General features: G+C 46.4%; 1 protein-coding gene across 1 annotated transcript; it reads left to right on the forward strand.

Moving 5' to 3' along the window:
* The first annotated feature begins 6307 nt into the window (after positions 1–6307).
* Positions 6308–24717, forward strand: LOC125948059 (zwei Ig domain protein zig-8-like). Its single transcript, XM_049673698.1, has 8 exons — positions 6308–6955; positions 16398–16472; positions 18081–18322; positions 18447–18563; positions 19943–20036; positions 21349–21476; positions 24019–24187; positions 24306–24717. Exons 2-8 carry the CDS (start codon positions 16427–16429, stop codon positions 24422–24424), a joined length of 915 nt encoding a protein of 304 aa, XP_049529655.1. The 5' UTR covers positions 6308–6955; positions 16398–16426; the 3' UTR covers positions 24425–24717.
* Positions 24718–72089: the final 47372 nt, after the last annotated feature.

A 72089-nucleotide genomic window follows, 5' to 3' on the forward strand; every position in this document is an offset into this window, starting at 1 on the left:
TTCTTTGTATGAGTTGGGCTGAGATATCAGCTGCAGCAAAATATGTTTTTAAAGATTTAACTTTTGTGAAATAAAGGTTGAAAAATGCTTTGATAATGTAAATGAAAATTAAAATAAAAAGAAACTCACATTTAAATTTTCTCTTCTATCTTTTTTAATTGAATACACCACTTGTTTTATTGTTCTATATTTGTAATGTTTACCTATGTATTTATAAACTTTAAAAATAAAGAAATTGAAAAAAAAGCTTAACATGCTACCACACTTTAATTCCAATGAAAGCTTCTTCTATCGGATTTTCACCGGCCCAATAAAGCGAAAAGTCCAAAAATATGTTCCCGAGAGCCAATGTTTGGAGGAATGTTTACACCACCACATATCGACACAACACACAAAACATCTCAATTAGTCCCGTAGGGATAAGGCCGCCACTGCTTTACGTAACCCGGCCCAATGTGAACCGATCCCGGCAATCTGAAAGCAAAAGCAAAAAAAAATAAAAGGAAATGTTCTACATTATGGCGGTTGCCTTCGCTGCCTTGTGTGTGTGTGTGTGTGTGTTTGTCTGTGTTCTTTCGTTCTATCATGTTCGATTTATTTTCTGGCTCTTTTTTACTGACTCTTTCAGAAAAGGGAGAGCTAAGAAGAAAAAAGGCTGGAAAAACGATGGGTGGCGATAGGCTTTGTCGTATAATACTTCTAATTTCACCAAACCAGAACATCGGGCGGGATGCGGAATCGAGGCGGAACCTCGTATTTCTGGGGTTGATAAGTGGCACGACGATAAGATATATTTGTTTCCCCTTTGAGCATCGTCTTCGGCGCACGTAACGACGCTTCGACACACACACACACATACGTATCGTGACTGGCGAAAGGATACCTTTCGCATCCCGATCCCGCGTGCCCCGGGCTGGAGCATCCCTTTTGTTGTTTATTTCCTCTTTATAATTGTCCGTAGGTCGAAGATATGGAACAGCAGAGCCTTGGTCGTGGGAAAACTCACACACACACACACACACACACATACAATCGAAAATCCGTTCAAGACCTCGAAGCTCGCACCGACAATGAGCGATGAGTCCGACCGACCGACCGACGGTCTCAGGTTAGATTTCGGGCGTATGGTCCGCCGCGTGACAGAAGATCGGGAAAATTGGGACAATGGAAGAGCCCCCCCTCCCCCCCCCCCCCCCCCAAGACCTCGACCACGAAAACATGAAACACACCGAAGCTCATTTGTTGGGCGGCTGGCGATTGCGAATGATCGGACCGCTGTGGTACGTGGGTACGGGTTGGCCAATCGCATGACAAGGAACCAGCTTTATCCGAGACCGACCGACCGACCGAACGACGACCGGACAAATGTTGAAAACCACACAGCGCGGCACGGAAAGAGCGCCACAGCACGACACCATGGACCATGGACCATGGCCGTTAGCGCCCGGATAAGTAGCTAAGCCTGCCGTGCCTCCGTCGACCGGGATTCCGCCATGGATTTGTCTCGCTATCTCCCGCTTCCGGGAGATCCCGTACCGATCGGCCCGGCTATGGTCCGTTGTTGTTTGTTTTTGTGCTTTCTTCTGGAGCGCTTTAGTTGTTTGTTTGTCTGTGTCCTGGGGTTCCGCCACCGAAGCCCGCGCATTGTCGTGAACAGAGGGATGGGATTTGCCTCTTTTATGCCTTCCTTGGGTTTTTGGGTTCCTTTCACTTCCTTCTCTGCATGCGCCGGGGCTCGGGGTAGATGAAACAAAAACACCGTTCCGTACGTTCCGCGCCGGCAGCCGATTTGGCTTTCGGTCAGCAATATTTCCGCAAATGATTATGGTGGATGGTTATCTCGGAGCACCCTGCTGTGTGGCCTTGGCGCCTCGCGGCATCGGCCAGACAATCGCAGGCCAGGAACCAACCAGCCAGCCAGCCGGCCAACCAGCTCGAAATTCGAACGAAGCTTAGCTGTTTTGTGGCTTCCAAAGGTTTCGGATACGGCCCCGGTGGGCGCCAAAAGAGATTCGAGCGATTCCGGCAGATCGGAACAAAAACTCATGCCAATCGGTCCCTCGAGAGGCGCGGGGATAATGGTAAAGGGATTGGTAGTGGACTGTCTCGGTGAGAGATAAAAGTCTTAATTTGTTGATTTATGCCAATGATTTTCATAACGATGGTCTCGGGAAACAGAGGAAGCCTTTTCGGAATGGTCGGTCGCCCGCTGTATGGCTGGCCAATTGCGGCGCCAAACGTGCGGTTCGAATTTATGCTAAGCATATTTTTAATGTTAAAATCGATCAGTAGCCAGGGGGGGTTGGTCGGCACCGAAACAGTTGGCAAGGTCATTAGTTCTCGACTCCGGTGCCGATCTTCGGTACCGATCTCAGATCAGAACGGAACGAGAGCCGCAAGCCATAACCTAGAGATAGCTTTAATGGGCTGAGCTGAACGCTGAAACCGTCGGCGCGTCGTAATGGCGTCGTATTCGCTTCGTTTTAACGTTTCTTTTTTGAAACCGACCAGGCGCCTCCATTTCGCACCCTCACCAGGCGCCTCCATCCTGGGGTGCCAGATCGTAATTAATGTAATTAAAAATTTCTCACCCCACGAAGGGGAAGGGGGAGGAAGGTTTATCTGGCCGGACAAATCGAAAACGGAATTTCCGGCTCCATTCGCTTGAGCCCGCCTTGGCGAAGGTCCGGCGACAAATCTAGAATGAGCAGACTGTTCTTTTTCTTTTTGGAAGATTTGTCCAATTCCCGAGTCAATTTCGTTTGCCATTTGTGGCCTTCGGTTCGATGGCGTGCTTTTTTGGGGGAGGGGGAGTGGAGGTGAAAGATTTTTCCACAACTGACACTCGGCTCTACTGCGCGGTGGCCATCGCCATGCGTCTTGCAGCATTCCGTGGCGCATTTTAATGCAATTATTGGTCGGATTATAGGAATTAGTGGTCAGCGGGACCCAGAAATTGGAACCGACCATTCCGGCGAAGGAATCTCTCTATCTATAGGAAAGACAAAGAGAGAATGAGTGAGTCTTTGGTGCGAGCGTGAAGTGTAATTAGAAATCAGTTTTCCGCTAGATGTTCGCTACGGAAGCCGATCGGAATTGAGTATGAGCCGCGGAATGGAGCGCCCAGCGCATGGAAAGGACCCGTGGAAAACCCACTAGCGCCAATCATCCTATTCCATTTTCGAGCTCTTTTCTTCTAAGCTCTTTCCACTCCAGGAAGAGTGGCGCTGTCCCGCTGTCTCGAAGTCTGCCAGCACTCGCACGCGGAACCAACTTGCGCGGAGAATGGCAAATGAGGTGTTGATCTGCACTTAAACCATCGCCCTTCATCGTTGCAGCAGCAGCAGCAGCATCCAGCAGGACTGTGGGACTTGTGCTTTTTTCTCACTATTTGCCTTTTTTCTTCTAACGCCCTTCACATTCTAACGTCGTGGAAGATGTTTGAAGGAGGAGGAGAACTAATTTTCCTGGATTTGCACTAATTGCATAAACATAAATTAACTTTTACCCCATGATGCACGACCATACGGTGGTGGTGGTGGTAGTCTCCGTGTGCTAATCAGCTCCTGGTGCTTTGGTGCTAAGGTGTGAGATCCCGATAATAGAAGGTGTGCATACCAGGGGTCCAGGGTTTGAGTCACAAGACAAGCGAGTGCAGGGAGCGCAGGGGCGACACCCCAAGCCTCGCTGCTCATTAAGGTAATGACACTCGTGAACCAATAGTGGAGTAGTGTCTGGTTAAGCCAGTGCACCAGTGCAGTTCTTATGTTCGCTGTAAACATTGTTTACGGTTGGAGCATTGTTGTGTGTGACGTTCGATAGGAACGAGCTGCTAATTGGTTGACGCGCGTGGAAGTGTACACTGGACTCATCACTTACACAGTTTTGCTTTTTTCCCATCAACGAAGTGCATAAAGTGTATGAAGTGCTTTTTGCTGATGGTTTGTTTTAACCACTCACTCCACTTTGTTTGCTTCGCACATTGTTTTCTCAATCCAGCAACACTTCGTAATTACTCGCACACATATTCGTGTGAATTATGTTGATATTCATATTTCAACGTCATGCTTTCTGATACCTGACGTGTCAAATTCGAGGTGCAATCTCACCACTCGACGCGTTCGCCACATGACAGTCTAATGACGCAGCCTGTCACACACTTTAACATCCCTAGCTGGTGGTGGTGGTGGTGGAAGAGGGGAAGGAGATTGTTAGTGTCTTCCTCTTCAGGCAGGGCAATCATATGCTCGCGGTCGAATGTGGCCAACACCATCATTCCAGACGTCCGTGCGATTAATTGAAGATCCCAATTAACGGTTCCGGGAACCTCATTTCGAGGCGGTCATACACACACACCACACCCGAGTGTATACACGCACCACTTGGAATGGGGTTGGTCCGTTGACGCACCTTCGCGTCCTTCGTGTCGTGATGTCTTTGTCTTACCGTTGGTGGCGAGAGAGAGTCCCAATGTCATGTCCCATCTAGGGCACCCTAACTAGAGACGGGCCTCTAGCCCGTCTTGAATCTAATTGGATCATAACCGACCTCAAATTTAATGTCACCGTTTATCATCGGTTATTATGAGGGCCCGGCTCGCCATGTGATAGCGACACAGCAGCGACCACCTTTCGCCGAGGGGGTTTTGAATGAGAATTTGGTGAAGGTGACGGTGCTTCTAACGGCTGTGGTTTTTGTAGGAGTAGTAGGAGGACTTGAAATAAGCTAATTTACATTAGAGGTTTGCGACGAATTAGCGCTACACACTCTCACACGCCAGATGGTGTCTGGTAAGAATCATTCAATTTGGAGATTTCGAGAAATCTCGGCTCAGTTTAAAGGTCTTGGATTCGATATCCAGGATAGCTCCTTCTGTTCCTCCTGATACCATTGCATCAGTTGACATCCGTAATCCTCGACCTCGAATGTTTTGATTCCTTGTCTTCTACTGCTCGCAGGATAAACGAAAGGTCTAGTTTGCAAATTTTCCGCTAGAGGCGCTACATCGGAATGGATGGTAAACAACGTGCAAGGTGAGTTGTTCCCGGTCATGCGCACTGGCGTCCGTGTCCTTCGCTCGGACACAACCGTCCGTCCTCACTTCGCGGTGATTCGGGTTCAGCTGCAGCGTCAAGCGTCGCGGGGAGACACGAGCAGATTGAGAAAGGTCTGCTCACCGGAGCACCGAAGCCGACCTTCCGCACGGTGAACCAGGGATTCAGGATCAGCATCTCCCCATTGTCCATTGTGAATGAACACCATAGTGAGAACGAATGAACCACGGACAAGGTCTCGGACGTAGCCGTTGGCTGTGGGCAGTTCTCTTTGGCTTGGGTTGGCGCTTAGCTTGTCGACAGCGAGCCGCCTGTCAGTCTGTCTGTCACAGCCGTAAAGGACGCTCTGGCACCGCACGTCGTCGTCGTCGTCGTCGTAGTAGTTGTTGTTGCTGGTGTTGTTGTTGTTGGTGTTGAAGGCCGCTGCACGTTGCTTATCGCCGTGCTTTTCGATTCCGGATTTCACCGAGAAGCGAGATTGTGTGAGTGAGAAAGAGAGAGAGAGTGAGCCAGATAAACGAATAACGTATTACGTGACCGCGCGTGAGGCAAAAGGCCCGAGGTAGTACTGCCGTGGGCGTTCCACTGCCGGGTTTGCTCTGATTCGCTTCTTCACGTTTTAAGCGCTGCCACTGCTGAAAATGTTGAGTGAATGGGGGGATGAAAATTCGATTTCCCAGCTGATCGAGTGTGATTTCAACAACGCCTTCGTCTTGGGTGCGGCGTCTCACACCAGAGTGAAGTGATAAGGCGTAGTGTGCACGGTGTGTGTGTTTGTTGTGAGTGTGTGCGTGTAGTGCCGAAAGCAATGCGGAAGAAAATTACGCCTCCACCGTCTGTGCTTGATGTTGATTGAATTTGGTCTCCCCAATGAGCGTACCGTCTGCTAGCAGCTTGGTTAAAGTGGTCTTCAGCGAAAGCGCGATTTGCGATTCGTGGTGTTGAAGAAGCAGAATTGCAGACGCGCGTGTGTGTGTGTTAGTGTGTGGTGAGCACTTTGTCGCGGCGTGTTATAGCCACGATAATCTACGCAAGTGCATCGTCGTCGTCGTCGTCGTCGGTCTGTGCTGAGGAATTTCAAATATTGAATTTTTCCCATTCTCCAACGTACTCGTTTGTTCCTCCCTTTTTCGGTGGTGAAAAGTTCTGGGAAGTAAAACATAAATAAACCAGTCCAGCCCAGAGCAAGAGGACTCACGGGATCCGTTGCTGCTCGTAAATATTTCCACAACCACACAGCTGCTGCTGCTGCTACTGCTGCTATCGTGTTAGTCCAGCAGGGGAAAAGGTGAAAAAGTGTAAAAAAGGTCCGCGAAAATATCCGGGAAAACCCCACGGTCCTCTCCACGGACGGACGGACAGCAGCACCCAGCATCCCAACCAACCAACGGTGCGTTCGAGTGGAAAAGTGTGGAGCGCCAAAGCGCGTAACGCAACGCGTGTTGTGTCCGAAGCCGAAACTAATTTGGGAGTGGAGCACAGACGAAGCTCGCAGTGAACCTGACCTATCACGAAACAACACACACACACACACCGAGGCCACGGAGAAGGTGGCGGCAGAAGAGAAGAGAAGGTGAAAATTGTCATCCGGTTTTTAGCGAGCGACTGTGCGACCGTAAAGTCGTAAAAAACCCGGCACCGAACCGACCGAAGCAGTGGTTGTGATAAGTGGTTCCGGTAGTTCCGGTGGCGATTGAAGGCCGTCGTCGTCGTGTCGTTGTCGTCATCCTTCAGGTGGCCCTCGCAGGAGTTGGGGTGGACAGTGACGGTGTGACGACCGAGCGAGGATAATAATGGTTGTTTTGAGGATTAACTATCCCCTGCTAGGGGTCCGCCGCGGTGTGCTGTCGCACTAGAGCGAAAACGCTGGCAGGCGTTTAAAAATGAAGATTTTTTAAAAGGTAAGCAGTCTTTTCGGTGGCGCCTTCCATCTTTTTGTGTCTCTAAATTGTTTATCTTTCCCCTTCTTTGAGTGGTTTTTGCTTTTTTTTTGCTTAACGAAACTGTGACTAACGGTTTAGCGTTTAGAAGCAGTAGCAACTTCACTAATTCGTTGGGACTGGGTTTGCAGGGGTTTGTCTCTTTTAATTGAGGAAGTTATTGTTGAAAGTGCTCTAATCCTCGGAACATGATTTAGAGCAGGGAAAGCAACCTGAGTAGCTTCTCTTTTAATCCTTGTAGACGCTTGAGTTGAGAAGGAGTCTAGCCACTGAGTAACAGAAACGATTAGAGCTACTGATGAGGTCGCGAACAGTCCTAGCCAGAGCAGAGCCGAGTTTGCAATTTGGGACGCATTACTGCTGCCGATGATTGATGAACTCCAGCCCAGTCCGGAGCGCTGAGCGGCGATTCTATGGCTGGTTGAGTTAGCTTTTGTACTTTATCGACCAACCACGAACCACTGACCGGCATTCGAGCTAGCGCATAAATAGCTCCAAAGACTTTTGCTGGAAAGAAAAGCCGAAAACCAACAGCGAATTCAGCGAAATGCTCGATAGCTCGAGCTCGAGACCAACTTTCGGATCCGTTGGACCCACGCTTTGCTTTTGGTTCACTTTCCTCTCCATTAATCGACTCGAAATCAGGCACCAGGCACCAGGCGTTGGAGTAATGCTTTTTATGCAAGAAACATGGCTCCGACTGCCCGCACTGTTACCGCATTTTAATCGCTTTTGCCCTGGCGTCCGATCAGGTTTGATGATAAATTAATGAGCTCCCAGTTTTGGGCAGACAGAAAGAGAAAGCAAGAGAAAGTTCGAGAGAAACGTCTACCAGATGGGGCGGAGTGGCCCAAATTTGCATCTTCAACCACCCCCTCCCCATCCCAGTGCTAGCCGTAATCTAAGCAAATAAGTTGGTTTGATTACACAGTCTAAGACCGGTGGACCACGAGGTCGACGAAACATAAATAAAAATCTCACTTCCAACTCGCCAACGCGTTGGCGAGGGTTTTCCGGGACCCGGCGGGGGCTTCGGGGCTAGGGTGCTTCCAATCAAGCTCGCCCCTAATAAGCTCCACCTTCCCTGCCACCACTCCCAGGTACAGTATTTGGGGAGGGCAGTATTCCATCCCCTAGTGAGCGAGGGTAGTTCCCTTACATCATACAGCTACGCTGATGGGTCTACAGAGCTACAGAGCTCATCAGCATTCAGCTCACAAGCGACCAAAGTCCAGGCCCTGGCACAGGCCCCCTAGGTGCGTTCGTCGTAAAATGGTTTGGTTCTATTTTAATCAGATTTCCTGGACCGTAGCTCTTCCGAAGCGAGCTCCCCCCCTCCGGAAGTACGTTTCTCACGGCGTCCGGTCGGCAGCCATTTTCCGTTTCCCACATTACAGCTTACTTTGGTCCATCATTATGCACTCAGTTCACTGTGGCCTACTTTTCGGTAAAGATGGCTGAGGACTTTCTTTAAAAAACCATCGCCTCCTTCGTCGTCTGTCACAGCTGAGGGTGCCAGAAGGTGTACCGTGGGACATGACCGCGTGGCGCAGCGAGTGTCTGAAGTGAAGCATTTAATTAACTTCGACGCTATCCGAAACGATGCTTGCTTCATCATTTTTCGCGCTAAGACGATTGCGCGGAATGAACGTGAAGGGAGAGGTGGCGACGTAATGCGACTTTAAAGCGTTGCCGCTGCTGGTGAGGATCGCTTTCTGTTTTGATTCGCCCATTCCCATATCCAACTGCTGCTGCTGCTGCTGCTGCTCGAAATGAAACCGAAAACGAAAAATAAGCTCGTCCGTTTCATGGGGGGGATGATGCTCGCCCTCTCACACCATCCCTTCTTGGAATCGAGACTCCAGGTCGGAACGAATGTCGTTGCTTCGGTTGGATTTCTCGCCGTAATTACGTTGAGCAAATAAGAGCGAGAAATTTCATTTTCCAGTTTTCGCTTCTCCTCCTCCTCCTCCTTTTCCGGCAAACAGTGGGGCGTGAAACTGAAATTGAGCGTCTACTACTGGGTCGTAATCTCGTTTGGGGCTCGGTTATGTCCGGCACACCACGAGCGCACTCCCACATTGCGTATTATTGGAGTGGACGACGCGTGGCGCAAAGAATGTCGTCGCTAATAAAGAGTTCCGCGGACAAAACCGCGGAACACTGCTTGTAGCTTCCGGATCCGGTTAGGTAGAGGAGGGGTGGGGAAGGGAAGGCAGTTCCATAAATCTCGTTCCAAAGGGAAGGCCCAACGCCAATCGCTCGCGCGGGTTGAGCTGGGCCTGGGCCTGGGATGTTGTTTTCGGGTTGTAAATCTTACCAAAGCGGAAGGTCACCCTCTCGGAATCATCGTTGGCAGCACATTTATCATCGAGAAATGGAGCGGCTGGGTGGGTTGGGGGTGTACGGAAAAAAAATCTAGGGGATGACCATCGGGTGGGGGTGGTTTGTCTCAACAAAACCTCCTTCAACGGGAGGTTTCTTTGACCATTTTTTTTTTATTGTTCGTTGTCTTCCTTTTTCTGTACCAGCATAAGCAGTCAGTGGACCTTTCCAGGGGTTGAGGGTAGTGGGGGTGAACCGTTAAAGCTGTTCCAACCACCAGCCTGCTAATGAGCTGATAAAAATTAAGTCCAGTTGCCGTCCTGTGGCGAGGGTGCGTGGTGCGTGTAAGGGACCGTACTCTCCCCACACCACATACCCCCGCTTCGAGGGGGTTGACTGTCTGCACCCGGTTTGATAACAGCTTTATGTGCTGCCCGTCGTCGTCGTCGTGTGCCTTTTTCGTCTATGGAAATCAGTGCGCCAGCGCTACGGTGGTGGGTTCGGGATGGTGGGACGCAGCAAGTGAAGTTCTATTTGTGCCGCTGTCCCTCATGTGTCACGTAAGATTATTGTTTTGTCCCTTGGCTTGGATACCGAATACTCCGTTTGAGCCCTCGCCGTGGCAGTGGCAGAAGAGAGGCTCCGGCGAGGTAGATGATAAATTGTTCCGGAATGAAAAATGCTCCACCTCAGGGAGGAAGAAGCGGGGTTGACCTTTTCCTTCATTTTTTCTCTCTTCTTTTGTACCTCTCTCTTTCGCTAGCTATCTCTCTTTCTTGCTCACAAATGATTGAAAGGGGTTGTAAGGTCAAAGCTTTAATGTGAAAAGTTCGTCCGTTTAAAGGCCACGGAACGAAATTGATTTAAATATTCAGCTGGAAGTGAGGTTAAGGGGGTTCATCTACAAAGTGAAGTATTAGGTAGAGGAGAGAGAGTTAAAAAAAGGCAGTGATGCATCAAAAGCCCTTCCCTTGTTTGATACTCACACTTATGAATTTTGTATGATTAAAGCAGCATAACAATGGAGCTACTACCATTCCTCTAGCTACCCTTATCGGTGAAAGTTCTACCGTTAATCCTACTGTGGCCTCGAGGCTGGCTTAGGTGTGAGCGTGCGATTATCATAAACCTCTCCCAGGCTACGTAAACCCATTGAGGTAGCATAATATGATGTTTTATACATTATCAGCGCCATCATCTTTTGATGCCTGCACAGAGAGTAGCGGTAGCTCTGTTCAGCTTCCACCCTACGCTGGTGTATGATGGACGAGATAGGGAACTCCCACCCCCCAGGGGTTGAATGCATAACTCACGCTTCGCTACCACCACACCACGATAAGCACGGATAGCACTGATAACACGGTGCGGCAAACAATCAGTCAAACATTCGCCTTCTGCTTGACAATGCCGCGGGATGGCTGCAAGTGAATCCCGAGCGAGTCCATCAGCAGCAGCAGCAGCATCAGATGCTTCTGCGTGAACCAAGTAATTGCCGAGACCGGCAATCAACTGGTGCGTGTGTGTATGTGCGTGAAGTTAACAATGCGAAAGCACGCTTTTTGGTGTGCTTTTTTGATGCCATCTAAGGAGCGCACGCACACCTGTTCGCAGAGAAGGGCAGAGTGTAGTGTACCGTCACATTCACAGGGAGTTCTCGCCTTGGTGAAAGGTGTACGAAGAACGTGCCCGGATCCCTGGCAGCATAAGTTTCCGGGAAGGAAAACGTTTCCATTAGGAAACTTTCCATTAACCACGCATCCAGCACTTGCGCGCGCGCGTGTGTTGGATGTTCTTACAATGGCGATGGCGAACAACAATGGGTAGATGGGTGGTTGAGCCCCGGGTGGAAGGCACCCTGGATCCGGGAAAAATGAAAAATTGAAACCCACAGAGAGAGAGAGAGTGAGATCAGAAGGGAATAGCTTGGTTGCGCCTTGCGACCGGTCCCGGGGTGTTGTTTACCTGTTACTTCGCTTGTTTGTCCGCACAACACACACACACACACACACGTGCACACGCGCACACATCAATTTGCAGCAGTCTCTCAGCGGCCGCGCCTTGGGCAAACAATGCGAAAACGGATCTTCAACCGATCTTCCTTTCGCCTTTGATGTTGGATGTTGGGAACCTGAAAGAAGAAGGAAGAACAACCGGCGGTAAAAGGGCTGGGGTGGCCGGAAGCCAAAAGTTCGCGCTCGCGAATCCACGCGCACGGTGCCGAGCTCGCTTCGTTCTGGGTGCTATCAAACACACACAGGACACACACAGGACATACACACACACACAGCAGAGGGAGCGTTGCGCACAAGTGTTGCGTGCGATGTTTGATGAGCCCCACGGGGAACGTCATCCGCATAATGCGGGAACCCACAGGAGGACCGCAGTTTTGGGAGTGCGGTCAGCCAGCATTCCTTTCCTTTGCTTCGTGATTTCGCGGTTTTTCGTGGCCCGTGCGCGCCTGAGATGGGGTACTTGTTGGGGGGTTGCGATTGAGCTGAAGGTCTGCTGTTGAAGTTGCTCTCATTTTGAAATGAAATTGTGGAACGGTTTGTGACTGATATGCTGGATGGATGAAACTCGTTTGATGCTGCTGCTGCTGCTGCTGCTCATGATCGATTGTTTGGTTCAAAAAGCTTTGAATTGAAATTTTACGTGTTATTTCCAATTATTGCGCTGTGGGACATTCATGAACAAAAGAGATCATGCGAGCAGCGTGTGCACAGGATATGTCGTCCTAACTTCCCCAGACACCCAATACTCTCGTAGTAGGCAGCAGCTTGTCTGCTCGAAGCGTGGCATTAATTCACTTTTCAGACTGAAGCCAGACCAGCACCAGCACCAGCACCGGAGACCGGAACGCCGGCGAACAAACGGACATGCTGCCGGTATCATTAATCATCTGCCTGAAGGCGTACAGCCGCCCAGCCGCCGGCTGGATGGGATTTATGCGCTCGAGAGGGGTTCTCGCACGCACCGAACTGTGCGGGTGCGAATATGTTCACTGATCGATTATGTAATGGATGATTTTTTCATCCCTCCCCCCCGATCCCCCCCTACTCTTCCCCCACAAACGGTGGTTTCTTTCTGGTTTCTGCAACATTCCCGTGGGCTCCGACGTGGGGTGGGTTTTTTTTTCTTCTGCGAGCCAAAAACTTTGTGGCCTGAGGTTCGCGTGTGGCAAAAAGTTAACTCATTTATTTTCCAGAAAACCCACCACCCCCTCCCCTCTGGCTCGGGATTCTGTGTTTCTGTTTTTGTTTCTTGTTTTTTTTTTTGTGTTGGTTTTGTTTTTGGCACCAAACCGATGAAGGTGGTGAAGATATGTGTGGGGGGTGGGGGGTTAACAGGTCCGTTTATAGGGTTCTTGCTGTGTTGCTGTGGGTTCTTGTAGCGGCAGGCAGGGCATTTGGCATTTGGTGTCCGGAGATTGGCGTGGATTAAATGTGGATGAAGGTGGTGAAGTTTTTTCGTTTTCGATGAATATTCTTAAATTGTTTTACCGGAAGCTGATACTTTGTACGGGATTCGTAATGTATAGGCGAGGACCGGTGTGAGAATATTTGAGAATTTCTAATAGCCTTTGATCATTTTGCACTTTTTTTTAACATATATAAGGACGGACGAGCCATACGTTTAGATTTTGCACTTTTTAAACATTTTGAAAGAAAAACTTATATAACTGTTTATTAGCTGAAGCATATACTGCAAAAACAAGCCACAAAGCTGGGAATCGCATGAATATCAGCAGCAATCTATAATGAAATACTGGACTATGAAAAGTTACACAAAATATCAAATACGATTGCAATTATTTGGTCGATGATCACATTACTATTGCTCATAACCGTTAACAATAGCATAAAAACAAGAAAAGAAAAAAAGGTGTTGTTTTGCACAAACCGCCATAATAAAAGCACGATAAAATGACTCATAAGAGTACAATCGCGAGTTCTTAGTTGAATACTTTTGTCTTATTATATAGAAAAAAACCAGTTTTCTGATTCGTTGAAGTTCTGTTACTTCCGAAGTAATAACCTTTATGTGTTTTTTTTACAATGCGTTTATATGCATTTTTAGATAGAGCGCTAACTATAGGTCGTCATTTGGATTTTGTCGTATTTCATTCAATAGGTTTTTTTTTAATATTTAAATTAATCTGTGACATTACACATTGGATGTGTTCAGAATAATAGAACTTAGCTAAAATAAAAGTACAGATTGAATTTCAGTTTGAAAAGGCAAAACAATGTAGAGGAGCTTGACTTGAATGCAGTTCAGACTGTGAATGATTTACAGATTATCTCGGATAAAATTAACCACATCTCAGTATTGGAAACGAACGAACGAACGAGTTTCTACTTAAATTCCCAAGATTAATTTTGAGATTGCAATTAGTTTAAGTGGATAAACATTTCACTCTTTCCCTTCCATTTCATTTTCCATTTCATGGAAAGAGCAGACTTGTTTATCGTAAGGCGCCTGCGAGGTATTACATTCTTCAAAATATTTTTCAGTCTACGGTTTTATTTGTTTCGATATTAGTAATAAACATACGGCTGGCTCGTTCTCTTATGTTTTAAAAAAAGTCAGAATCAATGCTTTTTTTTCTTTTGGAAACAAGAGGAAATATAAGAAAGAACATAATAATCTAATTGACTCTATAATCCTTTTAATCAGGCGTACTTTATGGCTCTCATACTGAATGTTTCTTTGATGATTTTGCTGCTGACTATTTCTCTGGTCATCTATTGCTTATCGAACAACTGCTTATTTCATTTCAAGGTGATACTGTTTCTTATGGGGTATTTTTTAAATTAGGGTCTCTAATCAACTAATAAAAAAATCAAGGCTGTTAAATTTAAAATCAGATTGAAATAACCAAAACAAAGTCAAATAGAGCTTCCTTTATATTATTTTGATGTTGCTAGTCGAAAATGCCCCGGTCGACTACCATTTAGGATCACAAAGGATTGAAATAGGATACGATTCGCTTTCACCAATTTGTTTCACCCCTCCCCATGCCCATGAATAATGTTTAAAAAATGCGTTCCAGCTAATGATTCGCTCGAATGGTTCTCGAGACTGGCTCCTGCGGTGAACAGCAGTTCCGAAAGAACACGAAAGGATTTTCTTCTGTCTAATTCCTCCCCGAAAATGCTCGAGTGGAGTTGGAATAAGATTATCATCCCACTGCTGCTGCTGCTGCTGCTGCTGATGTGACTGCCGCTTCTGCGTTCATTCATTCATGCCTGCACAACAGTAATCCGATTCACTCGAACCAACCCGCCAACTCGAACAACATAAACCCAGAGGAAAGAACGGTCCGGAGACGGTTACGGGTGCGCCACGTGGATTGTTGAAAAATTCGAAATTAACTAGCAAAGACGAAAGCATCTTGGTATCCGCGCATCCGAGCGCCACGTTCCCGTTTTCTGCCGTATGCCTTGGTAATGAAACTCCCTTCACCCCTACACCCGTTTCGACCAGTGGTGTGGCAACAACAAAACAATTGTGATAACTTTTACTGAGCAGCTCGGCGACTCACCGGCAAAGTGGAGGATTTATTTGTCGAGCAGTGGAGCAGCCCATGATGGCGTGTGATCGGTGGTGTGGTGGTGCGTATTGTTTCAAGTTTCCATGCCGCCAACCACCCATCCCCCGGCACTCCCATTTTATGTGGCAGCAGCATACAACCGTGCGCAACATAAAGTAAGAAATAAAAACTTTCAACACAAACACACAGCGGCCTTGTGGCAAGTAGCAGCAGCAGCAGAAGCAGTTGAGCCAACCAACTCACCAGACGTCACATTCCATCGGCCCGCCTTTATCAAGGATGCTCATGGATTGTGGCTGCTCGAGAAGGGAGTTTAGGTGGTGAAGGGAAGGCTTACGGGGTCCCCAGCTGTCCCCACACTTCTGCTTCCCATTCGTTCCTTCCTTCGACGAGGTTTGATTGCATAACGATTGTGGATGGAATTTCCTTTTACTTTTTCCTTCTCCCGTTGCTCTTCTTGCAGCCTCCTGCTGCTGTTGTTGTTGTTAGCAGCATGCTCGCTGCTGTTATCAGCTGGTGGGCTGTGGAGTGAGGGGAAGAGTTACTGCTCAGCATTCCAACCATGAAGCTGTTCGGTTATTTAGCAGCGCGAGCGAGCAATTTTCATTTTGGGACCCTTGCAAACCGTTGCGCGACAGATAGCTCGCGAGCGTTCGCGCACCCCTTAACGATGCGAGCATCGCGAATTCCTTGAGCTGGCGTGAGATAAGAAGCCTTCCACTCCCCCGCCCCACTCCCACTACACTCGACAGCTGAACGCATGGCTGCGAAATGAAAGAAAAACATCACACCAGCACCAGCGTTCGGTAGCGAGAAGAGCAACACTAACCAACACCATCATCAGTGAGTGTCTCTGTGACATCAGGTGTGCTGACGATGTTGGTCTAAGCCACGGCCACATCTTGGCGATTGCTGTTGTTAACACCTGGGGTGGGACACCGAGCGTTCGGCGAGTGATCGGATCGGAGCGGGTTTTTGGGGGTTGATTGCTGGGGCTGTTTTCCCACGGTCACGCTTATCGGGGCGCACTTTCTTTGTTTTCATTTTACCGTGGAAAAAGGATGGTTGTGAATGTGTGGATCGCGGGGAAGGCCGTACCGGTTTCTGGTGCGCGACGTTTTGGCGAAGAAGGATGTGAACTCATCTAGTGAAGGGCGCCGCATTTCGCGTCCGAATGGCAGGCGATAAATTTTGCGGCAAACAACACAACGACGGCCGCTCCCCGGTCTCCGGTACGACTTGGTTTCGTTTGTTCGTTCGTTCGCTGGGGAGAGAGGATGATAATGAGTGTCAAGGAAGGAGCAGACGACACTTGGAGTGGTTTTTGGTGAGGGCGCAAACTAGGAGCTTTCCTGTTGTTTGTTTCCCATAGCCCCGACGCTGGGTGTAGGCTGAATTTTGCTTTATTACGATTCTGTTGTCCATTTTTCTACCTATTGTTCTGTTATGTATTTGTTGTTTTGCGATTTCAGACGTGGAATGCGATTAAGAGCTTTCGCCATTTTCTTCTCTCTTCTTCTCTAGAATATGGATCGTCGGTACACAGCAGAACTATGAAGCAAATTGCGGTTGTGATGCTTCTTTTCAACGTCAGTTATGGTAAGAATAAACCCAAGCTGCATCATTAAGAGTACACATTTTTAAAACGGGGTAATAGTAACATAAAATTTAGATTTTATTTGAGCATTTGCAGTGCTGCGAACTATCATAAGATTACTTTACCTCGAGCGGTTATCTAAGATGTTTTGTTAATTGCTTTGCTGGAATAATATGGCAGTCAGTTAACAGTAGAGAGTTTTCTAAATTATAGTGTCCGTGTATGAATTATAATGTATAAGCGTACCTTTATTGATAACATTGATTGATATTGGATGTCGGTAAAATTTAACTATGTATTTGCCAGATGGTTAAAGCAATCTATAATAATGATGTATTAGAGCATTAAAGACATTTAAAAGATTTGAAAGATAGACGTAGAACAGTTGTGAGTTAAGAAACGAATTACTCTAACAAAATAAAGGAAAAACTGGAATAGGTTAAGTGTAATCCAAAGCGATCTCTTCCCCTATTTGGACATATAATTTGACATCAGTTCAACTGATTATGTTTCAAATGTTTATGAATATTGTACGTTTGCAAAACAATGCATTAGAAAGATGTTTTATTTTGTTTTTTCGATGCTGGGCGGGAAACCTTCATAGGCATTGTTAGGAGGACGTGAGTTCCTAGCCGGTAGTGTGGGATTTCCAGCCTCTGAGGAGGCGGGACCTACCTACTAAAACCCTTCTTATCAATGCCTTGAGTCCTCTTCGGATCACCTATCCGGTATTACCTTCAAACAAAGCGGAGGCTGGACATTAGAAAGATATTGATATGATATTGGAATGGTTTGAAAATTAAAAATCTACCAAAACAATGAAAGATTAACATAATATTTCATTGGTAAAGAACAAGATTCATCACGAGAAAATAATTTTCAAAATCATTTATTACCGAATGGATGAGTTTATAGCTTCTAATAACACACTAAAAGGAAGCATTCTTGAAATCTTTGTTTGCTGTTTGAATAGTTCGATATTATTTTCCCGATAGTCAGTAAGCAGTTAATTTCGATGATTCGTTAAATAATTATCCCAGAAGAATTATCTTCTTACCTTCCTGGTATTTTAACCAGCCTAAAACATTGTTTTAATACATAATGTCATAATTGCTCACTAGTTATCATTTTGAAAATTAAGTAAGCTTGGTTTCCTGCTAAAAAAGAACCCATTAGCCATTATAATGACTAATTTTGTCTAGATAAGGGGATGCGAATCAACTGTAAAGATGACATGAGAAAGCGGGGTAGCGCAAATTTATCAAAAACAACGGATAATGCAATTCATTCCTCTGTATACTAATGCCCTTATGGTTACAACAAGTCTTTGATTCTGCTTTCATTAAAACTTATTATCAAAAAGAACAACAAAAAGCTCGATAGTTAGAACACTATACTAACAATGATCAGTCACCGGCTTTGAGCTAAGACCATCTCAGAATAGTGCCTTTTCATACCCGAAGCTACGAAGCAAAGTCACGAAGTCCTCATACAGCTTCTTTCATCTTCTCCAAAGGCACAAGTCGCACAAGTGTTCGTCCGCTCAAGCTAATGTCACGCGTTAATCTTCTCCATCTTAATCTCGTTCCCATTTTCCGCCACCGCCACAGGTCACATCTCGCAGTCCCAGTCGGTGGACAACGATGAACCGCACACGTACACACCACCGAAGCACTACTACCAGACGTCCTCATTCGACGATAGCGAACAGGATGGGGAGCTGGACGGTGGTGCAAAGAATCCGCTCGACCGGGGCCCTTACTTTGACATTTCGGCTTCGCGAAACGTCACCGCCCTCGTCGGCAACACGGCCTACCTGAACTGTCGCGTACGGAACCTTGGCAACCGGACGGTAAGGATCAGCTGCAGCGAGCCCCCCCTTCCGAGAGAAAGGGTTGCGGTTGATTTAATTAAGTTTCCCGTTTTTCCATTTGACGTTTCCGGGTCCGGTTTCGACGGGCATGGTACGGGCACAGGTTTCCTGGATTCGGCACCGGGATCTGCATCTGCTTACCGTCGGTAAGGCGACCTACACCTCGGATCAACGGTACCAGAGCGTCCACAATCCGCAGCTGGACGATTGGTCTCTAAAGGTAAGCTTCCTTCTGCTCTCGTCGTCCGGATCGTCGTCGTCGTCGGTTTTGTCTTATCCCCGTATAGCGCTGTGATGAGCGGGTCGGGACTATGACACTCTTCTGTCGCTTCTCTGCTATGCTGCTCATTACTATTCATGATAATGAGACCGATAAGTTACCGTCGGAGGTGCGCCGTGATGTCGTAAAACGTGGCAAGCATTGGGTACGGGCACGCCAATGGATGCCAGTGTAACAGTGGATTCGACTGGTGCTAAGAGTCTCATTAACCGCGCTAATCCGCTCTTACACACACACTATTACACGGTTCCCGAAACAATCCGGGTTAAATCCGATCATTGGAGGGATAAGAAGTGCTCCAACAGCCAGATGATTGCGTGTAATTCGATGTCACGACGAAGCGCGGAGGTCAAGCGGATCCGTAGGCATCGTATTTGCTTTTATGGATCAATCGACTGCTGCTGGTGATGGTGGTAATGCCTTGGCAAGATGTACATCAAACCCACGTCGACCACACACGAGACGAGAACCGCAATACGTACCCCTAATGAATTGCCCTCGGTTAGGCTTTAATGGCGGTATCGATGAGTGTGCTGATGGTGAGATGGAGAGAGGGGGGGCATTGGCCACGTCATACCTACACACAGTGGAGCCCCAGGATCCCAGATTGGTCAGGGAACAAAGGCTTTAATGCAAACAAATGCCAGAGCGTGCTTTAAATTGGGAAATTCAATCGAACACAGACTTTGGAATCTGGTCTGGAACCTAAGGCGACCCAAACCTCCAATACTCCACTGCTGCTGCTGCTGCTGCTGCTGTATCGATAACATAACAACGTTACTCCAACAATCCGGCCACCCAAGGGAAAGAGGCGTAAAGATGGCGATGAGGTGATTGCAAGGCGAGGAGTATCCTTCATCCGAACTTCTCGAGCCGACGACTCCGGAGTCGCAGCAGCAGAAGAAGAAGGGATCAAGTTTTAGGGGAATGTACTTTTGGGGCCAACCACAGACCAGCAACTCAATTACGCCGTCGCCGTCGTTCCAGTTCAGTGTGTCTGGGTTTGTGCTCGTGTGTGTGTCCATTGGTACGGTAGAAGTCGAGGCAGAACCCCACCGATATCCAATCCAGCAAAGCGTTAGTCCCAACGTTCCCTATCATGTTACGGGCGATCTTGATGGCTTATCGAAGGCGTCAGCCACGCGGCGGCATGTGTGTGTGTGTGTGTGTGTGTGTATGTGTGTGTGGCTGGTTGTTGTTTGCGTCTAGTATTTCTTTGCCAACAGACCGCAAAGTATGCCTATGTAACGGTGCCGATGCCCTCATGTGTGTGTTCGTGTGTGTGTTTGATCGGTTTCTTTCACTTTCGTTCGTTTTAGGTCCTTTACCCCCAGCAGCGTGACTCCGGGGTGTACGAGTGTCAAATCTCCACGACGCCTCCGGTCGGCTACTCGATGACGCTGGCGGTTGTCGGTAAGTTGTTTATTGAAGTTTCCCCCACAGGCTTGCCCTACGCTTTCATGTTCTTCCCTGTGCTGTGAGAACGAACCTCGATACTCGACACCACGTGTCGAGTGTGATGACGCGAGTTTCCGGACGTACCCTGGGGCAGAAGGCACCGCAATGCCCGTGGCATGATTTCGTAGGCCAGTATTAGGGGCAAGGGCAGCTACAAGGAAAACCAATTTCACACGAGCATTAGCTGATTAGTTTATTATAGTTTTCGTCACTTGGCGTTTGGCGCTTGGCGTGGCAAGCAGGGGCCGGCAAGCTTTTTTGTTGGTATGAGCTTTGACAGGCTAATTATGACGCCGGGGGCGAGCGCAGAAGTCGTCGCGGTTCGCAACAGTCCGCCTAGCAACGCTTAGTGGTTTCCGTAACAAAGATGAAGAAGAGGGAAAAAAACAAAGCGTTCAGCATTTTCCCGGTGGAAATCAAAACCATTATCATCCATCATGAAGGTGGCGCCGTGTGCGTAGCAAGGCTTTCAAGTGGAATTTCATTACCCCAAGGGCTCCCAACGGGAGCAACGGGGCAAGGAGCTTATGAGCTTCTTCGGCTCCCGGATGTGGCATCATACATCATTACCCTAGAGGTGCGTTGAACTAGCACCCAGGGATCAAAACGTCGTCGTCGTTGTCGTCATAGTCCGAGGACTGCTCCTGCTGCTGGCAGCGCTGGCCGTCGTGTCGACCGAGCATAAATTACTCCATCGGCCACGCTCTAGTGGTCAGAGCGTTGGGATTTGCGAGGAGATTTACTGACGCTGCGCGTTGCCTCGGGGCTCTAGACTCTAGAGCAATGCCTGGCTAGCCAGTAATGCTTGCAGTGGACTACATTTGTGCCGGGACTCCTGGACGGTAAGACGTTTGTTGAGATATTAATAAACACCTCTCGGGGGTTGTGTACTCTTGGGGCTCTCTGACGTCTAGACCGTAGCGTCTGGCGAGATGCGTCCTGGGTCTTGGAGAGTAGATGATCTCGATTGATAAATTGCTTCGTACGTAGCGTAATTTAATCACGATATGTCATTGGCTAGGTGGGAGTTTCGAAGCGTGTAAGCGTCCTTATAGTGCTAAGCTCCTCGGTTTATCAAATCAACATCAAGCGCGAACTCTCCCCAGGAGGAGGTCGTCCTGACTGGGGATGATTCTTGATTTAATCCCGGTACCGGCGCTAGCTGGCCTTTCACCACTTTGAAGTGCTCGCGACTTACTTCTCGCCTCTTCTGTCCATCGCTTTACACCCTTTGACTTACACTAATGCCCACTCGACTGATTTACAGAACCCATCACGACGGTCGTCGGTGGTCCGGACCTGTACATCGATACGGGGTCAACAGTAAATCTTACCTGCATCGTACGTCACCTTCCAGAGCCACCACCGCTCATCCAGTGGACCCACAATGGGGAGGTAAGTAACGTAATGATAGTAGCACCACCGTATGGCGTCAATGCATTTCCACACTTCCGGCTGCACATCGAATGACCTCGATTGGTTATTCGAAGGTAACGATAAAATGGTTTCATTACTCAAAGGTCGACGGCATCTTTTACCATCGATCGTAATGATCCGCCCATCATCATCGACATCAGCAGCAGCATCAGCGGTGGTTACTATAATGTAACGCCACGCTCTCTCGACCTCTTACCGATGCCGATAATGGACACCGGAGGAGGACCGGAGAAGGGAGGGTCAATCGTTAGCATAATTCGCTCCAATTATCCGTTTAATGCGACGCCGTGCCGTGGGAAGTGCAGTTTCGTGTTTTCGATCCCCTGGAGGGGTGTTCCGTCCAGAAAATGAGGCAATTTCCGAGGTGATTAAATGGCACGGCATTCGGCGAATGTAAAAAAGGGGGCTCTGGCCACTGCGCTGTAACGCAGCAGGGGGTTACTTTTCAGATCGCACAGTTGGTGGTGGTGCTGATTGATGGAGAATTTGAAAAGTCTACTCCTTAGCTGTTGGGTTGCCGAGCTGTTAGTGGTTAGTTGTGGAGCACAGTTATTGTTAGGTATCCTCAGAATTACAGATTTGATACTGTATTCGGGAAAGAACCGTCCCAATATCAACAATCATTTACCAATGGAATTCTGCTCATAATTGCCGGGGCTAATCGCGGACAATCGTACTTTGATTTGATGTTATTGGTAATGAGCGCGGGTTCGGCCTTCAGTAATGGTGCGGGTAATTAATTTTTTCTTAATACTTTTAAAATTGGTTAATGTGCCGCTAAACACATTGAATTATGGAACAAGCTATGCCTTTTCAAATGAAGGGCGAGTGTGATTTAGAAACAAAAAATGTCCGGTTATTCGAATTGGAATATGGTCTAGCAATTTCAAGCATATAAAGTCAATTTGACTCTATGCGTTAAACATTTAACAAAATATTGGATGGAGCGGAATTGGAGGCAAATGCAAGGAGTGAGATTGTTTTAAAGATCGTTAATCTCCCTTATTTAAGTGTTAATGAAGACCTTTGCACTGCAGGCATACTTTGCACTGCAGGCAACGCATCTTGGGTAATATTCTTTTTCCTACAAAAGATTTTCTGCTCTGTAACGAAAGCCATGGTTTTGTGGTCACAGCTATCTTGCGATAACAAGAACTTCTTGGCAACTTGATGAGCTGACGAAAAAAAAAAAATCTTTAATTTGTTGAGGAGACTTCATTCGGTAGTAGCCTTACAAAAGTCCATCTCTGGGAGAAGCCATGCACTTGATTTTCGTCTCGTCTCGACTTTCAATCTCGATAAGTCACGAGATGATGAGCTGCAGGTTATTTTGGTACATGCATAGCCATTACAATAATTGATTGTTTTGCTTACCGTGAACCTTATTATCTGATTGCGAATTTCAATACCGAACGTTTTACGCACTGGATATGGCTAATAGCAGTGATTTAAATATTATAATAGCTGAGATTTTGTTTTTAATTAAATTTTTGCTATATACTTATTGAAATCAAAAATGGCTAAAATGTAGTTTTTGTTATTTGAAACACGAATAGGTTTTATTATAATTGTCTTTAACTTTTGATAATGAGCTTTGGAATGAGCCCTGCACCACAAATTTAAAGTAAATCAGCAAATAGAACTTTATTCCGCAACTCCATAGCCGGTAGCATCGACTTGCTCTTGTGCTGGAACGTTTTTCCACCTCGAAAGCACTCCGCAAAAATCGATGTAATTAACAACCCGAGGCGAGACGGAAAAAACTTCCAACGTTCTTCAACCTCCAAGCACCACAACATCACCGAGTCTACGAAACCGGAAGGAAGATACTTAATCATTTGATAAATAAAGCCATCTCGATTCCCGATCCCAAGCGATTCCAAGCGTGCAAAGTTGCTCCTGCCGGAAGGCGAAACCGGAATCGGAAGTATCCGCCAGGGGAAAGAAACAGTTTCAAGGTGATGGTGGTGGCGGCACACGACGAGTCTTAATGAGTTTAGTCTTCGCTCGATTGGCTGTCCAGTTGAGTCTCTCTTTCGCTCTCTGTTTCCATCTTTTTTTTTTTGCGAAAATTCTATCAATTTTGATAGCCAGTCAGGGCCGTTTCCGATCCATCAGAGGAGTGTTTGTGGCCTTGGGTGCTGCGTGCGTGCATTCGTGGAAACCTGCACACCATGATCATCACCATGGCATTCGATTGACTGGTGGTTCGATGGCGCGTAAGCTAATTTCATGGCCCACTGGATGGACCAGTGTTTGTGTTGCTGAGAAAAGCTTTCATACACACAAACAGAAACTGAACCGCAATTACATTTTATTAATCTTGGCTAGAGCTAGGTTCGTAGAACAACGCCTACTCTTTCTCTCTCTCTCGTGCAAATGGATTGTGTTTGCATAGACGCCACCATTGTTTTCTGGATTCCCTTTTTCCATCTTATCGCCGCAAGGAAAGAAATTCTGCTTCTCAAAGAAAACCTCTCTGTAATGTCATTCCCAACAGGAAATCAACTACGATTCACCACGGGGCGGTGTATCGGTGATCACGGAGAAGGGTGAAATCACGACCTCGTATCTGCTGATCCAGCGTGCCCGCTCCTCCGATTCCGGCAAGTACACGTGCCTGCCATCGACCGCCAACCCGATGACGGTGCACGTCCATGTGCTCAACGGTAAGTAGCATCCGTTTCGATGCAGCTCGATGGCGATGTTGTTGCTGTGGTGACAGCGAGCACACAATGACATTTACTCTTGATTTAAATTACTCTGCTTTATTTTCCGCACTCCAAGGTGAACATCCGGCAGCGATACAGGGCACTGGGAGGATGCAAATCAACGTTCTATTGCCGCTTGCACTGCTGCTACTGGTTCTACTCCACCGCACCGTGTCCGATGGTCGATCGAGGTAAGTGGCTGTCGTAAAGCCATGCGACCGCGTTGATTAGTTGCGATTGTGCTGGCAATGGTTGGCCACGGTTGGCCTAAAGGGTTTTGCAAGGAGCTGATTGGATTTTTCAAAATCCAGTTGACACAACAATTCACTGTAAATTAGAAGGAAAAAAGATAAAAGTCGATCGATGTACATACAGAGAGAAAAAGAGAGAGCAAGGGAGCAATAGAGATATAGAGTTTTACGTTCTATTATGGTAAGTACTGGACTTGGGAAAGGTGTATCAAGTTCGCTAGGAAAGGGCATCGCTACACACACTCACACACACACACGCGCGCGCATAGCCTGAAAAAGAAGAAAAGCGGAACAAATGGAAATGTTTTTGCTCGCGGAACCAAACAACCAATTTGTAGTACGCGCGGCATACGGGAAAGCATTTTACAAATCCTGATTCATGGTATCGACCATGTGTGTTGTGTGTGTGTGTGTGTGTGTGTCAGTGTGTGTGTGTGTGAAAGGATCGCAATGGAATCTGTAAATACACATTCATCATGCTGCTAACGAGATGAAGCAGAGGGCCGATCGAAAGGGCTGGCAAGGGTAGTGCTGCGAAGGGCTGTTCCAAGGGGCGAGGGGGTGAACGGTGGTGCGCACGTGGAGCAAATAGATGAGGTTCGTTCATCCTTGACAGGATCACGTCGCCTGGTAGTAGTGGTGGTGGTGGTGAAGCAGCCATAAAGAAACAAAGAAAACTCTGGATAAACGAGATGTCGAGGCCGCGAGCCCTTCGATCCTGGTCGAAGGAGCGAAGGAACGCATGTCGCCGTTCGTCCTCTTTATGAGCAGCTGGAACAAGGGTAGGAAAAGGCATCCCTCACCCCTCTCCCCTTCCTGGTCGTGGGCGGTGGGGTGGAGGGAATAAAATAAAATAATTTATCAGAGCGCACTCCAGCGATGCCAGTCGGTTGGTCGGTCGGTCGTTCGGTCAAGAAGCCAACAAGGATGGTCTTGGGACACGAAGAACGCGAAGAGGGACACGAAACGACGAACGTTCGGCTCCGTCGCGGAGCGAGTCCTGTGAAGATAAATTATTTCGGGATGAATTCCACATTTGCCGTTCGGAGTTTTCGGAGCGGACGGTTTTTGGTCGTCTCTGCGATCCGAGATGTGATCCGAGGCCAAACGGATCACTTTGGACCGTCTTTGGCAGCTTTTGGCACCAGTTGGTTAGTAGTGGCCCCGTTTTCTGGGCTTCAAGCAATGGCTGATAGAGATAAAACTGATGTCGATGTGGAGGAATTGGAAAAAGACGGGGGGGATTAGAGGACAAGGACACTTCGTGCAAGTCTTTCTCTTGATTTGCTTGTTTTTGGGAGAGCGTTTTTTTGTTGCTGCTGTGTTGTTTCTGCTGACTAGTGCTTCAAGCAAGTCAAGTCAGCGAAAGAGAAAGAAGGAAGAGAGTGAGTTTCCGGCTACTTCCTGGCACACTCTGTGCTTGCCGGGCTGTTTATCTGTTTGAGCCTTGCATAAGATATTGATTGCAATGCGTTTGCATTACATTAACATTACGAGGAATGTCTTGGCTGGCTGGATGCCAGTCCGAAGCCGACTTCGAAGGAAACATCATTCGTTTACTTCCCAATCAGGTTCAATCGTCGGATGTCATGTTTGTTTCCGTTTGTCACGGCGTTTACTTGACGTGTAGACGTCTTACCTCCCTTACTTGAAATCGCCCAGCGAAATTCGTGTGTATGTCTGTGTGTGTGCGTGTATGTACAAATGCTAGCGTGTAAGCGTCCGAAGTCTGTCGGTCAAACTCATTCCCAATCAATCATTCGTTAGCTCAGTCGCCATCTCGAGTCGAGCATAAAATTAGAAAACTTTAGCAGTAAGAGCTTAATAAGGCGCAGTGTAAATACAATCTCATAGTCAAAATGGTTTTCTTTTTCGTAGGAGAGGGAAGAGAAGCAGATGTGGAAAAGTCTAACAAAATTCAATGAAAACATGTTCAACACTAGCGAATGAAGCTGATAGAAGGGACAGGGAAGGAAGGGGAAAATAGATTATAAATCATCTAGCTAATATAAAGCGTTCGGGAACGAGTAACAGAGACACGAATAAGCGTGAACGAGTTGAGAAAACAAATAGCAAAAAGAAAACAAATTCCATCAGAAAAGGAATACCGAGGGGAACAATAACTGGGTAAGGCAAGTGGGAAGGACATGTGGCTAAACTAATAACAAAATTTAAAAACAAAAACACGTGAAAAGAAAGGATTCCATTTGAATGTTGCGGATCGAAATTGAAACCTAACATTGAGATCAAGATGAAATAAAAACCCGTCTGCAATCTGTACTCTGAGATATCTGACGTCTACTGTTTGTGTTTCCAAATTATTTCTCTGTGAGGTAAGTATGATCTTCCTATCGTCATCGTTGCTTCGTGGAAAGAGAAGCTCCGAAAGAAAAAAAAAACTCCAGCGATTTGTTGGATGGAGGAAAAACATGGCGATGCTAATGCCAACCAATGAGATGGCTGCTTATCCGCTTCAATTCTTCTATTCGCAGCCAACTCGATGAACACAAGCTTTTTGACGGATTACAGAGTGATCGTGCCGGGCATGTTTGGTTAGGGATAGGACCTCATCGCACTCCCTGCGGCTGACGTACGCCAACATCAGCAAAGGGATGCATTTCACTCAATCTCGATTCCTCCCTCAATCAACCCCAAATCCCATTTCCCTGCCAAGCTTCATTCCGGACCCCCTGCGTTGCGTGGAACATTTTTCGCACGCTCACTACAGCATTAATGCTGCACTCGGCACATTTTCATCGCGCAGTCTCGCTTAACTGGAGTATCATGTTTCCATTTTTGAGACCGGCGTTTTTGTTGTTGTTGTGGACAGCGAGCGTTGGCGGCATGGGTACATTTTTGCACTTGATTTTTCACTTTGATGAAAATATTTTCCACCATCCCAGGTCTGAAAGTATTCACTTTCATCTTTTTTTTGGCCCCCTGGTGCGGGAGTCAGAGGTGAGTTTGCTTCACAAACGGTACACGTGCCGTGGGGAGGGGGTCAATGGATAAAAGGCACAAAAAAGGGGAGGGGGGTTGAATACACTAGCTGCTGGCCTTCGGGATGGGTGTAAATTTTCATGATCTGCCCATCGCTTCGAACGCAAATATTATGTACCGTGCGACGAGGGGTGTGGATTATGCTTCAGGGGATGCGAAACCGGCACGGTTACGGTTTGATGTTACACGTCGAGTGCCTGACCGGTGAGGTGCGTTGGAGTTGGAGCAGTATTTCATTTGTTGTGGAGAAAACATAAATTATGTTGCTCTGTTGTCTTGCGCACCGGCACACATTGTTCTGTGTGTATTTTGATCTGGGAAGTTACACATTCAAACCACGCATTAGATAATGCATCATCACGTGCGCATCGCTGCCGTTTCATGTTCAGCAGATAGCCCGAAGGGCCATTGAAGACGCCTATAATCCTTGTAACTCCTCCTATCCGGTCCTGTCTTTGTGTAACGCGTGCTTGTAATTCGTCTGTTCACCGACCAGATAAAGGATTAGGGAGCGTTTCGCGTAGCAAATTAGATTATCTAGGATTAAGGCCTCGCGACAATTCAATGGAACAATCCAGCTACAAGCTACTACAAGCAGCAAGCAACAGTGGCCAACGATTCCTGTTCACTTCAGCGTCGGTCTCCAAAGAAGATCCTAACAAGAAAAAGGACAAAGAACCGGTTGAATGGTTTTGTCGGAACTCAAAAAGGGAGCCGCGGATTCGGAAGAATCAATTAATGGCTGCCTTCGGCGAACGCTAATTGGATATCACAAGAAAAAGGCATATCGGCCGCCGGTCCCCGGACTCGAACTCCGTTTTTTTCTGGCGCGAACGCGCCTTGGATTCCGGAATTTCGTAAAACAATTTCACTGCTAATGGATTCGGAGCCCACAACCGGGCCCCGGGAACTGATGTTTGCACAGGCGCCGGGGGTGGGTTAGGCGCAGCATAAACAGCAAACAGCGAAAAAAAATGATGCGGATCTCGCGGTTTACCGAAACAGGCGGTGGAGGTCTTTTTTGGTGTGAAAAGGGATTTCTAATTACATTCCATAATCAACCCCTAGCTGCAAACTGACTAGGAAAGCCTGGGATGTAGCAGTTCGAGTTCGAGTTGGTATGCCGGTGCCGATCGGTGGTTTTGTAGGCATTTTATGGACCGGGGAATGGGGCGGTTGGGAAATTAATTTTCCTCAAAATTTTGCTCAATTTTCTCACCTTTTATGAACCAAATCCGTTACCCCGGATCCGGGTTGTGTATTTTATTCGATTAATGGGAGCTTCCTTGGTAACGGTAAAGTATTGAAAACCCGCAAAGAAATATTAGTCTCGCTACGGGCACGTCCCATTTGAAGGTAGAGGTGAGCGAAGGTAATAATTTATTTATGGCCGTAAAGTGATCACTAACTCACCTCAACCTAGCGCGAGCTACCACGAATCAACTAACCAACAGACGAACCGACAGACGGGGTATTGATTGGTTTTCGCCATTCTGTCTCGCTGTTCCGACCATCAATTCCGACTGTCTTCCCGCCATCGCCTAAACGGCTGTCAGCAATTGTTGAATGTTTCATCAGGTGTGCTACTCCTACTCCTGCTCCTGTTCCGGTTGATGCTTCGATGCTTTCGATACTACGCTGGCTGGCCAAGAATTAATCTGACGGACAAATGGCGTTCAACGTTCGCTAGCGTCGTGTTCGATCGTGATTCAAGCGCCCACATTGAGCATCAACTCCTGCCTGCCTGCCTGCCTGCCTGCCTGCTCCTGCCCTGACAACCATCATCATCGTTGCACGCTCTTCCCCAAACTAAAGCCTCCTTCCCCGTCTCCCCCGGAGATTACGGGCACCGGGGTTTTGCTTCGTTCGAAAGTGCATAAAAGATTTACGGGCCAGTTTTTCTTCTTCTCCGTCCCGTTTCCGCTCGCGTCGGGCGTTCATCATTTATTTATGCTTTCCTTCTTCTACCTCGAGTGCTCTAGGGATGTCGATGAACGGTTCAGGATTTTTAAAGCGCCCCCTTTCGAGCGAACCAATCGTGACGTGATTTAATCCACATCAGCACCGAAACATTGGCGTAGCTTTTGGAGCATTTTATGTTGCCTTCGCCCACTCACGAGGAAAGAGAATTCGATTCGGTGACGAAAAAAGCGTTTATGACGTGCAACAGGGTGTAAACATAATTTCTTTGTTTAATGAAAGTGCAAACAGTCAGTTCGGCAATTGCGCCAAGCAGTATGTCGTTGAAACTTCGAAGCACGAGAAGCGCTTCTGCAAAATCGCGAAAATTTCCATCTTTTAGTAGTGAAAACTCGCCTCAATAGTGAGCTAGACAGCGGTGTAACGGACACGAAATTTCCCGGAAAGCCGCAACATAAGAAACAGCATAAGAGCGTTCATCCAACGCGAACATTGCGACGGAAATGATCAACCGAATTCCCTTTTTTGGTGCTCCTCCATCGAGTGCTTTCCCGGTGCGCGATAGGAAACACGTTGGAAAAGCGCGCGCACGCGAGCTGCCACTTGGGCCTTGGGAAAAAAGTTTTCCCATTACCCGATCATAATGTGCTGGTGCCTGGTCCGGTTTGATTCCGTCTAGTCCCGGTGTATGTGTGTAAAAGTATGTCTGAATTGCATACTATTAGCATATTGTGCAATGGCGATGCTCAACTCTCCTCAAATAGCTAGTGTGCACTCGAGACAGAAATGAGAACGGAAATGGAAAATTACAAAATCGAAAACCGCGTGTACCACCGGTGGAAGCCGGATCGGTCCGTACCGGATAGAAGTGCAATCAGATTGGAAAAAAGTACCGTTGTGGGTAGAAGAGGATGGGAAAAGAAAGCAAAAGAGATGATTGGAAATGGACTTTACGTGAAAATTGAATTTTTTAATTGCGGCGAAACGGAAGGTGGTGTAACTTTGCGCGAAAAGGAAGGATATGAACTTGGATTGCCGGTTGGTAATGAAGGAATTTGGTAGAGTCCCTTTTCAGTGCAATCGTTGAGAGGATACTACCTTCTGCTATACTTTCATGGTCATTAGCAATCGGTTTATTGATTTTAATCGTTGGTATGTGTATTCGTTAGGCTATTGAATATGCCTAGCAGCCTTTCTAGCTATTGGTTTTATTTCAATGTAATGTAAATTTTATGGTGATATAATTATATAATATTTGAAATGATTAGATAATATAGAATGTTTCTTAAAAATATGACAATTGATTTTCTGGTTTTCAAACGAGACATGAATCAACCTAATATTAGACAAATATTTAATTCAAATTATCCTCAGCTATTCGGCATAACTCGGGAGGTGAAAAAAGATGTCCTCATGTGTCAAACGGTTACGGTGCGGCGCGATTGCAAGCCTGGCATAATTCAGTTACCGCCTCTCTAGACGGGAGCGCAGATTCTTTCGCGAAAGTTTTGAGAGTTTTGCTCAAACTGAGCTATCCTTTCAAAACTTTCAAAACTCTCATCCAAACGTCGTCGTCTTGGTGACCTAGGTCTATTTAGCTACCGCGCTCACTTGAAACAACAGCTTGCTTGATTTTTTTTATGAGCAGTTAATTTCTTGCGCTGCTTGCTCAATTCTTTCAAAGTTTTCACCCTCTACACGAGCGAGAGATCTCTCGCCTCCGATTTGTATGGATTTGACAGTTAAATGATAGAATTGACAATTAAATGATAGATCTCTCGCGACTTGCGCTCCCGTGTAGAGAGTCGGTTACAGATAACATTCGCGGATTGTAAATCAATTCAGCCTAGACGCTAATTCACACATGAACGCATAAGCACTATCAATGTTTTTAGGTTCCATCGCTTGCACATAACCGATATATGGTGTTGGTAGGCCGCTTACGTAAGTTGCAAGGCTATATTCATCTATGAAAGCATTAATAGCATCCCAACATTTATTGTATTTTGGATTTCTTCTTGCTATTAATTTAATATTATGTACGAGCTCCTTAGTATTTTGATAATGTTGACTCACACTACCATCCATCTTGTTATGCCAGAGCTGGTAATTGTACGACAAGAGGTCCTGTTTATCTCCGAAGGACTCAGTTAAGTAACGCATAACATCATCAAATGTTTTCGGTTTTCCATTCGCATTAAGCATAGCTTTGGTATGTCCATCAAGTTTATTGATCACTGCGGTCAAATAAATTTCAAATATTTCTGGAACCACCAGGTTTTCGAATAGCTTGAGTGTTCTTTCAGCAGTCACAAGCCAACCAGTAAGCTGCTTTTTGTTACCAGCAAATGAAGGTAACATATCGATAATATCAGGAATCCTGCATAGATCTCCAGACAGTACCGTAGTCCGTGTGCTACTTTCTAGAGCAGGAATCTCTGCTGGTGCACTGCTCGAGTTGAGCAGCAACTCAAATTGACTTTGCCTTAAACTTATAGCTTCTAAAGCGCTCTTTACTCGTGTCAGCTGTTTAGTAATTTTTTGCAGCGTTAACGATTGATTATTAGATTGCATTCTGGAATTCTATAGGACCTTTCAAATGCGAAGTTAAAAGAAGTTTTATAGTTGTGTATAATAGAGCTTCTTTGAAAGTCTATCTGATGAAAGTGAACTGATCGGGGATAGAAAAATGGTCTATCTAGCAGTGGAAATATGTCTAAGAAAGGATAGAGAAAATCGCTTAGACTTATCTTGTAGTCTTGCGTAGCATACGCCGGACTGACGATGCTGGTTTTCCTGCTGTATTCACGAGTAGGCAAACTTATATTACCCGCGGGGTCACTTTAACTGCATTTTCCACATAACTGCGCTCACGGGTTTAACACTCTTTTCACAAACTATCGCCTAGTCAACTCAGAACGAAAAGCGTGAACGATTCTGTTCACGTCCTTATTATGTGAATACTATAAATAGACTAGCCGAATCGATCCTTGCTGATTTATATTTAAGCAAACTTATGACAGAATTCTACCTTATTGGAGCATATGCAACTACCTTTAATTAAGGGTGAAAGATCTGCTCTACCTACACTTATGGTTCAAGTACATGGATGATATGTTTGGCGCGACTATTGTAGGTTTCTGGGTATCCTCTTGAATGGGTAGAAGGCTGAGGTTCATGGTGCTGGTACATGCTGCTGGTAAAAAAAATACCCCGTGATTTGTTGCCACAATGTTTATTCCTTCTTTTAAAATATTTATCAGCAACAAAAATTTACCTAAAAGCATTAATGGTACACTACAGAGTATTATCAACGGAAATTGGCATAGAAGAACTTAGTTTGTTGTAGATTGTTGCGTCTAATAAGAAGAACTTCAAGTTATTGTTTTTAAAGAAGCGGTTTTGTTTTTTTTAACGTGGTGTTCTTGCTTCTCAACTCATTATTTGAAAATGTTCGATTGATATTTTGATAATTTGATAGGATCCGACAACATAACCATGATTATTATATTAATGATAAAACTGAGCGCCTTAACACATGACAAAATAGCGATACTGGGATTTTGAGAAGCACTTGAACAATTAATGAAATCCTCTACTTATCTTAACACTTATGCCGTATTATTTATAAAATAGCTTCACAATATCCCACAAAATCAATCAATTCGATTTTTTTGAAAAACTCGAAAAATAGTATTCAACACAAAAATCAGGATACGACTTCCTGACGATTTAATGTGATAAATCATTAAGCGATTGCGTTCATTTAATAAAAACTGTCTACATATTATTTCTACGAAACATATTCATTGAAAACCAGCAACAGTTTATTTACTTATTCAAGAACTTTCTGGCCACTCTCGTACCGTACCGTCGGAACGTGGAATGTTAAATAAAACTGCACCACCGTAAGCGAAATGCAAACATTGCACCGCATTGCAAATACTCCTGGCACATCGTGGACCACACCCAGAGACCGGTTAATTGGCGGGAGGATGTTACAACAATAATAAATGGCAATCTCGAGTGATGCCGACACCGTGGCGCGGCTTTCCTCTCCATCCCGCGCACACTTCATGGCAGTTAACATAACAAACTGCTCCAATGAAGCGAGATAACGTGCCGGTGCATACTGGTCTCGCCTCCGGGAGCATACGGCTGCATAACCGGCCACAGCGAACACGCCGTTTGTCTACCTGTGGGCGATACATCGGCATCAGCCCGGCAACCTGCTGGTATGCTGGGGCCGCTAGGTTATAAAATGTAAAAATTCACTTCATTGCATTGTACTCCGGGACGGTACGGTAGCGAGCAACAGAGAGAGAGAGAGAGAGAGAGAGAGAGAGAGAGAGAGAGAGAGAGAGAGAGAGAGAGAGAGGTCGGGGGAAAAGATAAAAAGGGGAAAACGAACACGTCGCTTGACGGTCGCTAGAGCGTTCCATCTTATTCATGACGGTGTCTGAAGCGGTTGGCCACCATACACGCCCAAAGACCACCATCACCATGGTCAGACGCCATCACCGAAAGCTAACAAAGCGCAAGCTGTGTGCTCGCTCACAAATCATCTCCGATTTTCCAGTGGCCAGTGGAAGGGTGGGAAGAGAGGCTGCAAGGATAGGCGGGAAAACACCACGACCATCCCTTCTTTGCATAGCCGAACATGGCGCCTAGAGTATTTTGGGTCTGTTGCGCGCGGGAATGTATTTCGTTCTCTACCTTTCGCTTATCGCTTATCCGTCGACGTCGTCGTTGCTTCTTGCCAGTCGTCTCGGTTAGCCTCACGGTGGGCGCACTTTGGTTCATTATGGACCACCCCCGAGGGGAAGGGGCATCCGCTGGACATCGCGAAGCTTCATTAAAGAATCATGGACCTGGGCTGAGATGGGCCGCAGCCTCGGCCCTTTCGGGCATCTTGATGCACTTCGAAGAAGAAGAAGCTGGACCGTTCTTTAGATGCCCTAGATTGAATGGACGCCAGTTCGGGCACGGAGCTCTTGGAGCCCGCGATCCCGCGGTGGTGGTGAGGAGGAAAGTGAATATTTGCATCCATTATCGGATCTCCAGCTGCGACGACGCAGCGGCTACAGAACACGGTACGCCGGCCACTATAGACTGGTCTTGTGGTTTGATGGCCATCAGCCGCCCCCACGGTCTAATTCGTGACCCCTCCCCCCTTCCCCCTCCCTCGTTGAAGCAGTCAATCTGCATGCGAGCGCACGTTCCGCCAATGTTTAATTGCTGTAATCGTCCGGCGGTGACGTGCTTCGGGCAGCAGTACTGGCGATGGCGTGCAATTTTGTGCTTCAAATGCAGCCGATGCACGGGAAGAAAATCGTCCTGCAGCCTGCTCGACGAACGCCACGTCGTGTTGTCAGTGTTTGCCATCGCCATGTCCACGGTATGGTGCTTTAAGCAGGAAGCTGTAACGTGCTGTAACGTCTACTGACGTGGCGACGTGAGTATGTGGCCGTCTTCAGCGCGAGGCACCTCGTTAATATTAATTGCGTGCATTAGAGGGCGCGCGTAAAGGATGGCTTGGTTGGATTCATTTATCCCTGGATGTGGACCGAAAGTGACCCTTCTGTGCTAGCGACTGCACGAGCGCGCCAGAGTTCAAGTCAAGTTACTGATGCAATTCATCATGGAGCCGAGTGTGCTGCGGGGAATGGCTGTTCAGGAAAATGGTTGCCAGGATATGGAGTGTGCATACCTCAGGCACACTCGTTTACTACGAAAAGACACTCTTATCTCCATCTCGAGTGTAGAGCGTGCTTTTCAGTGGGATGGTTTATGGCATTCGGTGGGCGAGGCGCACGAATCCTTGAGGTTACGACATTCGACGAATTCTTCTCAAAAACCTTGATGGCATCAGGTCCAGTCGTTCTGTCTTGTCAACTTGCCAAACTACCGGGCTCGTTGAGCATGTTTTGAGGATATAGGCGAAGATCCTGACGCCTGGATTGTTCATTCTCATCCATCCATCTCGGTGTCTGTCAGTGCACCAACCACCAATAATGAACCCTGTCATTCCTATCATCCTTGAAGCTGGTTTGTAAGTTTGCGGTAATACCCGATTTATGGCAGGTGCCTGGGACTGGACACTAGACTGGACGGAGGACATTTTGGATAGACCAGCGCACCACCCCCAAGGGCAATCCTATCGTAGTCCTCAGTCATCAGGCCGCTTTAAGCTTCTGTTGACGGTACTCACGCACTTGCTTGTTTGAGAGAGTGAGAGAGAGAGCACGTACCGACGAGTGGAATAGTGGAAGTAAATCCTTGGCCCACGTGAGCACACAGAGCGGTTGCTTGCCAAGAAACAACCTACTACTCTGTACACTCCATCCATCAGTCCTCTCTTCTTGGCGGCAACTTTCGCTTTCGCTGGCAGTATAGACCGTGGCCGTGGAGACACTGAAACGTGCGTCCGATGGGAGTGCGTGCCCGGACTGCGTCACTCTGGCCAACAGCGCCCAAGGAGGATGACAGAATCCAGGAACCAAAGTAAGCCATGGAAGAGAAAGGAAAAAGAATCATGAATCCAGATCATCCACCGAGAACCAAGCTCGTGGTTCCTCGGTATCATCCCTGGCAGGTCGTTCCGTGTCAGCGGGCCGGCGGTTCAACCGGCCGTAGCCATGCGCACCACAACCATCCGGGGACACCATCTTACTGAAGTGGAGCGGTGGGAGTTGATTGACACTTTTATTTTTGCTGATCATCGCAGCACCATTCGGCAAACGGTTGTCCTTCAGGCGGCTCCGATCCGGTGGCCTCGCACCGGTAGCAACCGGTTTCTTTCTAGGTTCTTTTTCCTTCGATCCGGTTCCCCGGATTTTGACAGCAGGCGGTCGACTCGGACTAGCAGGACTCGGTCTGTTTGAACTTTCACCATCACCGTCGTCGTCGTCGTCGTCGTCGTCTGTTTGAACTTTGTCTATCGGGCTTTTTTCTCTCTTCAAATCTCTCCGCAGCTCTTCAGCGCTCCAGTGGACGGTTACGGCAGCACGTAAAGTGTTGTGAGCCCCCTTCTCACTCCCCGACCCCTTGCTTTGGAGTAGAAAAAGTGGTGGCACGTGCGCGGGTGCGACACATTGACAAAACATGCCGGAATTTGTTTTTTGTCCAACCATCGAAACGAAGGAAAACGGGGCGCGCCTGGTTCGCTCGTTAACACCCGAAGGTCGAAAACCGTCGTCGAGGCCGTCGTCGTCGTCACCGGATCAGAGTTCCTGCTGATCCCTGCTGCACCGCTTCTCGCGTTGCTACGTTTGTTTTTTTCTTCTGTTTTTTGTTTGCCAAAAATTTCACCTTTTTCCTTTGGCCCCAAAGTAGGCCGTAAAAATCGAAGTAGAAAAGAGAATGTCGCCGCCGAGGAGGAAGAGCAACTGGCAAAACTGGCACCACACTGTCGCAATGATTGCTTTCAATTTTCGGGCTCCGCATATGGCTGGCAGGCTGGCATGCATGCACGCTATGGCCCCTTCACGCGTAGTGCTTTCCTGCCACCTCACATTCGCTCGATAATGATGATTTAAGTATCGCTCCAAATCCCCGATGTTGCACGTGTTTTGCGTCATTTGCGTCGTCGTCGTCGTCGTCGTCCTTCAAGGCGGTCGTTGTGGAGTGTGGGGTGTGTGCGATCCAGATTGTGCGCGGGATTGTGGGTGAACGGTTTTTGGGAGTTTAAAAATAGGTTCCAATCACCTTCCGTGAGGGGCGTTTCGTGTGGATTTGATCACAGAGGGTGAACTGTCGTCTAGTGTAGCCGGAGACGATGCACAGCAGGTTCTATTGATTTTTTATGATTCGCCTAAAAAAAAAGCCGGAAAGTGGAAAACCATTATTTTCCACCATTCTCCAGTAAGTAGCTGCTGGATAAGATGAGGGCGTTTATACGCGAGGATGAGGATGTTTAAAAAATGAAGGCGAAAAAAAGGGAAAGAAACAGATTAAGATGTGTTTAGCTTTTCGCTTCATGAGGGTTGGTAGGCTAACGAGAACGGAGCAGTAGCAGCTAGTAAGCATTATATAGGAATAGGTGTTAGTTTAGTGACGCACCGATCTTATTCGAATTTATTTTATTGTTGAAAAAGAATTCTTATCAAGACATTAATCGACAGAACTAATTTAACAAAGAAATTACATTATTTGTTAGTGCTTATATTTAGATTGATAATCTGAAATCACTTTAAAAGCTTAGTTATCAGCAACACAGCTGTACTGCTAAAGATTGCATCTGATGTTATGAAATTGATTTTCGTTTACATTTTATATTTAGAATCATGGCTGATACCGAGATTGAAAAACAGCTCTAAGTATACTAAGTGCCGATACTACGATTCGCACTAATACTTGTAATGTAATCAATTCAATTAAGTTTTGCGCTTTCGTTTTAATTGTGCAAATAAGCTAATTCAAGCGAAGCGTTTTCAAAACACTTATCAGAAGTATAGTTCATGATCATGCCCGTCTCGATTTGATTTGGACTCAACTTAAACTATTGTAATTGCATTGTAAAGAATATACGTTAATGTGCTAGAATACGCTAGCTTCTTTCACTTGCGCTAAACCGTCATTCGTTTGCAGTAATATTTTTTTTATATTTTTTCTCATAACCCAACAGGTATTACCGGTCCCTTTTGGGTATATCAATAATAAATAATACACATAACATAGATGGTTACACTAATGATCACAAGATAGAACTACGTTTAACGCCACTGGTAACATACCGCTTTGTTCTCCCTAGCACTGTGCTGAAAGTCTTTCTTTTCATTGAACATATTAAAGTACATATTAAAGTAGTAAACACATTGCGTAATCTGTCAATTGACTGTCAATTAACTTTTTGAAACATTTATATTCAGTCTTCTTTCAGTCGCTGTTGAAGGATATTAACTTTCAAAAACAAAACTATCAGTGTTGCTACCAGTACACCGCTAGCTTAGCCTGAATGTAGTAGAAGTGTTTTTGTAAACCAGAAATGATTAAAAATGAACTGACGAAGCTAGGAATCTTTTTTATTTCACTCTGAGTCGATTAATATCATTCCATAGACGTTATGCTGTTGCGAAAAGATTAGCCAAATTAGTTATGGTCTAATAATACGTTCATAGCGTACACTAGCTTACAGCTGGTCGGATGCCGACAGAAATTTAACTGCAGATTTCAAGCGAATTTCTGGTAGTGTAACATCGACATGCAATTAATTTCTATCACATGCATTAATTGATTTTTTTCTTGTAGGGTACGCCATTACTATAGGACCTATTGAAATGTTGAATAACCTCGCCAGTTTTCAGTCTACTTTTAAAATGAACCAGATTTATTTTGAGTATTTATTGCCCATTTACTCAGAAAACAATATCGATCAAATGACGGCAACCTTTAGGCAAATGATTGCATATTTAACCCAAATCAAAGAATACTCCAGTAAGATTACTCCAACTCATGTGGAATAGGGCTAATCATGCATCAGATTATTTGCTCCATTGCTCGAAATGTATCCGTATAAAGAAGACTCAGCCGAAGATCTTCCTGACAACTGATCCATGAGTCGATGCAAAGCAGGAATCCCATTCCAATCCTACCAACAACCGGCCGGCAATCGTTTCGGCTCCATCTTCGACCCATCAGTGAGCCATTTCCGGGCTGGAATAATTCATCTTTTGCGAATGAAGCCGGATGGGAAGGGATGAAAGTAACATCACGTCACCGGGCCGGCATGCTGGCAGGATGTATGTATGCTGCCCTCATTTCAAATGTACATCGATCAACAGAAAGATGAAGAGGGGAGCTGGGGGGTGGAGGGAATGGAAATCGCGGTGGAAGTCAAACCATCATCCCCGGGTCGGTTCGGTCGGTGAAAAATTATCCAAAACGTCCCGGAACGGGACGCGTATTTCCATACCAACCCCCGGGGTGCACACCCCCTTCTAAAGGAAGCGAATGCCAATGTGGATGACGTCGAAAAAGATGATGATGATGATGACGATGATGATGAAGGTGATGAAAAATAAGAAACATGCCACACACACGTACACACACACTAGGCGGCATACCTCTTCATCCTCTTTTCTCCCCACCAAAAACGTGCTGTCCTGAAACAGAAACAAGCAAATCAAAGATGAATCCGCATCGCGTGGATCGCACTCCCCCCGGTCACAGTTGTTGTTGTTGTTGTTGCGATGGCGGCATCGTGGCGCTTCCTGGAGTACAATAATAATACATTCGCGTGATCCGATGCGTACCAGTAGTACATTCTCTCTGCTCCAGAGGGAGAGAGACGGCGCACCACACGGCGAGGAGAACGGGGAAAGGGCTGCTCATTTCCATAAAATTGAAATTCTTTCCGCACTCTCATATCCTGCGGTTCGTAACGGCATTTTTTTTGCGGGGAACGCTTAGTGCCTGCGTGCCGCGCACGGTTGCCCCCAAAGGGCCACCAACACCAACACCACCACCATCAAGGGCTGCGTGTGGCCACGGTGCAGACGCAACAATATTACAAAGTGAATCCCAACCGACGACGCCACGGTGGCCACCGGGGAGAGACTCCTCGGATTCCGGCCTTTTTCTACTGCTCCAAGGAGGCGGCGGTTGGTTGGCTAGCGGCTGGTGACTCCTTACACCAAGGATTCGTCTTCGTCTTTTGTCGCGAATGGTTGCGACAGCAGGTTGTGGCCATCAGGTAGCACTGGCCCCTTTCATACACAAACACACACACACACACACACGCACATGTATTCAATATCTGCCACGTGACACCTGCATGCCAACCGCGGTGATGAAGATTGCTTTCTCTCATTTTGCAAACGTATCCATCACATCAAATTCAATTGCAAGATTTCCCCACGGACCGCGCTTCCGCTTTATTATCCAACAGCTGGACCAGTGTGTGTGTGTGCGTGTGTGCTAGAGCTTTCATGCGAGAGATTTATCCGGCATTTTTTTTCCTTTTTTTGGGGCCTTTCACTAAAGCAACCAACGATGGAGTGTTGAAAGGATTGGACAGGCGCGCTCTGTTTGCAGGCGCGGGTTTTTAGCTTTTATGATCACGGAAATAAAGATCAATGCGAGCATGAGCATTCGATTGCATTTCCTAGCCCTCCCCCCTAATGGATCGCAAATGGAATCCCCGTTCGTACATACACCCGGACTCTAATATTTGCCTCGATAGTGGAGTTTGTTTTGATGTTTAGCCGCGTTCATTCGACTGTAAATTCAGTGGAATGCTGATGGGAATTTGTGTGTGTGTGTGTGTGTTTTTTTTTTCGTTTGTTCCACGACCAATTCGGGAGATGGAAACAGGATTCGCTTCCAGTTCACAGGAAAAGAGAGCTTTATCCAAACGTGAAGCGAACCCATAAGCTTTATTGGGATTTCTGAGTGGACTCTGTTCGAGTGGTATCGGAGCTGTATTCGGTTTGTTTTGCGCATTTTATCCAGGGACTGACTATTGCTTATCCTGACTAGAAACGGATCCGATTCGTTATCGGATCCTGGGTTATGTTACGGGGCCAGTATTGTAATTAATATGCAATATCCATATAACTAATCTGATTAACCCGGCACGGTACCCTCGGCACGGTACCAGCGAAGATTTATTGTTTTGAGGGGAAAAGAATAAAACCCAATATCGGGTTCGTGGGGGTGCACTAAACGGTGCTTACAATTCCCAAAAGGTATTTTGATAGGAGGAGGTCTATTTAATTATCGACCAGCGTATCGTCGAATCGTGGCTCGGTTGAAAATATAAGATGGAAAGCTAATTGCCTAGTTTATAATGTGTTTGCCTGTCACAGCATATGAGCTTTGCACAGATGATGAATTATTTGAAACAATTTCTGTGCGTGTCATAAATCGATAACCTTAAAGGAAATATTGCTGCACGATTTAAGATCAACTGGAAATCGTTATTTCAATTACGTTCGTGACATGCAACTAAAGCGTTCGCTTCTTTTAATGCCGGAGTTAACTTCTATATAATTTAGAATTATTTTAAAATAAATACTCTGCAAACTAGAGTATCATTGCATAAAGTAACAGGCTTGTAAACATATCGAATAATAGCGAATGGTGCATGTTGGACGTATATCAAGGCATGCACCAGGCACCAGAAGCTTGGTGGATACAAATCAGCGATTATGCGATAGATAATCGGAGTTTTTCCACCTTTCAAATTCAAACCTTCAAACCAACGTTTGATGGAGTATTCTGAATTCTGAAAATCCTGATACAGCAGCTAGAAACATAAATAGAAGAGCCGCAGAGGCTTATTGTCTGTTACGCGTTTCGCTGGGGAATGTGTGAAATTATCGATTGCGGTGGGGATCATTACTTCCAATTAAACGAAATGTTATCTAAACCACTGGAAGCTGTTAGCGGGAGGTATTAGCATACCTGGGTCACCATGGAATGCAGCACTCTGTTCCACTCGTGTCATCGATCGGAAAATTCATTTCATGCCTAGCGTTTGAAATGCGCATTAACGTAATTAACACTCAAAATAATTTGGCAAAAATTTGGGCTCGACTGCGCCTAACACGCGTGTAATCAACCTAGTTCCGAATAACTCAAATTATTTGCACAGTATGCGCTTTGCTCCTAAAATGGGTTCGACCTCTCTATCAGCGGTACAACGCTAGGGGAGCAGATCAGTTCTATGATTTTATGGTCAGGCCAGGTTCATGTAGTGGGATGTGAATGCAAAAGTTTGATTGGTTTTATCTGGAAACGTTACATATTTTCTGCATAGTTGGGAACATAGCAGTGGTGAAAGTTCAGTGGTGATGTACAGTGCGTTCAGTAAGTGTACTACTAACAAAGTTAGGATGATTGAAATTGAATAGTTGGATATTGGTGATGCATGACTGACTTGCGGCGAAACCCTCGTTTGGCAGAAACTCCCCGCTTCGTGACAAGCAAATTTATCAATTTGCTGAGAGTGGTTTCGCTTTTTACTGTTTGATGTTGAACATTTCGTTGCTATATTTCCTGTTTTTTCTGTAAGCATGCTTCTGAAATGAAATCTGACCTGCTTGCTCCGGACAACTAGCACGGGTAAAAGCAAATATTTTGAGCATCATCGAATTGGTCACTTTTGCATACAGACATTCGCATAGTACGTGCATTTAATATATAAAGCAGGATTCAACATTATTATTACAGTTTCTTTAGCAGCATTTGTTCAAATCTTGTACTAATTGTTGCAATTTAGTCAAACATGGTTGTAAAGATAAAAGTAAATAGAACAGATATTAAATTTTGTTAAGGAATTAGTTATTGAAGTAACCGAGTTCAATAGATGCGTTAATAAAGAGTAAATGAAAATAAAATACTCTTTCCACTCGAAAGATGAAACGATCAAACAATTAGTTGCCACTACATAGTTTTAAACACCGATTGAAGCATACGACGAACCAATATTCTCACCTCAATCCAGCGCATACGCCACGCTTCTCGCATAATCCATCGTGCGAAAAATCGAATTACTTCCACCTGCTAAACAGCTAAACCAACCGGATTCCTCGGGCCACGGGCCGGGGCTGGGAAAAATGTCACCACACATCAAATCGGTTCACACTTGTAGCGCCAGGGCGAGGGTGTAAATTGTGGTCATTTCCATCACCCTTTCCACAGCCAAACAGAACGATGCGGAAGGGATGCGAGGATCGAGGAATAACACAGGAACTACGATCATAAACATCGGCATTAATGGTACATCGGCATTGGTTTCTGCGGTTACGAACGTACGGGACGGGCCCACCGATGCGAGCACCGCAGGCCATGTATAGTGTGGCTACGACGGGTCGTGCAGGTCGTGGGAAGATGGTATGGGAAGTAGGTGGGTGGTTGGTGAGGTGATGTGACAGATAAATTTGATTAAATGATATGATCGCGCTTCGCTTCGCCGTCACATCGTGCGCGATGCTTATGGCTTCATTTTGAACTTTCTCTCTCCTTCTCTTTCTCTCTCTCGCCCTGTCTCTATCTCGCTCTCTGTCGAAATCTCATTCCCATCTAGTGGAGCGCTCGATGGTTCCATTTGTCGTCGATATGGTTTCTGCGGTAACCAACATTAGTGCTCACCTCATCCCATTTCGTGGCTATTTATGGTTAGTTTATGGTCAGGGCATCAACACCGTAAACCACCATTAGCACCAATGTGCTTATCGTGCAGCTTTTTTTTCGTTTGAGTTTTAGAAAAAGTAGCATGAATTTATGCGTTAAACCTGTCGTTTTTCTAGTTTGTATAAAGGAGCATAGAGAGCTGACGCCAGCAAAAACCGCACACAAACATGGTATCGAGGCATTAAATGAATTAGTTTAATCAACGAAAAGCATCACAAGCGTGCGTGTAAGATGCTACTTTCTGAGGCTGTCTTTTCCACCCACCATCCACTATCCACACCCGGGATACGTGAGACAACAATCGATGTTTTGATGTTTTGGCCTGCCAAATCCTTATGCGTGTGGCACTTCCACACCTGCGGCTATTTACGCGGGACGCGATGACATGACGCAGCTTGTGGTGGGCAAATATTTGTTTACATGTATCCTTCCAGTGACTGCGAGTGTACGTGTGTGCGTTTGTGCCATTTTGAAGCCTGACAACCGTTCACCCGGTTGCTGTGGCGGTCCGCATGATCCCGAAGCAAAGTCACCGACACCGGGGCCACCTTGCCAGTGTCGAAGTCGAAACCGAAAAATAACAAAACAAAACATCAACCCAGCACGACGACGCTGCAGGACGTGACTTGGAGAGTAAATTGGCTTTATTCCGTCTCGCGAAGTATCCTAAAGAAAATCGAAACGAAACGAACGCACCGCTGACGGTGGTAAGGTGAGAGTGTTTTCTTCTACTTTTGCTTTGCTACTACTGCTTCTGCTTGGCTGACGGATAAGTCTTGTTGGCGAAAGCGACAAGTGATGGCGGGCTTGTGAAGTTGTTTTTCAAAACAGAATTAATGCTGGAGTGCGAAATACAGATACAGCGTTTCACCGATTCTTGACACGATTGGTCGGGCGAACCAATTAACGAAAGAGGTGCAGAGTGTTTGGAGTTCCTATTGAAACTTTTTAAGAAAGTTGATTTGAAAGAAAATGAGGATTAAACATAATCCATGCAGAGCGTAAAGAGGTTACTTAAGCAATTGTGCTCTTCGTGATCGTACTCGTCGTTTTTGGTGGTTTCATTTGTTATTTTTTTAGTTTTTAATCATTGTTGAACCTTTCGAGGGTATTAGCCGTGGCCACACGGGGCGAAAACCCTAGCGCAAACGAAAAAATTAATGCCAAAACGGTTTCGCTTAACCCTTACACGCTGTCAAACTTTTATACGTCCGCGGACTTTTTCGCTGAACCCTTGACGCTATCGAACGCTTTATTTACGAAAATGTAGGTTCTTTTCGTATTGTTTTTGCATTTTTAATATAAATATAACAGCAACAGCAACAAAATCGTTAAAAACTGCAAAATTTATTCGGAAATCAACTTCAACGGCCAAAACACAGATGAAGACAATACGTTTGACATTTCGGCATAAATTTTCGGGGTTTTACCCCTGCCACACGAAGCGAAAACATTTTGGCATTAATGTGCAAATTTGCGCGCAAATTTTCGCTCCGTGTGGCAGCATCTATTCGGAAATCAACTTCAGCGGCCAAAACACAGATGAAAACAATGTGTTTGACATTTCGGCATAAATTTTCGGGTTTTTACCCCTGCCACACGAAGCGAAAACATTTTGGCATTAATGTGCAAATTTGCGCGCAAATTTTCGCCCCGTGTGGCCACGGCTATTGAGTAAATATTTTGGATCAACCGAAGTAAAGTAAAGATTTTGTTTTCGAATAATCACGCTTGCAGATGCATAACCTCAAGTTTTTGAAATTGAATAGGCAAAATCAACGTTTTTAAGTCCGTGTCCATCATGGCAGTAAAACTACTGGACAGATCCGTCTAAATTTTGAACAATTTTTCTACGAACATTTTAAGTAATGCATACTATTTGCCAGCTAGCCTTGCGGAGGTATTATTCAAATTGTAAATAAACTTCTTATAGGGATTAAGTTCGTTATTTTAAGGCAAATAAAATAAAACCATCATTAGATACGAATAAAACTTTAAAATTTTATAAAACAAGTTGCATAAAGTGTATTATCCTGCAAATATTCTTCAAATTACGACCAAATATTCATGATAAGATGTGGTTTAACATAAAAATAAAACATGATAAAAAATAAAGTTGATTGGTTTAGTCAAAAAAATATCATCAAAAATGATCCTGTTTTTGACTCGAATCAACGGTAACCCTCCTTAAGCTCACTCGAGAGTTATGCTGCGCAATTATGTTGGTACTCTTGAGTCGGCTAAGAGGCCTCACAGCAACATTCAAATCATCGCACAGGAATCCACTCAACGGTGCGTTTGCAGAAGGACATTGTGACAAGTGTTTTCGGTGTGCTGGCTGGCTCAATTAGCACCCCGCATCAAAGCCGGATGTTGCATTTAATTCCACTGCGGAGGACCGGCTGGCCAGCAACTGCGTGCGTGTGTGTGTGTGTGTCACACATGCGGTGCCCACTCCACACAAAAAAGGGGTGACACGAGGACCAGAACCGGGCCCATGCCCATAACCGAACGAAAACAAAAAGGAAGAACGAGGACGTTGTTTGTATTTCGGCTGCCGCGTACCCGGTTTCTGCTGCTGCTGCTGCTGTGCGTTCATTACACGAGGACGACCGGAAACCGGAAACCGGTCCCGTTGGTTCCGCGATGATGAATGCCGTGGTTTAGCTCCTGTCATGCGAACGATGAAGATGATGGCTGCTCGTTAGCATTAAGGACAACGCTGCAGCCTACGGAGCAGAGGTACTCGAGTGCTACTACTGTGCTGTGCATGTGTTGGATTTGTGCAAAATGGCGCCTCGGCCTCCACGGAGCCCATTTCAGGTTCAACAGAATGAAAGATGCTGCGGCCACAAATGGTACAAGACACACACACACACACACACACCTCCAAACCTCGTGGTTTCCGTGGGTCACCCTTTTTGCGCCTTCTGTTCATTGCCACACACCAGGACACCAGGACACACACGCGCGAGCCCGATGGTACAGCGCTGAGCACCGCGGGTTTTTCGCATTTATCGCATGTGAGCATATTTTATGCTCGAACGCAAGACGACGGCGACGAGCGAGCGAGCGAACGAGCGAGCGAACTCGAGTGCAAATAGGAGTATGGTTGGCTCACGATGATGAGGACCAGGGTCGCTCGGTGTACTCGGTACACCGGGACGGGAGTCCGGAAATGGAAATGTTTCCCAAGAGCCATCGGCAGGGGCAAGGAATTGAGCCTGAGCCGGGGGCCGCGTTCTGGTAAGCATGCAGCAGCGGGTATCATGCTGAGCTCGGTAGGATTAAAGGCTTCCATCAGGTACCACCATTACCACCATTCCACGGCGTCTCTTTCGTCTTGTCGGCTACCAACGCAACTCAAACAGTCGCCCAGCGCTCACTAGCACGCGCGTGTGTGTGTGTGTGTGCACGCGAAAAACGGTTTGCATTTGCAGCGTGATTTATGATTTAATTTCAGCGATTAGATCGCAGCACGGACCCACAAGGGCCCCGGTCCGTTTGGGAGATTGAAGTATCGGCACAGCGAGCGGGCGAACGGGTCGATGGTTATGCTCAGTGAACATAGTTCCTTCATATGCACACCGGTACGGCAATACGTTGGATGGGAAGCAGTGCATGCAGGCTATGCAATGGTGTGTGCGTTAATATTACCCCGTTGATGAAAACGTTGATCCGTTGTTGACCTAGCAATCCGTTTTTCGGTTCCAGATCGTAGAGTGCCTGGTTTGCAGTAATTTCATATTTTCCCAATGTTTTTCCTAGTACCCAACTCGAGTGGAGCGCCAACAGACAGCATTTGTGGGGATACTAATTGGTAGCGTCGGTAAAGTTGAAGAACGCTATTTTGGGATTTCAACGTTCAACGGTTCAGAGTCATTTCAATTGAGCTATGATGGAATCATTGGTTGCAGTGTTTTGTGGCATTTAGAAGTGGGCTTTCATTTAACCGACCAATGGGCACGCGATATTTTACATAAAAAATACTGGTAAAATATTTGCGGTTAAGTTAAATATTGAAAACGCCGAATTCCCGACGGTTGATTAAGGGGGGGCTTCGGTATTTTATTTTAATTCTTCGCATTTACTTTTTATAATTTTATATGACTGCTTATCCTTTCAAGAGTATTGTGTAAAGTTTTGGGATCAATCGAAGCAAAACTGACAAAAATATAGATTTTTGAAAAACAGAGCTTCATACAAGGCTCAAAGCATCTCGCAACTTTGAATCGCGATTCCCAAAACCTGCGTTTTCAAAGTCGGTGCCCATCGTAGCATGAAAACTACTGGACCGATCGATTTGAAATTTTGAACACATAATCTGTACATTATTTACCAGGTAGCCCCGTCGAGTTTTTGTTAAAATTGTTGATACTTTTTTTTTGATAATTCTTTTAATTATATAAAACTCGTTTTTTGAGGCAACATCGAAAAAAGTAACACTTTTTCAACTTTAAAAATCTGCCAAAAATCGAAAAATAGGAAATTTAACAAAAACTCAACGGGGCTACCTGGATAAACTTATAATCTAACAAAAAAATACCCATTTGTATGTTTCAGATGACCCAACACGTAGCTACGATGGGCACCGCAAAAAGTACATTTTTGCAAAATTGCCTTTCTAGATTGGATGCCATAACCGTAGTTTTGAACAAATCTCCCCCAAAATAGTATCAAATATTCTTGAAAAGTTGTAGTTTAATATGAGATTATTTTGAAAAATTAAAGTTGAATGGTTTCTGCAATAAAAATCGTCAAAAATAACCCTGTTTTTGACTCGAAATAACCAAAGCCCCCCCTTAAAAGGATGATCCTGTAGCGAATAGAGCATTGAAGGGCGAATGTTTTAGGGTATGAAATGTGTGAGCACTTCTAAAACATTTCTCTAAATCTGTTATGATATTCCTAATCTGTATCTGTAATAATATTCGAATCTGGTTAAACGTAATAGCTTAAGTTACAGAAGAATCCTTGCTTATAGTAGTGTTTTTTTTATCAAATTGAATTTCCGAATACATTTTAGGAATTAACGTTACCAAGGATAATTCTACATTTTAACTCATTCTACATTTTATTTCTACTCTAGCTTAACAGAACTATTAGACTATCTACGATGACTCTGTACAGCATAAGTTTAACATACAATCTTCTAAAATATTTTTCATAACTATAAATTTTCTAAAACTTATTTTTGATGCATCCTTAAAATAAAAAAAAGGTGTGAACTGTTTTAGTAGCTTTCTGTTGTAACAAATTCGTTTTTTCTAGTTCTTTTTGCGTTCATTAGTAAAGTAAAGCACACTATTTCAAGTGTATTGCTTCGAACTCTTTATTAAAAAGAAACAAATTGTGAATAAACAGCATTCACTGTATCTTTTCGCTGAAGTTACACAACCCATACTCTTAAAACTAAACCACAAATACCGACAGTAACCGGGATCAGAACGCGAAAGATCAGAATCCATCAAACTCAAACACCAAACACATACACCATTGTCCCGCGCACAGCCACAGCCATTGTAAAGAGCGTATTACAAGGCGTCGAACATAATGCAGCTTATCAGTGCCACCATTAATGGTGTCCTATGGGTGCCATGGGTGCCTTGCGTCGCCGTGCGCTGCTCTATAAATAATATTCCGTCGCGTCGTCGGGAGTTCGAGTATCCGGTTTCTGCGATCGAGCGGAAGGAAGGTTCCGCTTGTTCCGCTCGCCAAACACGATAAATCAACGCTTGACTGGTAGATCATGTCAGGGCAAGCAACCACCTATACTCGCCTGTACGTGCCACCCCCCCTCCGGGAAAGTTCTGTTCTTTTCTCGGCTAGTCAGTGTGCGGCACGAAAAATATGGTTTCCCTCACCTGGACAAGAAAGGTGCGCGGAGGGAGGGGGGAAGTGAGATAGAAGTTAAGTGTTTACATATTTATGAAATAAATCGGCACCATAAATTGTCCCACTTGTCACCCGGGCGGCTGTGTGGCACTTATCGGAACGCAGTCTGGCGTAAAACCGAAGGCCCAAGGATCCGTTCTCTATCGATTCTTTGTCCCGGCCCGGCCCTGTTCGAGTGTGTCCGTGTGTTTTATCCGGGGCGTTTATTTATTTATTTTTGTTCGTGTTTTCGATTATCATCTAGGGAAGATTTACCCGGCACTTGGCCCTGGGCGGAGGGTTCATCGTTAACCTATAGCAGACGTCAGGCGCCTGGCCTAGCCGACTGGCAGAATCTGTCGAGTGAATCTTGGCCAGATGCAAGTGAAACTTTGTTCCGGCTCAAGCCTTGGGTAGTATTTATGAAAATTGATTTTATGGTATCTTCGGACAGATCTAAAAGTATATTGGGGAACCATTCCCGAGGTGTTCTGTGGCTGTCTCAGCATTGCAAATGGTTAGAAGGCTAAGTCGGAGTTAGATAAGGCTTTCTTATGCCCGTGCTTCGATTCTACGGAGTATTTAGCTTAAGGTGTCCCGGATCATTCCCCGAACTCGATGAGTTCTGCTTGCTGAATAAATAATCTGTTTGACTTTCTAAACTACACCCCGAACGATGGGAAACCAAAAGCCATTGCAACCCTTAGGTCGACGCAGAGACAACGATTGCAGCAGGCATTCGTTGAAGCCTCTTTCCAGCACTTATCACTAATTCTCGACTAATCGTCCACAAAACCCACAAACAACCGACATCCTTTACCGTCCAGCAAAGTTCAGCAGCCATCATGACGCCGTTGCCGTTGATGAGTGCAGTGCAAACATTGAAGGATCCGATCCGACGGCAAGGAACCGATACAAAACCGGACCGGATACCAGCCGAGACTCGAAAACTCTAAACGAACAAACCCCTGACCACGTCGCATTTGGCAAAGGCACACATCGCAAAACCTTATACCCCCGGTATGGGACATCAACTGCAACTCACGCACGGAATCGTGCAAATGATGATGAATCACAGCAAGCCATTGCGCTAACGAGTCCCGGAAAATGGCTCGAATGAAAAATAGTCTCACAGTTTCAGCCATTTCCAGCGTGATTTCTTCGATTTGCATAACGACCATTTCGCCGGCCCTCCCCGAGAGAACGGTGTGCCACCGTTGCCACCATCATCACGACGTCACGCCAAACGCTATTCGTGTCAAAACTAAATTAAGTCATTCGAGAGTAGTCTAGTTTATCGGGCGGGATCCGAGTGGCCCTATACACTGGTCGGACTGTCCCGCTCCTGCCAACCTCACTACCGATCCGCTGGCGATGTGGAAACTATTTCCTCGTGACGTCAACCGCAAGTGGAGTTTGTCTGGAGAGGTACAAAAGCAAAAAAATAATCAAAACGATTGAGTGGCTGAAAGGACAGGCGGCGACGTGGGGACGTGAGGAGGGTAAGTCATTTTCCGGAATGGAGCAACACAAGCACACACGCACTCTTCAGGAATAGCCAACTCCGGTATGTTCAGCGTGGAGCTCACCGGCAAACGCTCAAACGACCGGAAGCGCCTGTCGGCTGATGTTGAAGGTCGGTAACGTCGGTACTATCCCACCCCCGTAGGGGAAGGCTGTATGGGTGCTGGAATGGAAATCTGGTCAGACGGGAGGAGTGGCAAATCATATCCTCTGGCAGAACATCATCGGATGAAAGTCAATTTAGAAGCTTTTGTGCGTGGTCGGTCCGGCGTCCGGCCGGTTATAGGAAAAGTACATAGAGTATTCCAAGTATAGTTTATCAGGCTTTTGGTGGAGAATTTGATGCTGGTCATATTTGAATAGGTCATACTTTTTGGGTAATTTTAAAACCATCAATCAGATTGTCAGAGCGAAGTTGGTTGTCGGAACTAAGCATCTTAGGTAGAAACTACATCGTAAAATCCTGACCCCAAAAGCTATAGCCTGACTACAGCGGAAGCTGCTGGATTAGAAATCACCGATTGCCTTCCCTGAAATCAGCATTCAACAGTTGTCGGTGTCCAAATGTCGGACGCTTGCTGATCAGATTCCGGGAAGCAGGGCATACAATGGGAATTTGCCCTCAGATAATTGGCATTCTGCGTATGACCTTTTACAGAATCATGGCACTCCTCCAACGCCACTTTGCGGTATCTTTGGTACGGGACTGGCGTTTCGATCAAAATTGAAGATTTTGGAATACAAAGAATGTGATACGCATCGTTAACATGTTCCAGGCATAGCTAGTACGTCGTCATGTAACCAACAGATCCGAGAAGCTGAAATTGCGAACAATTTCCGGAAAGAAGCCATCAACTGAAATCCTGGAAACATGTTTTGAAACCCGGAAAGAGGAAAAAAAGCCTTGACCACAGCCAATCTCGAACCGACGAATGGACGAGTCACACCCACACCCACACCCACAAGAGATCGAACGATTGTCGTCAATTCACTTTCCAGGAAAGCGTTGTATCGAGAAAGCAATAAAAGCGCTGCAGGCTTATGAGGGATACGACACGGGAGGGTCCAACGGTTGCTTTGATGCTCATGACGCAGGTATTGGGATGAATTGTTTCAGAACCTACATGTAGGGATACGACGTAACATGAACCCAACTACTAAGGCTTTGCATATGGTGTCCTCTCCTACTGGGGCATATGCAATCGAACAAAAAGATCCATATATCGGCCATGGAACCTTCCAGGAATCTGAAATCATTCAATCGTCTCGCCCTCTACAATAACCTCGAAATGTATTCTTGTTGCACGAGCGGAAAATTCGTCCGAATATGCTGTAAGGTTGCCACGGGAATTCGAAAAACCAAACCCAAGTAACCATCCACAGCATCTTGGATTTGCTTCCGATACTCAGGCCACTTGGATGATACTATCTTTGAATGAAAGTCTTGAGGACACCAGAACTACGCCTGCACTTGATGACATCTCCATTAGGCCTGTTCATTGATTGGCCACAGCAGTGTCATTTCCGGGCTCCTGCTCCTACGAACTACTGCCCCAAAAAGGACAATTCCCGATTCGATCGGACGCGCGATAAAGAGGCTTCGATGAGGGAAGACTCTCATCCTCTATCCTTCGCAGGCTGCACGCCAATGATAAGAATCACTTTACCGTGTGTTTCGCACCATGGTCGCACCACCAAAGCAAAAAGCAACCGAAACCGAGTGCCGAAATGCTTAGCCAGCACGTGAAGTGGGTGAGTGTGAAATCATGAGCAAATCGTCTCCATCAGTTCAAGAAGCGGGAAGCGAGTAGGTGCGGAAATCGGAGGCGGAGAAAACTCAGACGAAAAGTGGACGCTTGACGAAAGTTGCAGAGGCGGGAACGGTTGAAGTGGGTATTCCGTTCGCACCGCACGAAACCGTCTTGGGCCCACTTCTCGGAACATTTCTCGGTAGCTGGACGGACAGCGGCCATCGATTCTAACCCAGGATTCGGGCACAGGAAGGCAGGTGATGTGGTTGTGTTTGTGGTCGGGCCGGCACTTGATAAGGGAATTAGTTTGATGATTTATGGTTTCGATTGCGGAAATGGGACTTTTATGGTTACAGTTGAATGACGGCAATTTCTCAGTCCGAGACCGAGGACCGAGTGATGGGCGGGCCGCCCCGGAGCTTACGTACGGCATCTGTCAGAATGGATCTGTCCACGTCACGATGCAACCAACTAATAAGCCTACAACCGATATCCATCTATGCTATCTTGTACAATTTGGTAGCACCATACGCATGTGTGTGTGTGTGTGTGTGTGTGTGTGTATTCTTTCTTACTTGGAATCAGAATGACATTGCAGCAAAAGAAAGGGAAGGGTATAGTGACAAATTTTAAATTGAACAATACATCATCCGGTCTTTAGCTCCGGGGAAGGTTGGTCTGAAACAGGGGGGGGGGGGGGGAAGTAAAGAAAATCCAAGGGAAAACAAGTCCCGGTGCTCCTCGACGGTGGGTGAATGTCACTAATTCAACCCCGTCAAACTGGCGACCACCTTCGATTTATCGCATGATTGCTGACGGGAGTTGACCGTAATAAATCTTGATGCTAAGACATCGGTAATCGATGTGCGGTGGTCCTGCGCGCTGCGAATCACGAGAAGCACGCCGCTAAGTGGTTGGTATCTGTTTTTGTTGCTGTCGATTGCCAAAGAAATGGTTTATTCGAATCTTTCGTTCGATACATTTCGTATCCAACCGATAGAATTCAGTTCCAGCAGTTGTTCTGTTCAGTGTTCAGTACGGGTTGATTCAGTAATAATCGATCGAGGGTGTACATTGTGTCTGCTAGTCTGTTCTGTGTCCAGAAGTCCTACTGAATCTTCGAATGTCATGCGTGATTGATGCGCTCGCGTGCAATCCAACAGCGAAATCCGCGCGTTCATTTGTTCTAGTGCATTCACCAGTGTGTGGTGCGAATCGCTGGACCTATACGACGTCACATTTTTGGTGGAATGTGAAGAGAAATTTGAAAAATACCTCCCAGAAGCGCTATCTGAAACTGATGGCATTCTGCGCTCGTCATCAAAGGGAAGTCATCGTTCGCTAACGAGTTTGGTTTGGCCACAGGGCGGAGACAGCGAGCATCTAGTTTCATGCTGGCAACTCCCCCCCGCACCCCGTACGCCTACCTTTTCTGGGTGGAAAACGAACCATGCCAAATTGTAATCCGATTAAGCTCGATTGTGCGATCAAAGAAACATACAAACACGGCGCGGGCCAACCCGAGGTTGAGCCGCTGTTTCCGCTGCTGATGACGGTTCGACGGTTGTTGATCATCTGCAAGCCTGCTGCTGCGGGGTGACAGGCCAGAGCGTGCCGGAGAACAGTTGTTCACCATCAGCAAGCGACGGGATAACAGGATATCGCTAGTTGCTAGTGACAGTTGCCTTTCGCTGAGAGACGACTTCTAAGCGTCCTAATGGCATTGATCGACGATAGTTTTCCAACATTCGTTGTCGGTTGTCGGAACTTGTACTTCCCTCCAGCCCTCCCAAGGAAGTGGAGTGGAATGATGGATTCCGTTTCCGAATGAATAGATAGCATTAGGCGGAAAATATTTTACATTTTGTTACAGCGATTTGAGGTACATTTGGAAGCAAGTCGCACATGAAACAAGCGACTAAATTTTAACGCCAAATCAGCTTATTGAAATGAAACTAAATCAGATTCACCGGTGCGTTAAAGTATGTGCTTATCATTTGAATGAGGTTGTAGCTATGTAGCGAATACTTTTCCTTGTGTTCGGGTGCATGGTTGGCAGTCAATTGGTTTAACTTCAACAGAGGCACCAATTACGATCGAACAAAAGACACTTTGGAACGGTAATATCGAGCGTCTGTCAGCTGGCATCAACCTATTAATTGGTTTCCCGGAGTGTCTGCTATTCTTTTGTATGTTAATTGGCCTCTTTCATTCCTTAATAATTCATCGAGGTTATTAATTTGGAATTTGACAAAGGCACCGTTATTCGTTAGGCTCATTAAATGCCTTTTGATGGAGTGGTTCTAACGAAAGCTTGAGATACCAAATTAGTACTAGGGAGATTTGTAAGCTTTGAATTCACCTGTTGAGACTTCATCAGGAATATTTTAATCGATATGCTTGCCCATCGACCAAACGGCTAGCTTTTAAAACAAACCAAAAATACGACGTTCAGGCGTACTTGGCGTACTTGGCGTGGGATAAAGTTAAAAGAAGAGCAGTAGGCATTTTTGCAATTCCAAATATGGTAACGATGAATGCTTCCAAAATGTTTCATTCAACTAAGGTATATTGCAGCATATCCGCGTGGGTATTGAAGAGAATACCAAAAATGGTCAAAACCATTGAGCTGAATGCAAATTTATATTGAAGGTTGCTTCTAAAATTGGTCACTTTGCATCAATTGAGAAACAGGAATACCGTTACAATTCTGAGAAAACAGGGAACTTCCGATGACAACTTTTCGATTCTTTCCAGTAACGAGATCCTGGAATGGTGCATAAAGCTAAAAATGTCCAATTGAATAAGGAACCAGCATTCACTTGCCTTGTTTGTCCGACCTCTGTCGCCACAAAATAGCACATTATGGATCGATTATTGAAGGAATGGGCGGTTTTTCTTTCGCTGAAAAGAAGTTCAATATTGAACTTCTTAACGACCACAAGTGGCACAATTTGGGTGGATAAATTGCTGATAAACGGAGCAGAAACGATGTCGACGATGATTTTATATTGCTTTCGGGAGTGTTTTCCGTAAATGGAAAGCTTAATTTGATATTGATTTTTACCAAAATGAAATTGGAAAAGCACTTGTATGCTGAAGAAACGAATTGATTTTTTGAAACATTTGATGAAATTGCAATGTTCTTACTCTCGAAATAATACAATAAATCAGAATCAAAAGGATGGTTGAATAACGTAAATATTCAAATCTGGTTCGGTCAGTGTGTTTTTTCGGGTCTAAGCGAAGCGAAGAGAAGCGCATCATGGATGGCCAAAATAATGGTGCAGGTACAATCTGGTGTAAAAATTCATGAAAGTTCGTTAATGGTTTTAAAGGATACGCTCTGCATTATATTTAAACATTTTTCTTCTCGTGATCAATTCTATATTTCTTTCTATATTTCAAATCCTTCTATAGTTCTTATTGTGCTTGCGCAGTATCGACACCTCTTTCATTCACGAGTACCGCCAATCTGTCATTACCACGAACTCTCGTTAGTCTGTTCGCCACGATTCTGGAATGTGCTCCTATTGTTCGATTACAAGGACTCATTCGTCTATATTATACCAACGGGATTGCCGAGATAAGCGATATAAAACGGCACGCCGTTCTGCTGCTGCTTATCTCGCTGAGCCAATGGAGCGTCTGTGGAGTGGTCTGTCGGACCACTTTTGCCGGAAGAATATGAATAAAATTAACTAACACTAATAACAAGAGGCCTCTCTGGAACACATCCTCTAGATGGAAGCGGCGACGCGCGACACAATTGATAGCGATTATCATTAGAAGTGACGAGCTGCTCCTAAATGTCGTGCCTTACACGTGGCCACGTGGCGCAAATTCCTCCTGCGAAACGCTCTCCTCCGAAATTTGTCGCTTGGCCAAGATGTCCTGTCTCTCTGCTCCCCCACCTCAAACTCTTCCAGTTAGCATCCTTTTTTGCCTCGTTAAGATTATAACTCGGAGCTCTCGGGAGCATAAAAACCGATTCGTTATGGTTATGCGCTGAGTCGCCGTTCGCTACCGCCACCGCTTCCGGTTCCGGGGAAAATTGTAAAGTAAGCCAACTACTGCTACCGCGCCAACTGTCCTGCTCTGCTGCCCTTGCGCCTGTCCTGAGAACTTTACTATAAATTTAAGTTTATCACGGTAATTTCAATTTTGTCCACTCTCTCCTGCGGGACAAGTTAGTGGCCCCGTCCCGGTTCTCTTCTGCCCGGTGTGAATCTGAATCTGGACCACAGAATGCCCAAGACCAGCCTTGGAAGCGAGATCCGAGATTCCCGAGACCTCAGGATTATGTTTGCCAAGCGATGGCGAGTGTGGGTGTGGGCCGGGTTGATTTATTTCGCCTGACACTTTTGGCGCGAACCTGTCCTCACTAGTTGGCCGGGTTTTGGAAGGAAGGGTGTAACCCATCCTCGATGGGCGCTCGATGGACGATGACGGTAGGATTTATGGGCGGCCTTCCTGGATCTTTGGCGGCCTAGGCGTTACCGAACCACGTTGCGGCGCGTCCTTTACACAGGAGTCTGAGAGGCGGAGGAGCCAGTGAAGCCGACAGAATGAGTTGCGGCAGAAGAACTGCTGGCCGCAGCAGGTTCGGCCTTTGGGTCTTCGATTTGTAACCATCGTTGTCCCTTCCTCTCTCACGCTTTTGCTCTTCAACCCAGAGACCGCGCGCACTTTTCGCTGGCGAAGCCTTTTCCTACCGATTGGGTTGTGCCGATAAGTGGCCAACTGATCGGAGTGACGGTCGGTCGCACCGTGGGTCGCGTGCAGCGCGAAATCGCAGCCAAAATGAAAATGATCTAGACCGCGTGGTCACTGAGGGGAACCTCCTACTCCCCCCGAGAAGAAAGCCCATCAATATGTTTAAGCACCCGGGCGTTTGTGAGACGACTCGTCCAGCGACTCCAGCACAGGCCAGAGGAATGAAAAATCGGGATAAAATGGAGCTTAACCATGGGGGAGCCGTTTGGTTTGGTTGCTTGCGGTTGCAAAGTGGTTGGTTTGTAGAGTGTGCCACTTCAGGCACCGTGCGTATTTGAAGGGCGGGGCGTAGCGTAAAGTATCCTGGAGTGGAAATAGTTATTTATGACTCTTTCGTTGAATCGCAGCCGCACTGACCAAGTGGCGACTGGTATTGGCTGGCAATCCAATTTTCAAGTGCTTCAGAAATGGTGGTGATGGATGTGGTTTTTATGAAATTATGCGCGTAGGCCGACGCCCAAGTCTTATCCACAAAATTGTTTGTTGTTCATCTGTTAAGGCAGTTTAGGATTTGTTTTCAGTAACTGTTTTTTTGTTATTTCAATTAATGGAGAATCTTACTCAATATGTACTCTTGGTTAAAAATTAAAAATGGTGAAGTTATTAATTTTTTTAAAAACATGCTCCTTCTCAATATTTTAACCCTCGGTTGGGCACCCGGGTACCCGGGTATCCATTTCAAGTTTCAGCGAAAAAATGAATTACTTCCCGTAAATATTTTTTTACGAAACTCCGGATCCCCAAAGTACAACTCTTTTCAAGCCGAATTGGCTTTGGAATTGTTTTGATAATTAATATTTCAAGGTAATTATGGGCTGATAAAAATAACATACGCCCAGTGGCACCCGAGTACCCGGGTACCCAGCGCGTTGCCTATGCATATGAGCTATGTTTATAAACACAAAATAACACTTTTTATCAACATTTATCAATATAATCGGGTCTATCAATTGTTAAATAAGTAAACTACAATATTTTATTGAAAATAGATTCAAATTTTAATTATTGTTGCGTTATAACACCAGCAATAGGAGAAAAATAAATAACGCATTATTCAGCCCTTTATGTGCAATTTCACCTATAAATTATTTCTCACACTGATTAAAAATAGTTTGTACAATGCTATTTTCATAACATATGAGTAAACTATTAACTTATTTTGATTCAAAAGACTTAAGGTGGGGTTTCGGTTGACCCCAGAGACAAATATAGCAAGTGAGAGCTCTGATGGAAGTGGAAGGCACCGCGATAATTTAGATTCATATACCCTGTAGTTGATTTAGTATTTGGGAATTTCATTTTACCAAAAAATGCTCTATATTTCATTTTTTTTTTTCAAAAACTAATCTTATAACTTGCGCATTCAAGCAATTTTCAATTAGATAACTAGGAAACTTTTCCCCCTTGCGGATGAAGTAGTCGCCGTTCATAATACTTTTGCACACCTCTCATGTTCTTTTCTAAAAATTATATGATGACAAAACAATTGACAACGCGGATAACGAAAAAAAGATTTTGTTGATTATTGTTCCTTGCTAAGTTCCAATATGTGTGAAGTTCTGCGACAATAACAAGTAAACTAGTTGCAAGTAGCTAATCGATTGTGATGATTCTGTTTCTCCCGGGTAAGAAATCAAATATTCTACATCTCTGGCGTGAATGCTTGTCTATCAGCCAGAAAATGATTGCTCGGTGGTAATCTAATCAGTAACAGATTAAAAAATAATACATTTTGAAATACAAGGAAACTTCTTTACTATACACTGTTAGCTCTGAGCGAATGTATTGTGTAATCGTGAAGGTACCTTTTTATGAATAGTTGCTCGTAAATTTTTGAGGAATACCGTAAAAATGACAGCTTATGTTTTACAAAATTACTATTTTGCATTGTGCATACCTCTCTTACTAAAAATTATGTACCTTCCACATCTGCAACATCAATTCGGTATGGTAATGACGGTATGGTATGTATGACGAAAGTGTTTGCTATGTATGACGAAAGTGGTATGTATGACGAAAGTGGACAAATGGTATGGTATGACGAAAGTGTTTGCTATGTCGGTCACCATGGTCAGCATCACTAGTATCAATTGTGTGGGTTGTGCAAGAGCCTTTTACGATGCAAAACAGTTTTATTCGAAGAAATAATTAATTTTTTTAAAACAATTACAGAAAAATAACTTCACTTTTGGATTTTAATGCTTGCTTTACGACGTACTCGGTAGAGAATGACCGTATGAAGGGGTCACAATGATATTGTGTTCCTTGTTTTTATTGTTTTTTAGTGCATTTTGTTTTGATTTTGAAACAAAAACACTTTGCCAAGACCCTTAAATTAGTTCTTATACACTATTTTTGCCATAAAACTGATGAAAACGGCGGAACAATCACTTAACTATGCAATGCACATGAGCTGGGTACCCGGGTACCCGGGTGCCCAACGAAGGGGTAAACGCCGGGTGCCCAACCGAGGGTTAAAGTGAGTTTCTACGTTTTCAGAGTCGGTTTCCATCGTAGCATAAAAGCAATTTGATCAAAGTTTGATTTGCAATTTGAAATTTCCAATATTTTATCTATGAAACTGTCTTAATTCCAAAGACAGCAGACTTCCAACGACCACAACTTCGTACTATGAGGGTAGGGAGATGATTGTTCCTAGGACGACCATCGCCGATTCTCGGTAACCTGCGCTGATCTTGAGGTCCTCTGGGGAGAGGGAATAGGCTTAGGCCGAAGCCGCTCTTTAGAGCACCTTGGTAAAAATGTCTTAATTTGGAAGGGAAATCTGGGATTAGGAATGACGAATTAGGTGGTTTGGATTATCTTTCCAAAGAAGTCGATTAAGACGGATGTTGTTGCTGCAAAAGCCTTGGCACTGCCACTTTTAAGTAATTTCGGTAAGGCAATAGAAACCAAGCGAATGGTTTAGTGTGTGTGAGTGTGGCACACAATGTTCCTGTTTTCGTTTTTCGGGGTAATCGGAAAACCCATCTCTTTTTCAATTTTTCCGTTATTAGATTTTTTTTCCAGTAATGGAAAAATGAGAAATTTAACAATTCTCAATGGTACTAACTGAAAAAATTCTAGTATAGTCAAAGTCAAACTCAAATGATTGAGCAGTGCGCATTGAAAACGTGCTTTTTTTTGGAAGACATTGTTCTCTGAATGTATTTTTTTTTTAGCCAACGCCAAAGATAGTTGCAGTTTTATATGGCATTGAGTTGAAAATATAAAGTTGTTTGCTTTCACCATTAAAAAAAATCCTCAATACTTAGCCTCAATTAATGTAATCCCTCCCGTAATCCCGCACTGAAAGGAACAAAAGCTTCAACTCTTCAACATCGCTTTTGACAGATTGCAGATGTCATAAACATTCCCTTTAATGCATCACGGCCTCCTGCCACATCACCAATCTTCACATGGGTCCGTGTGGAGCGCCATAACAACTGCTCTGAAGCGCGCGTATTCCATGCATCATCTACGCCAAGTGTGGTTGCTGCTATTGAAACATATTTTCTCATTTTCCCATTTTCCGATTGCCGGCGTTGGCAGCGGAACAGCCGCGCGATGACGTTGATGGCTTAACGTACGCGAGAACGAAACGTATGAAGCATTCTTTCCGGCGTGATTTGTGTGGTCGGCCGGGCACGGCACGGTGCGGTGTGGTGTGGTGCGGAATGTTCGTGCATGGCAGCTGCCGATATGAAATATGGTAATGAGATTTCACTCTACCCTGGCAATGATTGATTCGGGGTTGATTAATTGCTGATCGTGCGCGGGAAAGCCTCTGTCAAAAGGTGGGATAACGCGCGTGGAGTGAGTGACAATCGTTTCGCGTTTTTCGGGAAAAATTTAAAATCGATTTGCAGCACGAAATGAACCGGAAGCAGCTGATAGGGTAGGGGCCAAATTTTCTCTGGAGTTTCGGGTTGTACAGGATATTTACCTCTAACTGGAAACGGATTTCTGGTTAACGGGAGCGAAAAGTAACAATCTTTTTTTTCTTAGAATTTAAGGTAAAGAGAAAAATCAATCGCAAAACCACTAACCACAAATCTTACCAGGTATCTGGTAGAGGAAATGGGGATGAAATGACAAGGAAAAACATCACTTTTTGTAGCTTGATGGATACAGGCTAGGAACATCAATTTAATTGAACTGCTTTCAATTTTTTTTTAATTTTTTTCACTTCCCTTCTGTTTTCTCTCTTATTTTCTTGTGTTATTCGCGAATCCTTTGGTAAAGCTGTTTAAAACTAAATGAACTAATTCTAAGGACAAGTTAGATAAAATAAAATTGTAGTAATTATCTCCAATCACTACTCACTTGTGTTAACATACAACAAACGTCTCTCGGATAACTTTCAGCAGCTTTTAATGATTGATGAAGTTTCATGTTGTTACTTAAGTTGGCGGTATCGTTTAGCATTTAAATTATGATTCGATTACATACTCGCATTATGATGGAACGTTTAAGTATAGGTTATATATTTTTCATGGAATGTAACACAACTTTTGTTTTTATTGCAACTTCATCTTTTCACTAGTATAGCAATAATACCTGAATACACTAATAACACATAAAGACAACTTTGCAAATAAGGTATTAGAATTTCAGAGATCGATTTGGACGTGTGAGCATAAAACCAGTTATTTTGGACACTGTGAGATTGCTGTACGTCAATATAGAAGGAGTAAAAGCTATTACAAACCTGTTCTTTTAATACGCAACCTACGCAAACATTGCGATTCTTGAGAGCTTTCAAGACGTTAGTGTATTGGCAAAAAAGGCTTGCGGCAGACTGAATCCAGATTTACTTACATTTCCTTTTTTTTTAATTTTTTTTCACGTAAATAAGCGAACTAAATTAGCTAGGATTTCAGAAAAGGATGCATTCTAACATCAAGCTTTCGAAGGCTGGTAAAACAAGTAACCGTAAATCACTGTTTCACGTGAATGTCCGCATATTCGAATCTCTAGCACCATTCACTATCATTCAATTGAAGGCTTCCTGGATTCTGGAAATGTAACTTATTTTCGGTAGGATCTGGTTCCCCGTTGTGTGAAATTAGAAATTCTCACGGCCTACTGACGATACTGCCGAGTACGAGATACGCGATGATGCGATGTTACGTGGAAGCTTTCGAGCTATTTTATTTTATTTTATTTTATTGAGAAAACACCTTGTTCGCCGAGAGGGGCTATACAAAGTTACTTAAAGCTAAGACGCTGAGAGTACAAATGAGGTCGGGTTGGAAGGCTAGGAGAGGGCGTTACGGAGGCGAGAACGGAAAGTAGAGATAGGAAGGTTAAAGTCGAATAGCGCGCTGGCGTCGTTGAACGAGCGCAGCGCCCTAAGGAACGGATCGTTTTGGCCGAAGATGCTACGGCGAGCGGGAATGAGGAGAGGAGGCCTGTCACGGAGGGTGCGGGATGGAACGTAGATGGGTATAGATGCGAGCAGGCGCGGCGCGTCGAGGCTGTTCAGCAGCAGGCTTCCGACGAGAAGGGCTCGTGCCATGGCGTGGCGGGACTCGATGGTCGGCAGTTCGAGCATGTGGCAGCGGGTGGCATAGGGGGGCATGTTGACGTAGGATGTCCCCAGTAGTCGACGAATAGCCAGCCTGGTGAACCTCCTTTGCACCATTTCAAGCCTTCCGATGGAGGACGCAGAGGAGGGCGACCATAGGACACAGGCGTATTCCAGGATCGGACGGACCCAGCAGCAGTAGAGAGTCCTCAAGCACCGCACATCTCGGATCTCCGATGATAGTCGGGTGATGAGGCCGAGGGTCTTGCTTGCCTTAGACACAGTGGCCTCAATGTGTGGAAGGAAGGTGAGCGCACTGTCAAGGCGCACGCCAAGGTCTTGCACACTGGATACTCGAGGGAGGGGGGCGTTATGGAGGGAGTAGTCCCAGCAAAGGGGGGAGCTAGATCGGGAGAAGGAAATAACGCAGCACTTGTTCGGGGATAGGCGGAGGCCATTCGACGAGCACCAGGCAGAGAAATCATCAATAGCCATCTGAAGGGAGCGGGCGTCGTCAAGGTTGGAAACCGGAAGGAAGAACTTGACGTCATCGGCGTACATGAGGTGGCCATTGGGAGGGAGCACAGCGGAGCAGTCGTTCATAAAGAGGGAAAAGAGGAGGGGGCTCAAGACACTGCCTTGGGGAACCCCGGAGGTGATAGGAAGGGGGAGGGAAGTACAGGAGGGGGTCCGAACGCGGAAAGTACGCCCGGAGAGGAAGGATTGAATCCAGGAGAGGAGAGGATCGCGCAAACCCATCTGCCTTAGCTTAGCGATCAGCAGACAGTGAGGGATGCAGTCGAACGCGGCACTAAAGTCCGTGTAGACAACATCGACCTGCGAGCCAGATGCAGCGGCAGGGTAGATGTGTTGCAGAAGAGACATGAGGTTGGTCACTGTGGACCGCCTAGGCATAAAGCCATGTTGGTTCTCAGTGATAGAGGAAGAGACGAGAGAGAGAGCATGGGAATGAACGACTGATTCAAGGATCTTGGAGGTGGCACAGAGGAGGGAGATGCCGCGGTAGTTAGAGGCAGTTTGGCGGCAACCCTTCTTGTGGATTGGGACGATCCAAGCGGACTTCCAACTCCGCGGGAAAGACCCTTCGCGCAGAGATCTGCTGAAGAGTCTAACCAGGATTGGTGCTAGAGAGCGCATGCATCCTTTAAGCACAGAGGAAGGGATACCGTCCGGACCCGGGGAGAAGGAGGGCTTCAGATTTGCGAGGGCTGAGAGGATACAATCCTCCGAGATGGGCACTGCGTTAATGGAGAGGGAGTCGTGGGGAGTGTGCACAAGACCGGCGGTAAGAGGCACGGAGGAGCTGGCTGGGTCGATGAAGAGCTCCGAGAAGTGCCTAGCGAAGAGGTCGCACACGTCTTCCGGAGAGGAGGCTGTATCGCTGCCCAGAGTGAGGGTGGTGGGGAGTCCAGAGGAGCCCCGCCTAGAGTTGGCGTAGCGCCAGAAGGACCTGGGGTCTGAGGACAGCCTGGATTGTGTCCTTAGTAGGTAGCCTTGGTGACGGAACCGGTTGTAGCTGCGGTACACCGCAGAGGCGAGTTTGAATAGCAGCTTGTAGTAGGGCGATTTGGAGTTCCTGTACAGGCGGTTGGCGCGTCGCGTGTCCGTCCTCAGCGCGCGCAAGTGCCTATCCGACCAGGGTGGGTGGGGCGGAGGGCGCAGGGGAGGGCAGCATGAGGGCAGCAATCCTAGGAGGGACGCGGTGAACGCGACCGCAGCTTCGTCCACGGAGCTCGCAGTGTCGATCGAGGACCAATCAGCCTCCATCACAAGCCGGTTCAGACGCTCGAAATCGCACTTAGCGAAGTTCAGCCTGCTAGGTCCCGCCGCAGGCAATGGGCTGACTGCGTCCGGGGGTGCGCGTGAAGGTGGTCGGATGATTATGGAGATCGCAGGGTGATGATGATCTTCTGGGACAAGCGGAACGGCCGCCGCGTCGACGTCAAGGCGGGCCGCGAATTCCGCTGAGTCGGCGAAGATTAGGTCTAATTGCCGGCCAGAGCGGTTTTGGATGCCAGATATCTGACGCAGGCCATTAGCCGCGAGTCCGTCCAGGAGTACAGTGGATGACGAGTTTGAGCCGGATGCCGTATACGTGAGCCCCGCTGGTAACCACGTGATCGATAGCTGGTTAAAGTCGCCAAGGAGCAGCATGTGATCGTGCGGGCCCATTCGTTCCACGATCAGGCTGGAGTATTCGTTGATCTTCTCCAGATCGGGAGCAGACGAACTGCGGTCCGGAGGGAGGTACACGGCTCCGATGAAGAGGGTCTCACGCCCGAGACGAACCCGAACCCACAGCATCTCTAGCGAGTGGCCGCCGAGCGGCACAGAGCAAGAGGCCAGATGGTTGGCGCAAGCGATGAGAACCCCGCCGCCTCGGGAACGACGACTATTAGACGCGTTACGATCGCATCTATACACAGTGTAGTCGTCCTCGCAGAGCAGAGCTGACGGGATGCTATCGTCCAACCACGTTTCGGTGAGTACCACGATGTCACTGTCACACGCCGGGAACGAGGTGCGTAGATCCAGTAGTTTTGTGCGTAATCCCCGGACGTTCTGGTAAAGCACGGTGCACGACGTGCCAGGATCGGGCGCGCGTGAAGGTGCCGGAGGAGCAGGGTCATTCCGGCGCTATGCGTGAGGGACGTGAGGAGGGGCCGCAGGTGAAACCTCTTGTTCTACTGCCACCGTGGCACGAGATCCCAGCGGCCTGTGCAAAGGCCGGTTAATAAACTTGCCGAAAGAAATTGACACCGGCCACGTGGCTGGAGACATTGCGAGTGCGCGCAGTTGTGTGGGTAGGCTGACTTTAAAGGAGACAAACGACAATCTCTCTATGTCCGCGCCAGCCTTAGTCAGCCGGTGCACCCGCAGATCGACGGTGCCAAGCCGCACTTCGAGGTACTTCGCTAGTCTCTCCTCGGTGCATCTCGGTTTAAATCCTGACAGATAAAGCCAGAACCTTGGCGTGGCAAGACAGTCGGCGATAATACTGTCTGCAGGTGATGGTCCGGCCCCATGTTGTAGTGCTGGTGTAGGTGAGAGTGGAGAGGTAGTAGCTGCAGTCGAGGTCGAGTTGTGTGGAGTGTGATGCGCAGCCGAGGGAGAGCCATCAATGGGGGAGGTAGTGGTGCGTCGTGTCTGTGTAGACGATTTTGGAGCCGCGCCGTGGATGCCCCTAGCTGGCTGGTTAGGGGCAACAGGCTGGATTGAGGTGCTCCGACGACGAGATTTAGCGCATCCCTGGGCAAAGTCTGTTTCTGTGCAGACTCGAGCAGGCTGTGCTGTAGCTGCTTGTGTATGTTTAAGCGCTTCCCCAGTACCTCTCTCGCAAGCTGGCAACATGCCGGAATGGGTGGTCGGAGTGTGTGCGGTGTGTGAAAGTGGGGTGTGTGGAAGTGGATCCTCAGCAGCGGCAACACGGGAAGCACTCCGAGCGGGCGTAGTGGTATTCGTGATCGCCTTCGTTTGTGCCATCGATGGCGTACAGTGAGATGGAACCAGTATATTTGCTGTAGAAGAAGTAGTGGTATCCTCCGTAATCGGATTGGGCTTCGCAGGTGTGGGATGCGCTGAGGCCGTCGTTGTTGTAGTGCAGTGAGATGAAGTGGGTACGGGGGCCCTAGCAGAAATAGCAGATGAACTCGGGCACGGGCTGCATGCCGCGGCGGACGCAGCCAAATCCGTGCTGTGAGCCAGGCCACGAGAGAATCGGAGGTCAATTTCCCTCAGCAGCCATCCCAACTTCTCATCAATGAGACGAGAGAGCTCGCAAGATGAATGGCTCGCTGGAACCAAAACAACCTTCCGACAATCGTCGCAAAACCATCTCAGGTTTTGATTAGCTAACACTTTTTTGGTGCACTGCTTTCCAAGCTTCAGGCAATCCGGATGGAAAAGCCGGCTACAAGCCAATCCTCCAAGCCCGCCGCTGCAACTGACAAAGTCTCCATCCAGTGGTCGAGAACACACACCACAGGCGACCATTGCACCACTGAATAGAGGCTCACCGCGACGCCGGGAATTTCCAAGTCGAATATTGCGGTTAATAGCGCGAGTAAGCCGACGACCTCGCAGAGTCTGTATCCTTCCGGGATAACACACCGGAAACAGCCACTAAAACTGCGCAGTACCTCGGAAAACCACTAAGTAGATGAAAAAAACAGCGGATGCGAACTGAGTCACGACTGAACCGTAAGCGTTTGAGGTGAGAATTGGTGTATACGAGGTATCAAATCCCACGCGCCCTTGTCCAGAACAGATTTTTCGCTTACATTCATTGGAGCATTGGACTTACCGAACCGGTTCCCACAGTAAAGCCGCTCACAATCCGACCATCGCTGGAGGGCATCCGAAAAAGGGTTTGGAAATGAGCCCGCCTCGTATTCCACGCGGTACTTCAACGGTAAATTGCGTTCGAACACCGCACCGAATCCCACTATCTAACGATGCTACGTACAAATAATCATGTGCAGCTCACAACCGCACACACACACACTCCAGTGCGTGCGTGTGTGCGTGTGTGGGTGTGAAAGACAACACGAGTGTTCAATGGTTGCCTTGAAATCTGGCAACGTGTACGAGCACCGGCACATCAGCAATCAGGAATCGTGCGGTGTTGGAGTGGATTATTATTAAAATGGATAGAGGCATCGTCGCCCCCAGAAGGTTGAGCTGCAGCCGGAAAAGCTTAGCGTGGGGCGTGAGGTGGTGTGTACGAGGAAGGGACAGGAGCTTCAGGCAGCCTACTCCCACGGCAGAAGCCCTGGTAGGTTGATGACTTTTTGCCGGAAGCACTCCAGGACGCCAGGATCTGTTCGCTTGAACCCAAAAGTCGCGTTCAACGTTCAGCGAGAGTCTTTCCCAACGCATGCTGTTGTCTTCTGCTTTCACCACACTTTGGCCCTGCTTCCCACGCTCGATGAAGCTTTTGTGTGTGTGTGTGAGTGTGTGTGTGTGAGTGTGTGTGTGTGCGTGTGTGTCTCTCTCTGCATGGTCTACGGTACCGTCAGAGTTGGCGAAAGGATAAAGGAGCTCCACACCATAAGATGTCGATTATTTTTAATATTTTATTGGTAAACGGGAGACGAGCACGGGAAAAGGAGAGGCCGGCATGGAGCACCAGGAAGAGCATCATTTTGGGTCTCTCCTTCCTTCCCTTGTGCTCTCTCCAATCCTTCTTAACCAATCGTGTACGCTGCATGAATGAAAGGCGAACGGATGGATAATGCCGAACTGAACAACGCGAAACGCTACACACACACACGCTACACAGACACACTCATACACATTCCGATGGTGTGACTGTGGAGTCCCCAGAAAGGGGTGTCCGGAAGGGTGCTGGTTCTTGTGTGAAGATGAAGATTTTGCTTAAGAGGATCTTCACGGCCCAACCCAATGAAGGGATGTGATTCGAACGGCAGGAAGAAGAGTGCGGTAATGGGGGTTGTTCCTCCCCCCCCCCCCCTTCCGTTCAAATCCTTCCGAGAGGACAGCAAAAGAGGGTGGAGGCAAGCTCACAAAGGACAAAGGAAACCGGACCGATTTGTTCCTCGTGACAAAGACTGCCAGTGAAGGAGGGGAGCGCAGCGAGGCGTTGCGGGGAGCGAAATCGGATCAGGATTCGAGGCGAAAGGCGGACCGGTATTCGGTGGAAAAAGGAGAGAACCTTCCATCGGCATCGCAGATAGTACGGTACAACCCCGAACGACCAGCTCCTCTCAGGACACCCGCGTTGCTGCCCCGTTGTCCGGGTTTGCTCCATTTGGTTCCGGTTTTTTGGGAGTAGAGAGCGGGACAGGGAATATGGTAGCACAGGAGGAACGGGTTCTGCTTTCCATTTTTTCCTCCGCATCCGCAAAGCCCGAAGCCACGGTTTGGTTCATGCGCTTCTTCGTCCTTCCTTTTGCTGTCAGCCGCGGCTGTTGTTCCCAGTGTTGTTGTTGTTGCTGTTGTTGTGGGGCCACTCCCGAGAAGAAGCCGAAGAAGATACCGTTGCGTTGATCCTAATGGCGTCGCCAGGTAGCGGGCGAATGAGCGAAAAGGATATAATAGTATGATAAAATATTCACATATTTTGCTGGCGGCCCGGCTCTAGTACCGGCATCCGGGATCCGCCCCACCCCTCTTCCGGTCCACCGGCCAGTCCTGCCCAGCGTTATGAAGGGCCCGAGGATTCGCGTTTCGTCCCGATACTGCTGCTGCTGCTGCAGCCCGTCCAAGGCACATCCATTCATTAGATATCATCTTGCGCGGTGGATTGCGGTGCGACTGAAAAGACACCGCTGAACGCTCTTCAGTCAAAGGCCCTGCAACAACACATCGCTTCAGGAGTCCTTCTTCTCCTCCTCCTTCTTTTCTCGTGAACGGCGATTACCTATTCATCATCGAAACACGGCAGCACGTGATCCAGCGCGCGGATTGGTCTCACCTTCCTGAGTAGAAGGGAACGGGCAACAGCATGAACTGCCACGAGAGGGACTACCTTTTACGCCGAGTGTAAATCTTCCGCTAGTGTACCTCGGTCTACCGGAGCTGCTCCATGACGATTTCGAGAATCGACGCCAACGGGACGGTGCGGAGCGTGCGTGTCGCTTCACCTAAATCTTAACTAACGCTTTGCCACTCTTGCTCGCAAATATGAAGCTACGAGTCTGCGTGACGCTCGATGGAAAGACTTCGAATGGTAGACCACTTCGCTTGCCGCCGCATACTGGCAAGTCAAAATGGCTTACTTTAGTCGACGGTCCTCGACGACGACGACGACGACGACGACGATGAGGATGCTGATGACGACGACGAATGAGGCTGGATGCATGGAAGGAGCTCATCTCTACGCCGTCTCTGTTCTACTCTCGACCTGAGACCTGAGAGCGATGAGCCCGGCACGCACTCGGTAACCTAGGTAACGGTAGTGGCACTAGTTTCTAATTTGAATAACAATCACCGGTCGTCGTCGTCGTCGTCGTAGTCGTCAGCGGTGCCAGGCTCCTTGGTGATACTAGAGAATACTGGCAGGCCATCGCCCGGAGAAACGAACCATCTGTGGAGCCAATGACAGCGGGATTTGACCCCGGCATGTTTTACAAGGCCAGAATTGGGCCTCCAATTTGGTGCAACATCACATCGCAAGCAGAAATTACGCAAATAGTGTGCTAGGCTTGCGTTAGGCCGTACGATAGCGATAGCTGTAAGCTGTTATACTGAGCTGTTCCTGAGTATCCGGGCATAAGATACACCAGTATCGAGATCTAAGTGTAGAGCGGGGACGTTAGCTTACATTGTTGGCTGTTACCACAAATTATGGGGAACTATTTTTGTTCTAAATTCTCGCAAATCAACTTTGGGCTTCAAACGACGGGGTCATCTCCCGTAGTGCTCTTCCCTCTCTCGTCGGTTATGTCGGCTTCCATGATACGCTTCGCTTCGCTAGGCGGTCTCGACGACTTAAAATAACATCAAACTCATATTTCAGGAAGCAGCTTCCGGTGGAGTATCGCAACCGAGGCTTTCACAATGCTTTCACGCTGGCGTCTATCAGGGCAAAGAGGGAATGAGATTTCTCCAGAACCGGAGAATGACAGGAGGAGCATGCTTCCATTAGCCATTTGGCTGCAAAAAGGGGTAGCTCCGTAGTTCGTACGTCGCTATCGGGCATCAACTCGACTGCCTGTTCATCATCGTCGGTGTGGTGATATTGACTTTTCATTTCGAGCATATGCGTGTGGGCCGTGGGAGTTACCGGGATTGAAAACAGCTTCATTCGTGTGCCTGGGTGTTGCCGCTGCCTACTGCTGCTGTACTCTGCAAAATTGAACAGGGAAAAGGATTATGAAAATAGAGAGCCCCGTATTAAACTTATTCCGGGCGAATGAGTACTTTGAGTCGGCGATAGACAATACGCAGAAAAGAAATTCTGCAGTTTTGGAGAAATTGTCCCATTTCCCTGGGATTCGAGGGTTCTGAAGGTTGAGCCGAAATCGGCATCAGTAGCCACCAGAAATAACTGAATTGAAAGATTCCGTGAAAGCACAGCTGTATATTGTAAACTGTTGGGGGTGAAAGCTATTTATTTGTATATAAGCGATTAACGTTTCATGTGTGAAGACATTACTCTGACTTTGTTCTAAGCTTGTGTTCGTTACATTTCTCTCACATAAGTACAAGTACGAAGAACCTAGTTTGATGGATTTAGAATGTTCTCAGTCCTATGATATTCCATGCATAGTTGTAACCTTTTGTTCGAGATGATTTGCTTAAGTTGTTATTTCTATCTTTCTTTATCTTTCGATTATCTTTTTCCATTAGCACAATTTTAACCGAAGTTTTGGTTATTAGATTTTCAAAGCAAAGCATTAAAGCAAATTACTTCCAACGGGTCTCTCTGTCTCCTCTGTCTATTCTGTCCAATAATCAATATTGTAATTAATCTGATTCAATCGATCATAGTGCAATTCCCGCCATTTATTCTCTTCTTCTGCTTTACTGTAGTTGTCTGGATTTAATGTAGTTTATCAATGACCTTTCATTTTGTATGCTCTAGTGATTGGAGAAGCAACGACATCCTTCAATGGTTTTGTTAGTATCCACCATATTTCCGGAGGTTTAACAAATTGATTATGCTTCGCAAGTACATGTATCAGTATCAATAAGAATCTGAAGAAATATTTATACCTGAAACATTAATAAAAGAAGTGCAATCTACACAGGAGGTGTATTTCAACCTGAAAAAAGCTTCTTCAACAACAACAATTCTCGATATGAACATCAAACGAAATAAACTTTCAATAATAACTATTATTAAAGATAATTCCTATGTCAATGCGTTTTGAAATTGCTTGCATTATGCTTTTTAAATTCATATGTCACTTTCTCATATCTGTTATGAACATGTGCGAACGTATGCTTAGCGTTTGATCATTTCCGTTACAACGAAATGGCTGCCTTACGTTACACCAGCTTGTAATTCCTAGGTCCAGCTTGAGCCTCTAGGTCGTACTGAATCCCTTATTGATATGCTAAACGTGCGATCCCATTAGAAGCTGATTTCTCCCGATACCAAACCAGTTTCG

The sequence above is a fragment of the Anopheles darlingi genome, chromosome 2, assembly GCF_943734745.1.
Source record: "Anopheles darlingi chromosome 2, idAnoDarlMG_H_01, whole genome shotgun sequence".
Classification (NCBI taxonomy): domain Eukaryota; kingdom Metazoa; phylum Arthropoda; class Insecta; order Diptera; family Culicidae; genus Anopheles; species Anopheles darlingi.

What these genes read in the sequence shown, in the direction of transcription:
- LOC125948059 (XM_049673698.1), top strand. Translation starts at nt 16,427, where the DNA reads ATGAAGCAAATTGCGGTTGTGATGCTTCTTTTCAACGTCAGTTATG. An exon ending in GATGACGCTGGCGGTTGTCG is followed by an intron (nt 20,037 to 21,348) that starts GTAAGTTGTTTA and finishes ACTGATTTACAG; the next exon opens with AACCCATCACGACGGTCGTC. An exon ending in GCACGTCCATGTGCTCAACG is followed by an intron (nt 24,188 to 24,305) that starts GTAAGTAGCATC and finishes CCGCACTCCAAG; the next exon opens with GTGAACATCCGGCAGCGATA.